Below are 72,089 nucleotides of genomic sequence, written 5' to 3' on the forward strand. Positions count from 1 at the left end.
CATGAATTAGAAGGCTTAATACTTTATATTTATGGTCTCAAAACTAAATGGCTTATGAGGTCAGGTGCCATTTTACCCCATTTTATAGCTGATGCTCTGAGTCTTGAAGAGTTTTACTGGTCCAATATTATGGCATTAGTGTTGTAACAAGTGGATTCTCAAAGCTAGGCCCATCCGATCCCAAAGTTTATGTTTTTAACTGCTATTGTATGTGAGTTTCACCAGTAGTTTTCCTTATTCTGTAAGAAAACTCTTCTTATCACAAATATGAACAGTGTATAGTGATGTCCGGTATATATGATGCTTTCTACATGGCAACTCTTTGTGATGCGCACAGTAACCATGCAAAGCTTTCTATCTCTATGTTAAAAATTCTAAAATAGAAACTTAGAATGCATAGAGCCAAACCTTCAGTGGAGGCATTGTGACACTAAATGCTGATCTTGTGTCTTTTCTTCAAGTTCCCTCCCACCGCATGAACTAAAGATCTGCAAGCTGTAACCTTTTCCAAAGGACTACCTGGGCCTCTGTGTCCATCAGAGCTGATGAGCTGATCTTCATTCACCATAAGTGCAACTATCATGGCTCATGGAGCCCTGGAGACAGTAGCACATATATTGAACTTCAGTTTTAAAACGTCTAATACTTTTCTAAAATGGCTTGCTATCTATTTCATCCAGAGAAGATTCGTTACGTAGACTTTCTAGCATAAAATATCATTACTTTTAAAGAAAAATCCAATCTAAATTCCTCTAACTACAGTGGAAGTCCCCTTTTCTTATTCATTTCTCACTAAAATATGGAACAACCAGTCACTTCCATTAAATCTAATCTTCCTGTATGCTCTTGAAGATAACTACCAGTTAAACAGAGCTATCTATGGTAATGGTTTTTGAAAGAAAAATTGCATGGTTTCAGTACTTTGGAGGGTGGCTGATGTTTGCCTTTTCTCAAGAGATGTATCATGGACTGTTTTTGTTAAACTAACTTGGCTTCAAGAATTTGAGACTAACTCAGATTTTCTCAAACAGTGGGGGATTTGATGTAGCAATATGCAGGCATGGGATATCAGAAAGAGCCAGATAACCAAAGGAAGAGTAGTAGCTGAAGCGGGATTCTAGGACCAAGGTGGGTTAAGTTACCTCTGAAGCTTGGGATATAAGGCTTTTCACTCTAGGGTTCTAACTTAATGTTGCTCTACATGTGGCTCGACTTTCTCATAATTTTAGATTGTATTTTGTGATTTGCCTTATTTTCTTTGTATTTATTGACTTTAATCCTCAGGAGAGATAATATGAATTTATTTAAGACAGATTATATCCTAGCTCTGGGTCAGATACTCAGTCTTTATCCAATAAGATTCCCTTCCTCTAGTGACCTGGACCTGCTGGGTAATGGCATCACATGTGCAAATTGTGGCTGTTTCTTTAGCAGAGGCTATGGGCAGAGTCATTTCCACTAGAAGGGGCTGCAGGCATTTCAGGCGATGTGCTAAAACAAAGGCAGTTTCTGCAAAAGAGCACAGTCTATTTATTCTACCTTCTGGATGTGGCATGAGTCCATCTATCTCTCTCTATCCCCACTGTAGCTGTTCCAGTTCAGGTCATCATACCTCATGTCTTGATTATAGTAATAGCTTTCATAAATATATATATATATATCCCTGCCTTCTGTGGTGTCCAATTCAAAGCATTTTCAGTTCTACAGTCAGAGAGAAAACATAAATTAATCTGATTTCTTCTCTTCTAAAAAGTTCCAGTGATTTAGGAGAAACCACACATTCTCTAACATAATTTGTGAGACCCATGCTGGCTTCTAACTAAATCTCCATCCTCATCTCTAAGCCCCACTTCTGCTCTGTGGTTTAGTCCATTACCTGTAGACCTTCTACTCTGTTACCTTGGCTTATGAAACACTTCCCTACCTTTTTATGGCTAACATTCATTCATATTGAGGTCCCACCTGATGCTTTCCCAACCTTCCAGTCTAGATTAGAAGTCCCTCTTAGATATACTTCCAGCATCCTGAAATTGTCATAGAATTGAATTTCAGTGACCTATTTCATGCATTCTGGTGAAAACTCTTAAGTGTGTGAGTGCAGGGGCTGTTATCTATCATTACTGGCTCTCCAGTGCCTGGTATATGATGAGTCTATCAATATATGTTAAATCAACAAGAGAAAGAGAGAAATCATTTTTCATAATATAGTGATTAAAATCCATATAGTTACGACGCCAGGAGTGAACCCCAATGTAAACTATGGACTTTGGGTAGTAACGTGTCAATGTAGGTTCATGAATTGCAAAAAATGTACCACTCTGGTGAGGGATGTCGATAATGGAGGCTATGCATGTGTCGGGGTAGGGGGTGTATGGGAAGTCTCTGAACTTTCCTCTCTTCTGTGAACCTTCTCTGAAAGATAAAATCTATTTCTAAAAATCCCTGTTGTGTGTTGTCTCATCTCACATTATACCACCCCTCCCCCTCGTTGGTTTCTGCTCTGGCTTCCCTGGTCTTTTCTCAGTTCTTTGTGACTCTTCCCCTCTCCTTCCACTGTCCTTGTGCATGCCATTTCCTCTGCCTGGAACACTCTTCTTGTGCCTGGTTTGCTGCCAGTTAGCTTTCAGATTTTAGCTCAGTTACCTCTTTTTCAGGAAGCCTTTTCTGATTCTATGCCCCAGACTAGATAAAATCCTCCCATTATATGTGACCAGCATCATATACTTCTTCATGACACTAATGACAGTTCTAACCTTGCATTTATTTTTGCAAGTATGTCTGTTTATGGTTATTACAGTTCTAACCCTAGGAAAGCACCTAATAAGAGAGGAAAAATAGTTATTTGATGAATAAATAATTCATCAAATTTTAGTGTAATATTGTCAGATAAAACATACCACAAGAACATGGTGAATAAGGTGGTGAGAACATCAAAGGTCTTCAGAAATCAGTTACCTGGTGTAGTAAAAAGGACTAGTAATAAAGTATGACATCAAGGGATTGAATCTCTGTTACACAGTAAGCTAGTCATGTGAAGTACATATTACCTCATTTATCTGAATTTCAACTTCTACAATGGTAAAATGGGGATAATTTTTTTTCCCTTTCTGAAAATTAAAGGAGATAAAACAGGTAAATATCTCTGTAAGCTGCCATATCAGGACAGATATAATGGCAAAGTTCAGTCTTCTTCAAGGTAAATTATAAGCAAACATAGATATAGAGCATAATTTTCTTCACAGCCAAAGTTTGCCCTATAAAAAGACAGTAAAAACTGAAAAAATGTTTGAAATTTTGATTTTTTTTTTCATTTTGTTTCTAACAGGAATCATTTTCATGCCGCATTAGGGTTGCCAGATTAGTCATTAAATAAACAGTATACAATTCATTGAACTCTCTGTTAGCCCATTTGAAAAACGATGAAGTTAGAATGCTTAATATATGGTCCTTTGTGTTTGGGGCAGATAAAAGGGTTCTGGAAAACTCTCAAGAGGTTAGTTATTAATGGAAAGATCTGCCTCCCTTGGCCCTGAGAAAACATGATAGTTTCTATAGAACTAGAAATGAAGGATTTGAAAGTAACTTAAAATTAATCCATCTTAAACTTGAAGAGCACAAAGCACATTACAATAAAACAGGTGTTTTACATTATTCATTTAATTTTCACCAGTCCTTTGAGGGAGCTACTATTATTCCAATATTACAAGGAAAAGTAGTTGAGAGAGGAAATACATTTACCTGAGGCCACTTACTCTTTGGTGTCTAGGGTTCAGCCCACCTAAGGCAACTGGCATGTTAGGAGTATCTCTGTGTGCCTTCTCTGTGCTGGCTAATGTGAGAGTTAGAAAAGGAACACAGCTCTTGAAATATTAGAATCCTTTTTAAATAAAATCTTACAATTTGCATGTTGCAGAAGGAGTAAATGAAATTTGAGAAATTGTGTCTCTTGATTAAAGTTACACAAAGAAGGGCAGAATATGTACCTGTCTCATCTAGAACAGCACACAGCAGGGACTCAATAAGTCTTAACTGATTGATCCAGTTTTATGTTCCTCTTATTAAAAAGAAAAGGAGAGATCTTTAGGAGAAGGATCTGATGCTACTCTTAAGGGAAGAATTCGGGGTCCCTGGCTTCTAGGTTCTCTAGGAGTATGGGACTTTCTCTATCCGATTCCCACATATCCAGTCTAATGTCAGACTTTTGACACTAACTGCAAACCTAGGCTTTGTGAGTGTTCCTTGGAAAATACTGTGCAGTTCTGGGGCTCAGTGATGATTTTCACATTAATTCACTATTGGACTTTCAAGCTTCTGAGACAATGGCGAGTAACTGTAAGGCAGGCAAGTAGCATTTTGAAGGTGTCATGAAATGTACCTTTATCAGTGTTCACAAGACTAGTTAATGACAGAGTAAAATTATGTCCCAGTGTTATATAAACATGTGAATCCATTTCAGCACTCGCTTTTTCCATTCAAGGAAATCTTGAATTATTTTTCTTCAAGGAAGAGAAGTGAGTTTCAGATTTGGTTCTCTTTCTGCAACTGCTGTATGTCCTTGAGTAAGACATGCATGGAAGGGATTAGGTGGTGAAGCAGGTAGACTGAAGCGGAAGTGCTCAGGCTCTGAAGTCAGATCTCAGTTCAAATCTCCTGAGCAGTTTATTTATCTACAGAAGACCCTAGTTCCCTGCATTTCTAAAATAGAAATAATTGTGATACTCCTCTCATTGGTACAGAGGATTAGATGATCTAATTCTAGTAAAGTCTCTTAGCACTTGGGAGGAACTGTGTATTGAGTTTCCACTAAGGAAAGGCCAACGTTCCTGCAGAGGAAGACATATCGGCTGCCTGAGGCTTCAGTTCTCCAATGGCTTTCTTACTCTAAACCGGAGAGGAATGGGCTGGGTCAACAATATTTTCGCAATTGCCCAGAAAGCATAAGTAATGAATAGTTCTTCCTGTAGTGGCAGGAACATCCATGCTCACCTTTGCACTTCTGGGGAGCTTGGGGATCCCCATCCTTGAGTACCTCAAATCACACTGAGGCTTCCCATGGCCCACCTTTCCTGTCTGTCTAGTTGCAAGGGGCAGGATGAGAATAATTTATCTTTGTCTCCTCTCTCTCCTGCATCATTCATTTTTCCCTGTCTATTACACCATTCCTATCAGCATACAAATATGCTGCCATTTTCCGCACGTTAATAAAATGTTTCTTGATCTCATTTTTCAAGTAATACTGTATTTCTTTACTGCCTTTCAGAGCAAAACTTTTAAAAAGACTTGACTTTGTTTATTATTTCCAATTCTTCCTTCTAGTCTTCACCCCTAACCCCTCTATGAGAAAGCTCTTGTTTGAGGACCTCTGCATGGCTAAATCCAATAGAAAATTCTCAGTCTTTTTCTTATTTGAGCAATCAGAAACATTTGGTTAAGCTGATCACTGCCTCCTCCTTGAAATGATTGATTTATTTGGCTTCTAGGACATTATTATATTCTCCCTCCCTTCATGTTCTCCAGGGCAATATTTTTAGAACTCTTCTCTTTGTTATGTCATCCAGTATTATGTTTTCAGTTGCTTCTACACATTGATAACACTTAACCTGTAGATTCACATATATATGAATCTGACTGTCCAACATCTCCACTTGGATTGCAGGTAGGAATCTTGTCTCAAACCTCACATGCCCCCAAACTAAATCCTGAACTTCTTTCCCCAAATCTCATCCCTATAATTTTTCCCAACATCATGATAATAATGATAGCAAACATTTACATGGGGCTATGTGGCAAGTACTATTTTAATAATTTTTTAATATTCACTCACATAATCCTCAACACCATGTGAGGTTGGCATTATTATTACCTCTATTTTGCAATGCAGAATGGAGGGAAATACTTACTTGCCTAGTGTCACAGTGGCAGAGTTGGACTGTAAAGCTAGACTGCCTGGTTCTGGTCTTTCTACTAGCATACTTCCAATTCCTGAAGCCAAGCATTTTGAAATAATCTATGACTTCTCTCTCTTACACCCACATCCAATCCAATAGCAAATCTTGTTGGCAATACTTTCATGATATATTCAGAATCTGACCACTTACCACCCACATTGTCACAGTCCTGGTCCGAGCCATCCTCTGTTTCTTCTACCCGCCTTATGCCCATTGCGATCTGTCTTAGCACAGCAGCCAAAGGGAGGCAGGTCATGTTACCCCTGCTGCTCATGGCTTCCCATCTCTCAGAGTTAAACACAGCGTTCATACAATGACCTCCAAGGACTTAAATCCTCAGCTGTCTCTCCTGTTACCGCCATAATCTCACCTTCTACTGATCTCCTTGCTCATTCCACTCCACTCATGCTGGGCTCCTAGTGGTTCCCGGAAGATGTACATGCTTGCTCTTGTCTCAGGCCATATGCACTTGCCTTTCCCTGGCATGTTTTTCTCCCAGATTTCCACATGCCTCGCCTCCTACTTCCTACTTCCTTCAGCTCTTTGGTTAAATGTCATCTTTTTAGTGAAATTTTCTATTTAAAATTGTCATATCTTACCCTACTGAAGTTATTCCTTCTTCCTCGTTTTAAATTTATCATCCTCTGACTTGCTTTTGTTTATATTTTTTATTCCCAGTAGAATATTAATTTCAGGGTAGAAGAGATTTTTGCTGTTTCGGTCATGGCATTATCTCCAGTATTTATGTGCTTGCAACATATTAGGTACTTAATAAATATTTATAGAGTTTGTAATAAATGTAAAAATATTTGTAAAAAACGAATAAGTAAATGGTTTTTAGAGATAGAGAAATGAAATAATTAGGATTCCCAATACCATAAGTCATGGGTCACAAACCTTTTTGTACCAAGGACTGGTTTTGTGGAAGACAATTTTTCCACGGACAGGGATGGGGGATGGTTTGGGGATGATTTAAGTGTATTACATGTATTGTGCTCTTTATTTCTATTATTATTATATTGCAATATGTAATGCTTGATGATATCTGTCACTGATATCTGCCATCTAGGGGGTGATGGGAGACTGACAGATCATCAGGCCTTAGATTCTCATAAGGAACGTGCAACCTAGATCCCTCACATGTGTAGTTCACAATAGGGTTTGCGTTTCTACGAGAATCGAATGCTGCCAATGATCTGACAGGAGGTGAAACTCAGGCAATAATGTGAGCGATGGGAGCAGTTGTAAATACAAATGAAGCTTCGCTTGCTTGCCAGCCTCTCACCTCCTGCTGTACAGCCCAGTTCCTAACAGGCCCCTACAAGGCTGGGGACCCCATGCTGTAAATGATAGTTTAATTTGGAGCCAGATGGAATTTACATATCTTTTAGGGACACCTCCTCATTTAAAAATGAAGAATCTAAAGAAGAGAAATAAAGTATCTACTCAAAACCTTGCTGGTTAAACCTCATGCTTCATGAATGAAGTTGTTTAATCATTTAGGGACTACCTTTCCTGTCCCTTCCCACAAGTCAGCTTCTAAAATTAACATTAGATATTGTTATGTAAAAACAAAATCAAAGAAATCTGCAAACTTATAAACATTAAACATTCTAAGGTCTATTTGCTTAAAGATTTTTTCATATTTGTCATTGCATTTTCTCTGTGTTTGGATTAAAATAGCCAGCTCGCTGCTGATAGTAAGGCCATCAATTTCACAGCAACATTCAGTTGAAAGCCCAATTAGTCCGAATCTAGAAAAAGGCTGCTATTTAAGGCCATGTAGTATATCAAATGATGTGTTAAAATATATTCTGGAGGGAGATGAAGAGACAGTGCATGAGGTTTATAGCCCTCAAGTCTTTACTTCAAATAAATGAAATACAGGCTTCTCCCAGGTCTGAGGCTTGACTTTCATTCTGAACTATGAATTCTACCACTTTCATTAGTTTTAGATAAAGGATTTTAAAGTCCAGAGAAAGAACAATGCTGAGCCCTTATTAATCATAGTGCAAATTTTTAGGTGCTCATTTAGGCTTTTAGATTTATTTTATAAAACTAGAATTTTATGGGTCAAAGTTTCCTCAAGTTTGTTGGGCTATATCCTGATGCCATATCAAGAACCATCTTCCTTGGATATTTACTTTTATGTGAATCTCAAGAGATTTGCAAACCTTGATTTATATGTGTGTGTTTTTATATAGTGTCATATTCTGGGTAGTAAGTTGGTTCTGGTTCATATTTCTTTCATATAAAGTGCCACAGAATAACATTTTAGTTATATCACCCTAAATTGAACTTTTTTGGCAGTTGTTCATTCCTTAAGCTTGATGGTTAAGCTAACACTTATTCATATATTTTCTGTTATTAGTTTTTCTTTTTAGGGCCTTTAGGCACACATCTCACTATGAGACAATCAATGCTTAACTTTTCTGAAAGTTGCAATTGAAGTTGTAAATGATTATGTGCTGAAGGAATTGGTTTTGAGTCTGCTGCCCGTTTTTCATGGGATCTGTCCTTCTTTTTATTTTTCCCAAAGGCCTATACTGGAATATTCAGTGCAAAAATTACAGGAAGATTTAGAAGAAAATAATCAACAGTATAGAAAAAACATCAGTGGATCTGTGTTCTTATTGTCATCGATGCTTCCAAAGTTATATTTAAGTGGAACCAATGTACTTACCAGTTACTGATTTAGGACCCATGATAGATTATATGCTGAATCATTTCATCCAAATTCTTTTCAGCAGTCAAGTGAAGTAGATATTTCTCTTCTTGAGAGTAGGTAGGCAACAGAGCCTGAGAGTAGTTAGCCACTCTAAGCCACATATCCAGTAAGTAACAGAGCCAAGACCTCAGATACAATTCAGGTTTTGCTCTAAATGCTAAGGTCTTCTGTTATATTGCTCTGCCTCTTTCCTTTGACCTCTCAATTTTCTTTTCAGATCCAACAGGTATTTTTAAAACTATATTAATATAGTAAACTAATATTATGCTTTTTCTTCCTTTCTTTGGCTCCAGTTGCCCATGCTTTGATGAGTGGGATGGCCCTTTGAAGCAGAGAGACACCTTTCTCCCTGGGTGCTACCTGAGCACTTCTTATAAAACCATTTGTTTTATTATGACATTTAGCAGATTGTGTTATTTTTACTCACATGCCAAATGCTGTACTTTAATATGAGCTTTTCAAGAGGTAAAGAATAGTGAATTATTCCTATTTGTAACACAGATATGAGCCACCAGGGTCAACTATATGCAAACTAAATTGATAGCTATGAGGTCATAGTGTTGAACTGTTGTTGCAAATACTTCTCTTGTAGACACCCTGAGAAGTGATAGTGAGTTCATGCTAAAGCTGCAGTCTAACTTTCTAAACAGAGTTGAAATTATCTCATACTTAACATTCTGTGAATTCCATGTCCAGAAGAGTTCAGGGTTATCAATGTGGTATTTTCTCAAAATAGAACCACTCTGTTCTCCAAGGATTTAAAATATAGCAGCCCAGGAAATATTCCGTCAGTTTTTAAAAATGTCCACTAACACATGAAAAAGTTGTTTGGAATTATAATATTCAATGTGGGAGAGACATAATCATGACCTTGTTAATCCAAAATCAAGACTGTTTTCCCAAAAGGTTAACTGCCTTGTTTACAATTACATAAGTTCTATCTACATGATCCTCATTTTTATTCTTGTTTCTTCTGGAAAATTTATTGGATTATTATGCCTTTGAAAGTCATAATGGGTTTTCTGGGATTACTATGTAAGCACTACATAATAATTTCTGTTGGAATTCCCTGATTTTATTTCTTCACAGCTGCAGCAGAGCCATCAGAAAACAACTCCTGATTTTAGTTGATCAGATTCAAGTCAATGAAAAAATGACATTTCTGTGTGTCTACTTCGGGCTAAGCACCAGGACAGGCACAAGAGGGATCACAGGGATGAATTAGTCCTAGCTCCTTGGGGATTATCCTCTCACCTTCTCCCCACCATAGTTATCTTTGTCCTTTTCATGTATATCTTAGCAGGTTCTGTTTCAGGCAAAGTTTCACTTCTTCATATGTTTGTTACTACTGTTCATTTGAGATCTGCCACTAACCCTCATTATGACCTGGAACGTGTCTGTGGCCCCTCCACACGCTGGCAGGATAAAAATTGACCAAATATATGATGCTGTCACATAGATGGATCCTATTATTTGGTGATTACCTTGAAATCTTTACTGTAAAAATTGTGTTGTCAAAAATGAAAACAGATGATACCGAGTAACTCACTAGTGCCCTAAAGTACTCTACAACTTTTCAAACAAAATTGAATATTCTTTTCAACAGTCTCTCTGTAAAAAAAAAAAAATTCTATATTAGTGACCCTATATCCAATAGCCAGTTCAAACTTTGTTTTTCTCATGTCATACATCTTTCTTTTGACTTCTCTGAAGTCATCAATCTACTGGCCACTTACCTTGTGACACAGTGGCAGAAGATGTAGGAAAATCTGTGCTACCCATCATTGACTAGCCACTTTACTATCTGAGGTTTGTTAGCCTCAATTGTAAAAAAAGGATCAAACGATCTGGTGTCCTTTTCCATTCAAAGACCCTTGAGGTCAAAAGAATTGAATAGAATCACATTGGAGAAAAACCCTATGAATGTAAGAAATGTGGTTTAGCCTTCAGTTTTCCCAGTTCTTTTTGAAAACATGGAAGAGCTAAGGTGGAAGTAAAGCCTTATGAATGTAAGAAGCATGATGAGGCCTTTAGTTGTTCCATTTTCACTTGATGGCATAACTTACTCTGGAGAAAAACTCTATGAATGTATGGAATGTGGGAATGTTTTCATTTCTCATATGTATGCAAAGAAACATGGTAATAGACACTGAAGAAAATTTTATAAATATAAGAATGCATACTGGATTAAAGTACTAGTAGTATAGAAAATACAGAAAAATGGCGTGAACCCGGGAGGCGGAGCTTGCAGTGAGCCAAGATTGCATAACCGCACTCCAGCCTGGGCGACAGAGTGAGACTCCATCTCAAAAAAAAAAAAAAGTACAAAAAAGTTATCACTTTTAACAATTACTTTAAAAGTCATGTGAAACTTCTACTGGAAAGAAATCCTACACGTAATATGGAAAGCCTGATGCAAAATAATTATTGTATAATGCTTGTGAAAATTCACAACATGAATAAAATATTACATGACTTATAAGGTGTTTTGTCCATGACTCACTTTTTTAAAATTTTTAATTTTTAACTTTTGTGGGTATATAGTAGGTATGTATATTTACGGGGTACATGAGATATTTTGATATAGGCATGCAATGCATAATAATCACACCATGGAAAGTGGAACATTTATCCTTCATATTGCAAATAATGCATTTATAATTTTTAGTTATTTTAAAATGTACAATTAAATTATTTTGATTATAATTACCCTGTTAAGCTCTCAAATAATAGGTCTTATTCATTTGTTCTATTTTTTGTTGTACCCATTTACCATTCTCACCTCCCTCCCCATACCTCGCTACCCTTCCCATCCTCTGGTAACCATCCTTTTACTCTCTGTCTCCATGAGTTCAATTGTTTTGATTTCTAGATCCCAAAAATAACTGGGAACATGCAATGTTTTTCTTTCTGTGCCTGGCTTATTTTACTTGACACAATGACCTCCATTTCCATCCATGTTGTTGCAAATGATAGGATCTCATTCTTTTTTATGGCTGAATAGTACCACATTTTCCTTACTATTCATCTGTTGATGGACACTTAGGTTGCTTCCAAATCTTGTCTACTGTGAACAATGCTGCAACAAACATGGGGGTGCAGATATTTCTTCAATATACTGATTTCCTTTCTTTTGGGTATATACCCAGCAGTGGGATTGCTGGATCATATCGTAGCTCAATTTTTAGTTTTTTGAGGAACCTTCAAACTGTTTTCGATAGTGGTCGTGCTAATTTACATTCCCACCAACAGTGAATGAGGGTTCCCTTTTCTCCACATCCTCCCAGCATTTGTTATTGCCTGATTTTTGGATAAAAGCCATTTTCACTAGGATGAGATGATATTAATTGTAGTTTTGATTTGCATTTCTCTGATGATCAGTGACATTCAGCGCCTATTTTCCATGTGTATATCTTCTTTAGAGAAGTGTCTATTCAAATCTTTTGCCCATTTTTTAATTGGATTATTAGATTTTTTTTCTATAGAGTTGTTTGAGCTCCTTATATATTCTGGTTATTAATCCCTTGTCAGATGGGTAGTTTGCAAATATGCTATCCCATTGATATGGTTTGTCTGTGACCCCACCCAAATCTCATCTTAAATTGTAGCTCTCACAATTCCCACCTGTTGTGGGAGGGACCCAGTGGGAGATAATTGAATCATGGGAGTGTTTTTCCCCATACTGTTCTCATGGTAGTGAATAAATCTCACAAGACCTGATAGTTTTGTAGGGGGAAGCCCTTTTCTCTTGGCTCTCATTCTCTCTTGTCGGCTGCCATGTAAGATGTGCCTTTCGCTTTCCATCATGATTGTGAGGCCTCCTCAGCCATGTGGAACTGTGAGTTCATTAAACTTATTCTTTATGAATTACCCAGTCTCAGATATATCTTTATCAACAGTGTGAAAATAGACTAATACAGTAATCAGTATCAGTAGAGTGGGGCACTGCTGTAAAGATACCCAAAAATGTGGAAGAGACTTTGGAACTGGGTAACAGGCAGAGGTTGGAGCAGTTTGGACGGCTCAGAAGAAGACAGGAAAATGTGGGAAAGATTGAAATGTTCTAGAGACTCATTGAATTACTTTGACTAAAATGCTGATAATGATATGGACAATGAAATCCAAAGCTGAGGTGGTCTCCAATGGAGATGAGGAACTTGTTGGGAACTGGAGTAAAGGGGACTCTTGCTATGTTTTAGCAAAGAGACTGGTGGCATTTTGCTCCTGTCCTAGAGATTCGTGGAACTTTGGACTTGAGGGAGATGATTTAGGGTTTCTAGTGGAAGAAATTATTAAGCAGCGAAGCATTAAAGAGGTGACTTGCATGCTGTTAAAAGCATTGGGTTTTAAAAGGGAAACAGCATAAAAGTTTGGAAAATTTGCAGCCTGATGATGTGATAAAGGCAAACCCATTTTCTGAGGAAAAATTCAAGCCAACTGTATTTTCTAGGCCAGGCCCATGGCCCCCTTGCTGTGTGCGGCCTAGGAACTTGGTGCCCTGAGTCCCAGCCACTCCAGCCATGGCTAAAAGGGGCCAAGGTACAGCTCCAGCTGTGGCTTCAGAGAGCTCAAGTCTCATACCTTGTCAGCTTCCATGTGGTGTTGAGCCTGCAGGTGCACAGAAGTCAAGAATCGAGGTTTCAGAACCTTTGCGTAGATTTCAGAGGATGTATGGAAATGCCTGGATGTTCAGACAGAAGTTTGCTGCAGGGGTGGGGACCTCATGGAGAACTTTTGCTAGGGCAGTGAGGAAGGGAAATGTGGGGTTGAAGTCCCTCCACAGGGTCCCCACTGGGGCACTGCCTAGTGGAGCTGTGAGAAGAGGGCTACCACCCTCCGCATCCCAGAATGATATTCCCACTGACAGCTTGCACTCTGCACTGGGAGAAGTTGCAAACACTCAATGCCAGCCTGTGCAGGCAGCCAGGAGGGAGGCTGTACCCTGCCACAGGGGTGGAGCTGTCCAAAACTATGCAAACCTACCGCTTGCTTTGGTATGGCCTGGACGTGAGAGATGAAGTCAGAAGAAATTATTTTGGAGCTTTAAGATTTGACTGCACTGCTGGATTTTGGACTTGCATGGGGTCTTTAGCTCCTTCATTTTGGCCATTTTTTTTCTATTTGGAATGGATGTATTTAAACAATGCCTATACCCCCCACTGTATCTAGGAAGTAACTAACCTGCTTTTGATTTTACAGGCTCACAGGCAGAAGGGACTTACCTTGTCTTGAATGAGACTTTGGACTGTGGACTTTTGAGTTAATGCTGAAATGAGTTAAAACTTTGGGGGGCTGGGTGCAGTGGCTCATGCCTGTAATCCCAGCACTTTGGGAGGCTAAGGTGGGTTGATCATTTGAGATTGGGAGTTTGAGACCAGCCTGTCCAACATGGTAAAACCTCGTCTCTACTAAAAATACAAAAAGATTAGCTGGGCATGGTGATGCATGCCTGTAATCCCAGCTACTCAGGAGTCTGAGGCAGGAGAATCACTTGAGCCCAGGAGGCAGAGGTTACAATGAGCCAAGATTGCACCACTGCACTCCACTCCAGTCTGGGCAATAGAGTCAGACTCTGTCTCACCAAAAAAAAAAAAAAAAAAAAAAGAAAAAGGACTTTGGGGAAGGCATGATTGGTTTTGAAATGTGAGGACATGAGATTTGACAGCGGGGGGAGTGGGGCTGGGGTGGAATGATATGGTTTGGCTCTGCCCACCCAAATCTCATCTTGAATTGTAACTTATAATTCCCATGTGTTGTGGGAGGGACCTGGTGGGAGATAATTGAATCACTGGAGCAGTTTTCCCATAATGTAATGAATAAGTCTCATGAAATCCTTTGGTTTTATGAGGGAAAACCCCTTTTTCTTGGCTCTCATTCTATCTTGTCTGCCACCATGTAATACATGCCTTTCATCTTCCACCATGATTGTGAAGCCTCCCCAGCCACATGGAACTGTGAATCCATGAAACCTCTTTTTCTTTATGAATTATCCAGTCTTGGGTATGTCTTTATCAACAGTGTGGAAATGGACTAATACAGCCCTTCTGTGGATTATCTCTTAACTTTGTTGATTTTTCTTATGCTGTGCAGATTTTTTTCTTTTTTTTACTTTAAATTCTGGGATACATAAGTAGAATGTGTAGGTTTGTTACATAGGTATACATATGCCATTGTGGTTTGCTGCACCTACCAACACATCATCTAGATTTTAAGCCCTGCTTGCATTAGGTATTTGTCCTAATGCTGTCCCTCCCCTTGCCCTCCACTCCCAACGGGCCACTGTGTGTGATATTCCCCTCCCTATGTCCATGTGTTCTCATCTGGGAAGTTTGGGAAATTTTCTGACATTATTTCTTTGAATACGCTTTTCTCTCCTACCCTTTTACTTCATTCTCCATAAGGCCAATAACTCTTACATTTGCCCTTTTCAGGCTATTTTCTAGATCTTGTAGGCATGCTTCATTGTTTTTATTCTTTTTTCTTTTGTCTCCTCTGTGTATTTTCAAATAGCCTGTTTTTAAACTCACTAGTTCTTTCTTTCCTTGATTAAGAGACTCTGATGCGTTCTTGAATATGTCAACTACATTTTTCAACTCTAGAATTTTACTTGTTTATTTTTAATTATTTCAACCTCTTCATTAAATTTATCTGTTAGAATTCTGAATACCTTCTCTGTTATCTTGAATTTCTTTGAGTTTCCTCAAAACAGCTATTTTGAATTCTCTGTCTGAAAGGTCATACATCTTTATTTCTCTAGGGTTGGTCCCTGGTGTCTTATTTAGTTTGTTTGGTGAAGTCATGTTTTTCTGGATTATTTTCATACTTGTAGATGTTCACTGGTTTCTGAGCATTAAAGAGTTTGATATTGCAGTCTTTGCAGTCTGGGCTTGTTTGTGCCTGTCCTTCTTGAGAAAGCTTTCCAGGTATTTGAAGGGACTTGGGTGCCAATCCCAATAATACTGTAGTTTTTGCAGTCTCATAGAGATACCATCTTGGTGGTCTTAGATAAGGTCACAGATAATTCTCTGCACTACCCAGAAAAAAGAATCTTGTTCTCTTTCCTTATTTTCTCCCAAACAAATGGTCAATCTCTCTGCTGAGCCAGCTGGAACTGGGGTGTGGTGATGCAAGCATCACAGTGATCACCATATATGAAATTAGCTGTGTGTTTTTAAAAAATGCCTTAAAGCAGGTTGAGAAAATTTTCTTCTGTTCACTATTTATTGAATGTTTCATTATTAAGGAGTGTTGAACTTTTTCAAGTAGTTTTTCTGAATCTATTGGGAAAATCATGTGGGTTTCGACCTTTATTTTATTTATATGGTGTATTATATTAATTGTCTTTCAGATGTAAAAGCAGCATTGCTTGTATAGGTTAAATCTCTCTTGATAATGAAGTACAAGTTTTTTTAATTTATGGATAGATTCAGTTTGTTAGTATTTTTTTAACGCTTTTTGCATCATATTCAGAGAGATTCCTATTCCCTAGTAGAGTGTATAGCATGTATTTAGCTAGTATAGAGTGATTGCACAAATCTAGATGGTGGAGTCTATTACACATTTAGACTATACTATCATATATGCAGTCTGTCATTGACCGAAAGGTTGTTATGTGATATGTGAATGTAATATGTACACAAAGTACAGTTTTGTACAGAAATAATAGTGTGTGTATATAGTTCATATTACACATCACTAAAATACATGTACAATAAGTCCTCACTTAACATCCTTAACAGGTTCTTGGAAATCGTGACTTTAAGCAAAACAACATATAGTATGTCAAAGAAACTTAACTTGAATTGATATCAATTTGTGTAGGATAACATTCATTTCATTATATAGCATATTGTGTCACTTAAAGTCACAGTTTCTAAGAACCTGTTGAACAACATTAAGTGAGAATATACTGTAGTTAGTATTATAGTATATAGTACAGCATTATAATACCATAGTGTATTATTGTAGTCTTAACAGTTGGTAGTATAATGTGTTTCAGTTCTCTTCCAGTTCATAGGATTATTCAGACAAACCAATAACACCCTACTGTGGGAATCAAAGAGCATCTCACTTTCTTGATCCTGCAAAGCCTTCCCCTGACACCCCCTGCTTGCTTTCTCTGCTTCCAAGTGCAATATCTGTGTGGGCCCACGTAGCTTACAGTACTTTCCTCCTTTTAACTGTGAGTATATGTAACTAGTAAATTGTTGTCAATCTTAAAGATCCTTGAATTTGAGAAATAATAAATATATTTGATACAAGACTCCGTAGCTTCTATTTTTTTTTCCAGTTTTAGTCTCTAAACTGTAAAGCATTCATGAAGACTTAAGCCTGCGATGTCTCACTTCTGCTCCATGTGTTTATATACAACCAGAGGAAACAGTGGCTTGAGTTTGCCTTTTTAAATCTTTTTTTCTTTTGGCTTTCCTCCCCACCTTATCAGGACATCCTTTGTTTTCTCTAAAAGTTATCCAGAGCCCTGCTCTCACACTACACATATAAAGGACATAGTAAGTGAGATAGTGACAAAATTCTGGTTAATGATATCTTGCTTGATTTCTGTAGAACTATAGGGTTTAATTCCTAGATCTAGATGCGTTATTCATTGTCACAGGCTGAGCCAACTGCCCTAGATTTATGGAGGGAATAACTGAGGAACTGCTTCTCAGCCAACATCTTGCTGAAGAGTGAAAGGAACAGAAGTTTTAAGACTCCCACAGTCTTCACTTCAGAGAGTTTATTAATGCCCCAGAATTCCAAACATTCTCTACTGTCATTGTACCATGTAGCCTTTCAAGTGGTGGCAAATGGTCTGTGTAGTTTGCATATTTTCTATCAACTGCAAGAGCACCCAAGGTAAAAATGAATAGGAAATGAGTATAGCAGAATGAATATAAATTGCTGCATTTTTGAGAAGAACACATCAAAGTCTTGGCAGTTGTTCTGTGAGGAACCTGAGTCACATTGCTGAAGTCCATTGAGAATAGGAGGATAAAGTCAGCTTGATGAAATGTGGGTTTGGTGTCTGTAATGGTTAATTATAGATGCAAATATGACTGGGTTGAAGGAAGGATGCCTGGATGGCTGGCAAACCATTGTTCTGGATTGTCTGAAAGGGTATTTCCAGGGGATAGTTGTGTATGCGTTAGTGAACTGAGTGGGGAAGATTTACTGTCAATGTGGGGAGGCACCATCTAATTGGCTGGGGCCCAGATGGAAGAAAATGAGTGGGATGCCCTTCTTCTCCTGCTCTTGTACATGAAAACTCCAGGTTCCTTGGCCTGTGAACCGTTTGGCCTTATGGCACCTTCCCTGAGGGTGATCATCCAGCCACCAGGTGTCAGGTTATTGGCCTGCTTCCATCATGGAAGGGCAGCATTTCATCCTTACTGGAATAGATGCTTACTCTGGATATGAATTTGCCTTTCTTGCATGCAGTGTTTCTGCCTAAAATACTATCTGTAGACTTACAGAATGCCTTATTCACCATCATGGTATTCCACTTAGTATTGGTTCTAATCATGTCAGCCAAAGAAGTGCAGCAATTGGCTCATGCTGATGGAATTCACTGGTTTTACCACGTACCCCACCATTCTGAAGCAGCTGGCTTGACAGAAGGGTGAAATGGCCTTTTGAAAACACAGTTACAGAACCAGATAGGTGATAGCACCTTGTAAGGCTGGGACAGGGTGCTCAGAAGGTTGTATGTGCTTTGCATTAGAATGCAAGATGTGGTACTATTTTTTTCCATAGTCAAAATTCACGGATCCAAGAATCAAGGAGTGGAAAGAAATGTGAGTGGCATCCCTCACAATTACTCCTAGTGGCACCATAGCAAAAATTTTTTTTCTTGTTCCCATGACTTTGTGCTCCGCTGGCCTAGAAGTACTAGTTCCAGAGGAAGGAATACTCCCACCAGGAGACAAAAAGATGATTCCAATAAATTGGAAGTTAAGACTGCCGCATGTACACTTTTTGTCCCTCAAGCCTCTAATTCAACAGTCTAAGAAGGGAGTTACAGCGTTGGTTGGGGAGAGTGATCTGGACTACCAAGGGAAAATTAGACTATTATTCTATGACAGAGATCAGAAAGAGTGTGTCTGGAATACAAAAGTTATATATATTATATAATAAAATACAGAAGTTATATATATAATATATATTATATAATTCTGTATATTATATAATATATATTATATAATTCTGTATATTATATAATATATAATTCTGTATATTATATAATATATAATTCTGTATAATGTATAATATATATTATATAATTCTGTATGATATATATTATATAATTCTGTATGATATATAATATGTATTATATAATTCCATATGATATATAATATATATTATATAATTCTGTGTGATATATATTATATAATTCTGTATGATATGTATATTATATAATTCTGTATGATATATATTATATAATTCTGTATGATATATATTATATAATTCTGTATGATATATAATATATATACTCTGTAATATATAATATATACTCTAATATATAATATGTATGTTATATATATTACAGAGTATATATTATATAGTATATATATTCTATATATAATATTTCTGTTATATATAATATATATTCTGTAATATATATAACACATATTCTGTAATGTAATATGTATTACAGAATATATATACATTCTGTAATATACAGAATATATTCTATATATAATATACAGAATATAGTCTATATATAATATACAGAATGTATCCTATATTTAATATACAGAATATATTCTATATATAATATACAGAATATATTCTATATATAATATATTAACTATATTAAAATATATTTTTTATATATATTTATTCTATATATTATTTAGAATATATATACATTCTGTAATATATAATATATTACAGAATATATGTTATATATATTACAATATATGTTGTATATAAAAGTTCTGTATTATATATTATATAATTATATATTATATATATAATATATATAACTTCTGTATTCCAGACATACTCTTTTCTGATCTCCATCATGGAATAATAATAGTCTAATTTTCTCTTGGTAGTCCAGATCACTATCCCCAACCAACACTGTAACTCCCTTCTTAGACTGTTGAATCAGAGGCTTGAGGGACATAAAGTGTACACATATATAATATAATTATAATATATAATATAATTATATATATTATACATGTTATAAATAATGTGTAATACATGTAATATATAACTTCTATATTGCATATAATTATATATTATAATTATATGATATATATATTAATATATATATAATGTCTCCTACTCTGTCTCTCTAAAGAACCTGTCTAATACAATGTCCACCTGCCTTCTTTTTTACTGCCTTCCTTTGGCACCATACTGTTTATAGTGGCTCATTTTTTTTTTCAACCCTTATTTTAGAATCAGGGAGTTCATGTGCAGTTTTATTACAAAGCTATATTGCATGATGCTGAGGTTTGGAGTATGAATGAATTTGTGGACCAAAGTAGTGAGCATAGTACCCAATAGGTAGTTTTTGTCAACTCTTAACCCCTCCCTTCCCCTATTGTATTCCCCAGTGTCTACTGTTCCTATTTTTATAAAAATATGCACCACCCAATGTTTAGCCCCTACTTATAAGTGAGAGCATGTGGTATTTGGTTTTCTGTTTCTACATTAGTTTGTTTAGTATAATGGTTTCCAGATACATCCATGTTACTGCAAGGGACCAGATTTATTTCTCTTTTATGGCTGCATAGTATTCCACGATGTATATGTATCACATATTTTTTATCCAATCCACAATTAGTGGGCACCTGGGTTGATTCATGTCTTTGCTATTGTGAATAGCACTGCAATGACCATATGGCTCCATGTGTCTTTTTGGTAGAATGATTTATTTTCCTTTGGGTATATACCCAGTAGTGGCATTCCTGGGTCAAATAGTAGTTCAACACTCAGTTCTTTGAGAAATCTCCAAACTGCTTTCCACAGTGACTATACTAATCTATATTTCCACCAATAGTGTGTAAGTGGTCCATTTTCGCTGCAGCCTCACAAACATTTGTTATTTTTTTGACTTTTTAACAAAAGCCATTCTGACTGGTGTGAGATGGTGTGTGATTGTGGTTTTGATTAGTATTTCTCTGATGATTAGTGATGATTATGAGCCTTTCTTCATATGTTTGTTGGCCACTGTATGTCATCTTTTGAGAAGTACCTGTTGATGTCCTTTGCCCACTTTTGAATGGGGTTGGTTTTTTAAATTGATTTGTTCATTATAAATCCTGGAAATGACATCTTTTTTGGATGCATAGTTTGCAAATAATTTTTCCCATTCTACAGGTTGTCTGTTTACTCTCTTGGTAATTTCTCTTGCTGTGCAGAACTCTTTAGTTTAATTAGGTCCCACTTGTCAATTTCTGTCCTTGCTGCAAATGCTTTTGTCGGTTTAGTAATAAATTATTTGCCAAGGCTGATGTTGAGAGGGGTATTTCCTAAGTTTTCTTCTAGGATTTTTATAGTTCAGGTCTTACATTTAAGTCTTTAATGCATCTCATGTTGATTTTTGTACAAGGTGATATGTAAGGGTCCAATTTCATTCTGCTGCATACGACTTGCCAGTTATCCCAGCACCATTTATTGAACAGGGAGTCTTTTCTTTGTTGCTTATTTTTGTCAACTTTGTTGAAGATCAGTTGGTTTTAGATGTTGGCTTTATTTATGTGTTTTCTATTCTATTCCCTTGGTCTATGTATCTGTTTTTGTACAAGTACCATGCTGTTATGGTTACTGTAGCCTCGTAGTATAGTTTGAAATTGGGTAATGTGATTCCTCCATCTTTATTCTTTTCACTTAGAATTGCCGTGGCTATTGGGCTCTTTTTTGGCTCCACATGTACTTTAGAATATTTTTTTCTAATTCTGTAAAATAAACATTGGTAGTTTGGTAGAAATAGCACTGCATTTGTATATTGCTTAGGGCAGTATGGCTATTTTAATTATGTTGATGCTTCCAACCCATGAGTATGGGATATTTTTGCATTTGTTTGTGTCATCTATAGTCTCTTTCAGTAGTGTTTTGCAATTTTCCTAGTAGAGATCTTTTACCTATATATTTTTTACGTATATATATTCCTATACATCTTTTTACCTATATATATTCCTAGGCAATTTATTCTTTTTGTGGCCATTGTAAGTAAGATTACATTCTTAATTTGGCTCTCGGCTTGAGTGTTATTGGTATATAGAAATGCTACTGATTTTTGTACATTGAGTTTGTATCCTGAAACTTTGCTAAAGTTTTTATCAGCTCTAGGAGTCTTTTGGCAGAGTCTTTAGCATTTTCTAAGTATAGAGTCATATCATCAGTGAAGAGAAATAGCTTGACTTCTTCTTTTCCTGTTTGGATGCCCTTTATTTCTTTCTCTTGACTGATTTCTCTGGCTAAGAATTCCAGAACCCTGTTGAATAGGAGTGGTGGGAGTGGGCATCCTTATCTTGTTCCAGTTCTTAAGGGGAATTCTTCCAGCTTTTGCCAATTCAGTATGATGCTGGCTGTAGGTTTGTAATAGATGGCACTTATTATTTTGAAGTATGTGCCTCTGATACCTAGTTTGTTGAGTATTTTTATCGTAAAGAGATGTTAAATTTTATCAACAGTTTTTCTGTTTCTGTTGAGATGATTATATGGTTTTTGTTTTTAATCCTGTTTGTGATGAATGACATTAATTGATTTGCATATGCTGACCTAATCTTGCATCCCAGGAATAAAGCCTACTTGATCAAGGTGAATTAGCTATTTGATTTGCTTCTGAATTCAGTTTGCTAGCCTTCTGTTGAAAATTTCTGCATTTATGTTCATCAAAGATATTGGCCTAAAGTTTTTTTTTTTTTTTTCGTTGTATGTTTTTATGGTAGCAGGTACCATTCTTTTGTTTCCATGTTTAGCACTCCCTTAAAGACCCCTTGTAAGGCTGGTCTAGTGCTAATTAATTCCCTTAGCATTTGCTTCTCTGAAAGAAATTTTATTTCACCTTCACTTACGGAGCTTAGTTTCGAGGGATATGATGTTCTTAGTTGGATTTTTTTTAAGGATGCTGAAGATAGTTCTCCAATTTCTTCTGCTTTGAGAGGTCCCTTGCTAGCCTGATGGGGTTCCCTTTGTAAATGACCTGATCCTTTTTTCTAGTTGCCTTTGAGATTTTTTTCTTTCATGTTGAACTTGGACAGTCTGATGACTGTGTGCCTAGCAGATAGTCATTTTGTATAATATCTTTCAGGGGTCTCTGAATTCCTTGAATTTTCATGTTGGTCTTTCTAGCAGGATTGGAAAAATTTTCATGGATTATATCCTCAAATTTATTTTCTAAGTTGCTTACTCTCTATTCTTCTCTCTCATGGATGCCAATGAGTCATAGGTTTGGTCTCCTTACATAATAACATATTTCTTGGAGGCTGTGCATTTAAAAAAATTCTTTAAAACTTATTTTTATGTGACTGTGTTGATTCAAAGGACCAGTTTTTGAGCTCTAAAATTCTCTCCTCAGCTTTATCTATTCTGTTGTTAATGCTTCTAACTGTATAATGAAATTTCCTTAGTAAATTTTTCAGTTCCAGAAACTCAGTTTGGTTTTCTTAAAACAGATATTTCATTTTTTACTTCTTGGATGATTTTACTGAATTTCTTGTATTCCTTGTATTGGGTTTCAACTCTTTCCTGGATCTTGTTGAGCTTCCTTGTCATTCAAATTCAGAATTCTACATCTGTCATTTCAATCTGATTTAAAAACATAGCTAAGGAGCTAGTGCAATTGTTTGGAGGTAAGGGGAGACTCTGGCTTTTAGGACTGCCAGACTTCTTGCACTAAATCTTTCTCATCTGAGAGGACTGTTGTTCCTTCCTTTTTCAAGTTGCTGTCATTTTTCATTGGGCTTTTTGTTTTTATATTATTACCCTTGAGGGTTTGATTGTGGTACAAGTTGAGTATAGTCAATTTGCTTAGATTCTGGGTACTTACAGTGGATTAAGACTCTGTATGGGATGTTTATTTGTGGCTAGATTACTGAATTGGGCAGTGTATATGGGCAATTATTTGTTGGTGTTGTTATTCAGGCTGTGATCCTGTAGATGGCACTTAAGAGTAATGGCTAGCAGTTAGGCCCCTACCTGCAAGCCTCTTTCCCATTTCAATGCATTTGCAGTGGTGCTTTTTGGTGGAGGAGGCAAAAAGATCAGAGAGATGAACCCCTCACCTGATCCATTTCCTGGCCTTAGGGGAGCTCCCTCTAGTCACTGGAACTATTCCTGCAGTTCTTTAGTTTGAAGGGGGGGTCCTGTCAGACTGTGATACTCCCTTCCTTACGGACAGCTGAAATGGAAAGTTAAGTTGCCAGGAGACCTGCAGCTCCCTGGGAGCTTGTCGTATCTCTGTTTGGCAGAGTCGTTGTGGGTTGTGGGATATGTCTGCAGGTGGTCTGTTGATGTAGTAGGTCAAGGATGGGGATCTCCAGGCAAGGCCAGTGTTGCAGTAGGTGTGGAACTAATGTGGCATCTGTGCCCAGGGATTTTTGCTCAACAGACAGCTATAAGGACCACCCATTTATTTCTCCCTTGACCAGCTTTCCTTCTGGTGGCTGTCCCAGTAACTGGCCTGATTAGCTAGTTTTGTTCCAAGCCTACTGCACCCAAATTGCTGGGCTATTAGGTGTTCAGGGCTGCAGGGATCCTTCGGTCAGAGGCTGCAGCTGGCAGATAAGCCACACCCTTCCCAGACCAGCCCTGCGGAGGTGGGCACACCCAAATCCTGCACTGACCCATAAACTTGGGCCTCACTCTTCTCAGTGTTCTGAGAGCGAAGGCTCTTTCATGCTTGAGTTCCAGCCACTTATCTCAGCTTCACCCTCTAGAGCTGTATGCTCTTTCTAACCCTGGGGTTTAGGACTGGGCCCTTGGCTTTGTCCTCTGTCCCTTAAAACCAAGTACCAACTGTGCTGAGGGTCCAAGGTGTTCCCAGGCCACCAGCCAACCACTCAGGCCAGGGAGTGGAGGCTGCACTATGTGTTTGCTTTTGCAGCAGTGGCCATGCAGGGACCCTGCCAGGGGCCAGTGAACACAGGGACATGCAGATCTTGTGTACCCCAGTTCCATGGGAAAGACAACCTTGTTGTCTCCTGGTCCAGCAGTCAGCAAAGGCTAGAGGCACTCAGAGGACTATGGAGAGCCCTGGGAGATGGGCACCTATGGCCATATTTTATTGCCCCTGTACCCTTGCAAAATCCCACGCAGCCTTGAGTTCTGTCTCTGCCTACTCTCCAGGAAGTTGCCCTGGCCAGCTCAACTGTCCATGGGGGTCATATCTCTTGCAGCTAGGATCTCAGAGGTCTGTGGTGACAGTGGGTTGATGTGCAGTCTCTTCATTCATCGCTTCTTTAAGAGCTGTTCAGGGCCAGGAATGAGTTCTGGTGTTCCACAATCCCATACTGGGTTCCTGGCTTCCTCTCTCTTCAGCCTTGGTGTCTGTGTCTCCTCTTTATTAGCTCTCTGTGTTTTCTCTCAAAAGATTTGTTCAAAATATGTTGATTTACTCGATATTTTGGTCTCTTTCAGTTGGAGAGGCTCCTACTGGTTGTGTCTAGTTGGCTATCTTGTCCCTCCCATTCTGTGGTTAACTTTTTATCTTAATTGGTTGTCAAATAAATTCTCCAAAGGTGTTAGCTAATACAGGGCTTATGCTAGCAACACATTTTTGTGTACAAAGAACTTTTACTTTTATCTTATTTATGTTTTGCAATAAACTTATGAAGTATTTTAGTTTCCACTGTAAGAATATGGAAATAATGCTCAGATGTTATCTACCCAAGATTCACAGCCAGACATGATCCAAGTCTTTTAACTCTAACCCACACTGTGTTGTCTTCTTCTTTGGACCATTTTCAGGGTAGTTTTCATTTCAGAGGGGACATTAAATATTAAGCAGTAGTGACTGTGGAAAGGCAGAGAACAAGGGTGAACAATTCTGCTCAGTATTTCTTCAAATCTCTATGGGTATCTACAGCTGTGTCTGCCTTTTCTCCACTTCTAGTAGCTGGCTCCACTCATACAATCTCCACAGGAATTTACTCAGTTACTGGGGCAGAATTAAATCCACATTTTGGGGCCAGTGTTATCATTTGTGCTAGTCTTTGAGACAATTTAGGCATCTAAATACATATATTAGGGATGGCAAATGGATTTCTATTCCAAGCCAACTCTGTTAGGTTATTAGCGGGTATCTCCTTGAAAAGGATTCTAAGTTGGCATCTGAGTTCAGCAGACAAGCATCATGATTGATTATTCATGACTGCCAGGCTTGTGTGTGGAGGAAGTATTCAGATACCTGTAGTGTAGTTGCCGTTCTTGACATACACAGAGGTAGCATTTTAGACTTAGAATAGGTCCCAGAGATCATCTACTCCAGTCACCTCAATTTACAAATTAGGGAACCAAGGTTTAGAGAAGGGGAGAGTCTTTCTTATCTCAATCTTGCTGCATTGGTAGTGTACTACTTAAAAGCAAAGGACAATTTTGATCTGGTATTCTAGTTTGATTTCTTGACTCCATGCAGAAAGTGCTAGCCATTGTATAGGGAGTAGGTGTGATGCCCCGCTTTATGCTCCCATTGAAGATATCTTTTTTGGCTTTCCATACTTATAGTTTAGCTATGTTGAACTCTTCTGTTGCCTTTCCTCGTCACCTGCCTTGGATTCCTTTTTTCTTAGGGTTCTATCTGACCCTGTCTTTAGGTACTGTGCCTCAATCTCCAGACATATCCTTCTACCTATCTCACCTCAATCAGTGTGAATCTATTTTATGTCCCTCACTGTTGTTTCATACAAAAACCTATTAAAAGATAAGCATTGTTTAATACCTTACCCTCTTGTTGGCTATTTGGGTCATAAAATGGAATTCTTAAAGACACAATTCTTAATCCTAAAAGAAAAATCCCGAATGATTGAAATTTAGAGTATCAGGGGAGGCTGGTTCTTATGTGATGTGAGATATTTTGGCAGATTATTGGCAGCAGCCATCAAGTCAGGGCTAGTCTTGATTTTTATAAATATTTATAAAAGATTTTGTTTCATCACCTCACATTCACTGAACCTTCCAACACTTTGACTTTGTTTTTTTAAATATGGTTCATGATAATGCTTAATAGTTGCCCATGTTTTAAAGATACAGAAATCAAAGACACACTGGAGTGACGATTTGCCCTCTTTTGATGGATTATAGGCAGAACTAGGATGAATAATTACTGCCTGCAGCTCCACAGCTGCCCCTCCTTGCTCCTTAGCCTGAAGAGCTGTCCTGCTGTTCTTTACAGTTTGGTCAAAAGCCGATTTTTCTCATCACCCTGCTTTACAGAGGCTCAGCACACTTCAATAGAATCTGAAGGTATTGAGTTCCCACTAATGATATTTGCTTTTCAAATATACAGTGATACTTTTGTGGATGCATATTGTATCCAGTCTAAACTTATATCCTTTATTTAGTCTCAAACAAAACTTTGTTCCAGCATGAAGACATGGGATTAAAACATAGCCATTTATCTGCTAGTTCTGGAACACAGAGTACAAATAAACAGGCATTGTATCACCCTGTCAGCCATTTGAGCTCTGTTTAGATCCAGATGGTGGTCCCAAGAAACATTACAGTACATTTCTTCATCTGTGGCTATGGCAGGGCATGTGTTTTGCTTAGAGATCGCAGGCCTTGGGTTAATGGCAAAGATTATAGACATGGTTCTACATACCACAAAACTTCCCACAGAAGAGTTATGGGAAAGGAGTTTGATCTGCTAATGTTAAAGTCATCTATGGAGCATATCTGGAACCAAAAGGCAACATTTTCCATTTTCAAAGTAGGTCAACAAATAAGCAACTGTGTAGTGTCTCACATTGACAGGAGAGATCCCTAAATAATAATATTTTTATTACATGCCAGGCTCTGTGATAGAAAGCATTTACACACATTATTTCAACTTCACATAACAATGCATCACAAATTATATGTATTAGGTATATTTAAAAGATCCAAGCCTTAGGTATGTAACCTTCACTAGGGTCTTTCACTACCCATCAAGGATGAAATCAGGATTTGAACTCAGTTCCCTCTGACTCAAAAGTCCCTACTTTCTTATGCTAAGCTAGTCTGATTAGCAATTTGTATGCAATCTGTATAATCCCAAACTAATGAGACCAAATAAACATTAGAAATAGTTTCATATATTACATTTTAAATAACCAATTAATATTCCACAGCATTATATGGGCCAGTATGAGCTTTAAACATAAATAATAATTAGCAGGGCTGAACTAAGAAGAAAATAAAAGCAGAAATCTATCTGATGTGACTTGAGTGGCAATGGGAAGGTCACTCTTGCTTCAGAATAACCCATCTCATCACCATGCCTGGACTTTCATATAATTATTTACTGTTAGACTGAAAGAAACGTTAGAGATCATCCATTTTATCAGTGAGGAAACTGGGCTTAGATTTGTATAGTGACATCCCAAGAGCTCATAACTACTTAGCGTACAAAGAGTCATAGCTTAATGCATATAAAGCTATTAGGTTTTTTAGAGTCCTGATTAAAAATGGAAATACCTAAGGTAAGCATTGAAAATGGATTTCATCATATGCCAACTCAGATTCCTATGTTGCTACACAACATATGTTGACCAGGATTTGGAGGTTGCACATAGAGTCAGCAGTAAAGAATGCCATGATTCATTATTGTTGTCTGTTATACCTACAGGAAGTGGAAGTCAATAGAACATGTGCTAAATATCATCTATTTCTGACCTATGGGATGAAAATCCCTCTAATTCCTTATCAGAGTGGAGAAAGTTTGTACCATCAGAAGATCTGCTTTCACATCCTGACAGCTCTCCCTAATTAGTTTTCTCAAGTATAAAATGGACTAATTATAGCTGTTTTACCTCCCTCATAAAATACCTGTGCTGATGAGACAGCCAGGTGGGAAGGGCTCCCAGGCAGAGCCTTCGACCGACATGCGCACTGGGAGGTATGCACACTGGGGTGGAGCCACAGAAGTTTGAGCCCATTGCAGAGGAGCCAGGCCTCCCCTCTTCCTTTGTGGAACCTGGGATTTAAAGTGTCAGACAGTAAATGCACCAGCCGTGACTCTGGCTTTGTGCAGGGTCCCTGTTTTCCCTTTTCTTCCTTTTCACCCAATAAAACCCTATACTACTCACCCTTCAAATCATCTACGAGCCTAAATTTTCATGGCCATGTGACAAGGGCCTCATCTTTAGGTGAATTAGGGAAAAATCCTGCAAAAATAACTAAAAAGAAGTGACACCTGAGGATGTATACATTGTTAACATAGGTACCACTTTTTATAGTTGAAAGCCAAGAAGCTACTGGGCCTAGAAGTATGGAAACAAAATTCAAATATAAAGCAGGGAGACAATATTTTCAATTTTTTCTTTAGTCATGTTGCAAAAACTGATCTAAAGTGATGTGTTTCTCCAAGAAGGGATGGAATCGCCACTGGGTCTTAGCATGAAGAATCTGGCTCTATTGAGAATGTTCTGAGTTTGATCTAATCAAACACTGGGGAGAAAAAGGACAACTTTTTGAGAGGCACTTTTAACAGTTTCGAGTTTCCGGAATTCTTCTCGATATAGACCCTAGTTTCCTTAGAAAACTGATGTTTCTACTTCTTTCCCAAACTGGGGGTGGTGTAGCTTGCATCCTCTCTAATAAGGTTTCGATATGAGTGCGTACAAACTCTGCTCTGGCCTTGCTTTCCAGCCCCTTTAAGTCTGGCTCTGGCTTTTCTCACACTACTCTCCTTTCATTTTTTTTTTACTCCTCAGCCAGCCTCTTCTCTAAAGAGATCTCCCTCTCTTCCACTCATTCATGTCTTTTTTGATGCCCCTCCCTTTCCTGGAAACCTGTTCCATTGGAATGCTTGTTTTTAACAGACCTCAAAGTCAGCATATTCAAAACAAAACCCACCATGGTTCCCTTCTGCTATAGACTGAATGTTTGTGTCCTCCCCAGATTTATATCTTGAAACTTTGTCTCTAATATTGTAATATTTGGGAGGTTATTAGGTCATAAGTGTGAAGCCCTCATAAATGACATAGTTCCTCATAAGGTAGTACCTTTATGAAAGAGGCCCCAGTGAGCTCTTTCACGTCTTTCACCATGGAAGAACAAGAGAGGGTACCATCTACGAACCAGAAAATGGGCCCTCACCAGACGTCCTCAGAAACAGGAAGACTGGAATCATAGAGAGGGACAGACTGGACTTTTGGCTTCTGGACAGCATTCTAGAAGCTCTAGAATGTGTGATGCTGGGAATCACCTAGGGCATACTATTTTTTGCACACACAACCTTATAAAAAGATTCCAGAGTACAAAACAATAAGAATGTGCTGTACAAGCTATAAAATGGCTTACAAATACATAGTGTTAAGTTGAGATATTGTTCTGCCTTGCTATGATAGCCTCATTCTGTACCTGTCCATGTTCTTCCTCCTCAGGGCATAACTGCAATGATGGACAGACAGACAAGATGTCAAACCTTGCATTAAAGAGTAAAACCATTTTCCTGGCATAAGTTATTATTTAGTTCTTTTCCTTTTCTGTTTCTAAGAGTTCATCAAACTTTTGTGGCTCTTAATCTTCAGGTTATCCAAGTACTTTAGCTTCTGAGTAGTTTTAGTTAATCTCAGTTAACTTTAGCTGTAAGGAATTACATTGACCTATTTCCATCTCTACGGTAAACTAAAAGGAGAAACTAGGAAACCCCACATTTAGAATTTAAGTTTATATTTTTCCTGCGCCTATTTCCATTTCCATATTTGTTGCCTTATCTTGTGTAATTATTGCAGCAATCCTGATTCTAGGTATTATGTCTATTTCGCAGGGCATCAAACTGAGGCTCTGAGGGGTGACTTTCCCGTGGATACAAACCAGCTAAGAAGCTCACACGAGAGACACACACGGCCCTTGTAACTGTGAGTTCAGAGCTTTTTCTGAACCACAGCTGCCTCCCGGTTTATTGTAGTCATTCATCATACATCCACATCAGCCAAAGGGAGACTCCCCATCTGCTCCTTGCCTAGCTTGTCAGTCTCTCAGGATATGACCTTGGCTGCAAGGAAGGAAACAGGAGAAATTCTGCCATCACCAGAACCCCAGTTGACCTGAATGTCTAGAGAGAAAAGTCAGAGGCAAAGCACTCAGTGGAAATGGCTGTCAGCAGCCTGGAAAAGGAAATTTAGGTGCCAAGGTCTGACACAAACCAGAGAATCAGCAGCTTTGCAAGTTCAGCAGGGGTGCTGGGGCTGTGGACATGTGGCATTCTGTGACAGAGAGTGTCACTAAATTTCTCTGAGGAGCTTACAAGAGATTAGAGACTTGTCAGAAAATGGGAATGTTTTAAGCCAAATAAAAGGGCTTAGAAAGTAGATGGACATGTATAATTAAAAGAAACAAAGCTGCTTTGAAATCAATTTAATGAGCCACATTTTGGGGAAATGACTGTGTTATCAAGTTTGATAATAAAAGTTGCAAAATATGTCTTCTGCTTCAAAGTCATTTGAATTGTCATTTTTTGAGCATGCTATTAGATTAATTTAGGTGCAAAAACAAAATACCATCCTTTCTTTGAGTCACTTTTTATTTGAAACAATTTCATGTATCGTGAAAAGGGAGAAGATGTTCAACCTTGAGAATTCTTCATTTCAAACATCCCTTCTGAAGACCTTTTCTGTATCTTTAATGACTGAGTTTTGAAAATAATTCTCTAAAATAAGTTTAAAAGCTAGCATCTGTAAGTACTAGGACGTGCAGACAAAGTGAAAAAGCATCTTTTAAACAATTGGGGACTCAATTTAGTCGAGGTGAGTTCTGTTCTCAAAATTAGTAGAAACTTCCAGAAACGTGGTACTGCTAGACTCTGGATGATATAAAGGAATATATAATTCCTAACATTATAGTCTTTTGATATACATGCTGAAATAAGGAAAAGTAATAACACAGTAGAATTTGATTAGATTTCACAGAGACTATATGCAGTAGTCCGCCCAATTGGAGAAGTGGCCCAGTTCTTGAAGTAAAAATAAGATCGGGACAAAGAAAAAGAAGGACTTCTCAGGCAGGAGGTTACAGGATCAGGAATGAGAATGTCATAAAATAAGTGGTAGAACAGTTTGACTGAAACTCCAGATTGTCCCAGAGTGGGGAGCTGCAGAAGACAAGCTTACATAGGAGCCATATGATAAGCATCTCTTCTGTGTTTGTTGAATGAATCAGAATATTTCACACATATTCTTTATTATTTTGTGTGTTCTTGGAAAAGTTATCAAGAACTGCAGTTCTTTAATTCCTCATTTGCGAATGAGCATAGCAATATAATTAGCTTCAAATCACTATTGTGATTAGTAAATTCATGTAAAGTACTTAGTACAGTGCTCTGGTATAAAATAAACAATCAACATATGTCTTGCCCAAATATTTCGTTAAATTAATAAAAGAATGCAAGAAGTAAGCAGAGGCACTGACATGAAAGGCATATTTGGGTATAGTGAATAAATTAGCCTGGTGGGTAGACAGGGCTTATAGGGCAGTATGGAAGATCAGATTGAAAAGGTGGGTGGCGAACAGATTTGGGGGATTTGATTTAGAAGGCCCAGGCTAGTGGTGCCACTAAATATTTTTAGCTAGGACATGACATTAATAAAAGAGAATTAACAAAGGGAAAAGTGAGAAAAAAAATAATCTAACAGCTGCTTGGAAGTAGCCTCCAGTGGCACAGGAATGTGTAAAGAGCAGAGAAAGGATGTTTTTATTTCAGAACAGTGTTGATTTCAATTTATCCTAAATCTCTGCACAGTCATAGCACTCTCAGAAGTCAGCTTCAATCTATCTGGCTCAGGAGGGAAAGTAGAGGCATCTGAACCTCCCTTCAAGAATGAAGCTATATTGTGACTTACCCCTTCTCCCCACACTTAGGCATTCTCTAATTACTTACTCTGGCTCACCACATTGTTTTATGTCACTCTCAATTACACAAGTTTCAAGGGTGATTTACATCGTCCTCCACTGTAGAGTACAGAAGTACTCCCTTGGAGGGAGAGGTGGCAGCTTTCCTGTGCTCCTCTCTGCCTCCTACTGCTGCAGAGTATACTTACCCAGTGGGCAGCCCTGAGTTTAACTTTCAATCACTCTTTCCAATAGGATCAGTCTTCGGTTGGGATTACTGCTCCGAACCTAACAGGGCTGTGGTATTTGTTACTTTTATGTCAGGTTCCCAACTTTCAGCATTTTAAGCATTGTGCAAGATCAGAAACAAGATTGTTATTCATTCATTTATTCATTCCACAAATTTAACAAATATTTATTGGTCATATACTGAATCAGGTGCTTGTGCTCTAAGTGATAAATCAATCTCAAATATTAAAAAACTGAGAAAAGGAATTATGTCTTATACCATCGTTAAATTTCTTATAGTGCTCGCATAGAGTAGATAATCAAATTTTGAAAAGATCTGTGTTTTAGTTGGATGAACAACATATACATTAGAGCCCTAATTGGACTCTATGCTCCATAAATATACATATATGTATATTTGTGTATATACACATATATATGTGTATATATACATATATGTATATGTAACAATATATATTTATGTATAATATGAATATACATATATAATTCATATTTATGTAATATATTCATACCTATGTAATTATATACATTCCTATTTCTATACATATACTTGTATAGGAATGTATATATATATGTTAAAAACATATCTGTGTGTGTGTATATATATATTTAAATAAATTCCCAAAACCCAACTTCCTAAACTACTACTTGATATTCATCATCATCTGTAATTTCCATGTAACCATTCCCCTCCCTTCTTCCTGTCAGGAATTCATCTTGTTCCTTTATGATAGTACACTGAGAACGTTACGAAAAACCACCTAGTAAGTGGCCAGATCAGTTTTTATTACAACTTATGGTTAAATTCTTGCTTAATATGTAACTTATTTTCTTCCTAATACATATTAAACAATTTCCATTGGAGACATGCAGCTTTTTGTTTATTTACCTTCTTTCTTGATTTTTATAGTTTCTCTCTCACCTTAGTATGCTATGTGAATTTAATGAGCTATTTACTCCAATTTCTTAGGTGGAGTGACAGATCTTCCACCTCCTGCACAATGGATGTTTTCATGAACACATTTTCTCAGAAGTGATACCCAGCTCTACACTTTCTGTTATTATTTTAAGAGTAGCATCCTCAGGGTGCCAGAAATGAATTGTTCTTACAGTTTGTTTATGTCCATTAGCACCTAGAACAGCAAGAAACACACATACTCCTTAGCAGGATGATCTCGACAGCATTTTCCAGTTAAAGTTCTTCAAAAATGCCCTCTCATCTTGGGTGCAGAAGAACAGTTAGTTCTTCCTACTGGGTTTCACTCATGTGCAAGCATTCAGATAGAGAGATTACCTCCATTTTTTTTAAAGAATAGAAAGGATTATTTATTCCAGTGTTGTTCACAATGATTTACCCATTACTCCTCTCTTCTGCATGATCAGTGATGCCTTCAGGAAAGCAGTTTTCATAAGTCTGGAGGAAAAAATAAACATGTAGTAAATGAATCATCTCTAAATAGACCAAAAGGAGTTTGGACTATTGAATACTGGTAAATCAAAGAAAGACTGAATATTTGATGTGCACTATTGCATTCTCTCTCCATAATCATTATTTTTTCCTAAACATGGTTGGGGTCTTGACTAATTGGACTCCATGCTTATCAGTTCAATGTCTTCTAATTCATGTTCTATTCTGGCAGACTCACCTTTCTCAAAATTAATATAATTACATCACTCTCTTGCTTATAACTCCTAATGGTCACATAAATTCAAGATATCCAGCCACAACTGGGCCCACAAGGTGTTCCCATTCTCTTTTCACTTACGAGGTGATAGAAGCTTTAAGTTGAGGTCTTCCTTCACCTGCCTGATACTTGCCTAAACCTACCAAGATGGCACTTGTACCCATCCTCTTTTTTTTCTGCCTGTGCAATGGAAGAAATGTTCATCTTCTTAATCTCTCCATCTATGTTTTGTATGCCATCCATTTTCACTTTCAGAGGGAAATAGCCAGTATTTGACAGGCAGTAAATCTAAAGTGTCAATTAGACAGTCCAGTAGAGATGTCAAGAACAACAACTATGAGAAAAAGGAGCTATTTGTACATCTGCTATTTGGAGACATGGTGGGTTGGGTAAATGTAGATGGAAAATAGAGGAACATCTAGGTCTGGTTTGGGGCTGTTCTGTCATTCAGCACTTTCACAGAGAAAGAAGTGTGCTGGGACAGAAGGATCTTCCAGGGAGGTGGAATGAAAACCATGAGGTGTGATGCCATAGAATGCAAGAAATCAGAGTACTTGAGCAGATTAAAATACTTCTAAGTGTTTAAAATGAGAACATAGGTGTGATTTTATGTTGACTTTGGTGAGGTAGAGGTCCTTGGTATCACAATAAAGTAGTTTCAGAGGAGTGATTGGGGGAGAATTGCAGTTAAGTAGCAGATATAAGGTGAAGAAGTGGAGACAATGATTATGGATCCTTCCTTTGAGAAGTTCTGTTGTGCAAAGGAGGAGACACATAAGATAATAGAGACATTGGGTGATCAAAAGAGAATGTTTTAAAAACAATTTTTACACGTGGGAGATCTGAGAATATTTTTTGTACTGAGAAATGGAGAAGTGGAGAGACTGATGATGCAGAGATCTTCTGCCTTTGGTGTTTCAATCTTTGTTTCTCTTCTGGAAAACTTCTATCAGAATTTATTCCATTCCTACTCTTTTTTTCTGTTAAGGAAGACACACTTCTTAAAAGAATAATTTATACTGTAGTCTCCATCTTCTTACCACCTTATTCACTTGCTCAATTCATTGCCATCTTGCTTTAGCCCCTGTAACAGCACTGGAATCACTTGTTGCTAAATCTAATTGAAACTCTTTGGTCCTTATCTGACTTAATATCTCAGCATTGTAATCTTTCTCCCTTAAAAACACCTGCTTTCTTTGCTTCATTTTCACCCTATGTCTCTGATTCTCTTACTCAGTCTTCTTTGTAAGGGTTCTCTTCTTTAACTGTGATGTTTCTCAGACTCCCTTTTCTCATTTAATATATTCTCTCTCAATAGAAAAATGGTTTTGAGGACCATTCAACAGCCACAGCCCCCTAGATCTATATTTTAAGCCAATCGTTTTAGGAAGATACTTTCTTAGGTTGTTCCGGCTGCTATAATATAATACCATAGATTAGATGGCTTATTTCCCACAGTTCTGGAGGGTAAAAGTCCAAGATCAAGGTGCTGGTAGATCCAGTGTCTGGTGAGGGCTTGCTTCCTGGTTCACAGACGGTAGTTTTCTGTATGTTTTCTCACAGCATGGAAGGGACAAGGAAGTTTTGTGGGTCCTCCTTTATAAGAGCAATAATCTCATTCATGAGGGCTCCATTCTCACGATCTAATTTATTCACAAAGCCTCTACCTTCCAGTAATATCACATTGAGGATTAGGTTTCAACTTATGATTTTGGGGAATACAAACATTCATTCTATAGCAGATACAGACATATATATTCATTTTCCTACTTGATGTCACTATTCAATTTCACATAAGCATTTTAGACTTAATAATCCAAGACAACTCATCTTTTTCCTCACTGCGTTCTTTCTCTATCTATGACTTCAAAGAATGACCCACATCCTAAATTGTTGTTCTAGTTAGAAATCTGGGCATTTTTCTTGTCTCCCCTTTACCTCGCACCTGTGATCAATCGCAGTCTTGTTAAAGCCACCTTGTATATATCTCTTGAATTTGTCTATTCTCTTTACTCTGAATTATTTTACTTTTACTTTTTCTCTGAAGTGAAAGAGTACAAGGGCTACAATTTACTTTTCTAATGTATTCTCTTTAGTTCTGGGCTATCAGAGTTAAATTAGCGTTTAAATATTGCTGGGCTACTCTCATCTATGTGTCTTTCAACTTGAAGAAGGATGAAAATATAGAAAAGGGAAAAATAGATTTTTGTAACTAGACCAGTACATTTTGGGATAAGAGACAGAATACAGCTTAATTAATAGATTTTTGTATTAGTGTAGAACCAAATAAAATTTAAAACATGCAATGGCTTCTTTAGATTTTGAATAAGAAGGACGTTATTTGTGAAAAATAGATTGGAGTCAGGGCTCAGGGAAAATATGGGAGGTGTGAAAGTTATGTTAGCAGATAAGAGAGTAAGAGAGCCTGAATTAGAATGCAAGAGGACCTTTGGATGTATACAAAGAAAACTGTCTTCTCTATTTATACACTTATTAAGTAACATAGAGACTTTAAATGAAAATATATTTTCATTTCTAAAATATATTTCTGATAATTTCTTTTTCACTAGTTTCCTAAGAAATGGGTAGATCTTATCTTTCTAAACTGTTTAGCTAGATTCCCCTCAGCCACTGGACATACACTTTAGGTGATTTTGGTTGTTGAATGAATGTATTTTAATTTTCTCAAGAAAATCAGAGTGCTTAATTGAAAACATACAGCTACCTTGCAGACTTTTGTCACTGCTTCAAAGATACTTCAAGTAAATTACCAGAAAGCATAAATATATTTTTCATCTGAAGTGAACCTATAGTGTAGAATTTTCCAAGTATTGGGTTCATCCCAGTAATTAGAAATAAGAAGCCCTTCTCAGTACCAATAAGAACTTTTTTAGTTTCAAAAATGTGCACAGGTTTTTAAAAATACTGAGCTCTTCTTGTAGAGACTGAGTAGAATAGCACCAAGATTTAAAATAAATCTTGATAAAAGATGCACAATAGAGTGGAAATTACTCCCAAATGTAATGTTGCAAGACCCTGGGACTCCAAGCATTGAAGGGAACTGTAGGAGTCTGGATGGATGAATATTGGGAAAAAATGGGGAGAATCCAGCTGTGTCAGTGCGATTTCTCTGAGAAGATAGAGCAGGTTACAAACAGAAAGTAGCTACTTCCTGTCATTTGACATTAAATCTGGACGCTCAGAAGAGTTGCATTACTTAGTATGAGCTCAAAATTATGGTATAGATTCAAACTGTGCACACCATGGAACTGGAGAAGGTAATCCTATTAGTTCATACTGCGGTTCCAACATAAAAAGTGGACTATGCCAAATCAACCCAGGGTATTGGTAATTGTCCCACATTGGGTCTTAGTGCATAGGAAGTGAAGACAATGTCACTTGTCTACCCCCTAGAGTACATGGATCCAAGGAGGGGCTATGGACTTGGGTGAGACATTTGTAGGAAAGGGGGCTTAGGGCAGTAAGATCTTGAAAGGGTGATATTAGAAATAAAGGGCTGGACCTTGGATGATGATGACTCAGAAGCATAGATAACTGTTGAAAATATCAGCAGTTACCTTCAGTAAAGAGACCTGGTCAAGTAAGTAATAAGAAAATATAGAACTTTACATTTATCTAAAATTGTATACTTTTTGATACATTTGATTATTGGATTTTACTTTATATTTGAATTGTATAAATCATTGACTTTAAACCAGCAACACCCATCTGTGGACAGATACGCTCAGTAAGTGCAATTGCTTGAATAAATCAGGCATAAACAGTAGCACAATTAATGTATTTACACTTTGTTCTTTCGTTTTGAACATATTACCCAGACTACCTGTTGCCTTCTGTACTGTGCAAGTTCCAGTCAGGAAGACAAAAAATATGCTAAGAATTTCAAATGAAGGGATTTGATACAGGTAATCAGTTACAAAGGCTTTGAAAGCTGGGGAAAAAAAGGGGGAAGCACTGAAGTAATAAGGAAGCAGCTACTACTCTTTGGAATTGAGGTTTAATAAAAAAAGAGAGAGATGTGAGGTGGATTTAGCAGAATCCAGGTACTCAGCTCTCTGAGGAAGGGGCATCTCTGGCTGTTGCTAGATTTCTGAGAGTGTGATGAGGCTGATTCTGGGAGTGCCAAGGGAAGCTGAAGGATGGAACCAAGCTGACAGGAGCAAAAAAATAAAAATAAAATAAAACAAAAAACAAGAAAGTCCCTTCTCTCTACTTCCTCCCTCCAATCCCCCTATAGCGTCTCCTGTTGGTAGAAACCAATAGGAACCAGCTAACTTTGCATTCTGGGAAATGTATTTCATATGGCCACAAAGCTGAGTAGAGAAAGAAGGATGAATTTGGAGGTAAAAAACAATATGTGGCCAGGTGCGGTGGCTCACGCCTGTAATCGCAGCACTTTGGGAGGCCGAGGTGGACGGATCACGAGGTCAGGAGATTAAGACTATCCTGGCTAACACAGTGAAACCCCGTCTCTACTAAAAATACAAAAAATTAGCCAGGAGTGGTGGCGGGCGCCTGTAGTCCCAGCTACTCGGGAGGCTGAGGCAGGAGAATGGTGTGAACCCAGGAGGCGGAGCTTGCTGTGAGCCGAGATCGCGCCACTGCACTCCAGCCTGGGTGACAGAGCGAGACTCTGTCTCAAAAAAAAAAAAAAAGAACAACAACAAAAACAACAAATATGTAAAAATTTTACCACCCATTGCTTAAAAGGAAAACAACTGTCTTGAAAACTAGACCATCAGTAAATTACACATAAAGTAGCTTCTGCCTAAGGGATTATTTTTGGGGTGATGTATTATTAGGCAACCTTTAGTGAATTTGACTGTGCTATTAAATTCACTACTTAAGCGAATCTTAAGTACCCTTGTTACCACAGCCTAGACATTGAGTTCTTTGGCTCTCACATAAGTAGAAGTTAACACTATGCCAGACAGAAATTTTTCTCAGCCAAGGTTTCACAGCCTTTCATTTCATAGGCTTGTGGCATGAGCACACAAGGGAGCAGCATACAGCAATGGGATCCTGGTACCAGCTCCCGGAGGGGCTTGGCTCTTGTCATTTTAAGGAAGGTGAAGTGGGAAGAGGAGTGACATAGAAATGTCTCTAGGTGGGGTCTTTTTCTCACTTGTGCAGTGGTACCTCATACTCAAACAAGCATCACATGACCAGAGAATGAGGGTTAAACCCTATCTTGGGTGGAGATTTTAGTATTACAATGAAATCATAATGAAAAAAAAGTCAGTGAAAGGTCAGCACTGCAGTCCATCTTGTCTTCAGGCAGGTGGACTTGATCAGGTTCTTGGACACAGTCTACCTCTGTCACTCAGGCTGAAGTGCAGTGGCACCATCTTGGCCCACTGCAACCTCTGCCTCCAGGGTTTGAGCAGTTCTCGTGCCTCAGCCTCCAGAATACTGGGATCACAGGCATGTGCCACCTCACCCGACTACTTTTTGGTATTTTTTATTAAGACAGGGTTTCATCATGTTGCCAAGGCTGATCTCGAACTCCTGACCTCAAGCAGTCAGTCAGCCTTGGCCACCCAAACTGCTGGAATTACAGGCCTGAGCCACCGCGCCTGGTCAGGTTCTTATCAGGGATGCTGGAGTCTTGCTTCAGGGACTTCAGAAGGCACTACTCGGAGAGATAAATGGTTAGATTCTTCCTTTTATGATTAGGAATTCAGCCTGGTCAGCGAAATTAGGAGAGGCACCTCTTCCTGCTACATGACTTGTTAAGGGAGGCAAAAAGGTTGGGGAGAGATACACCGAGATATGAAAGGCCCATCGAGGCCTTGGTGTCATATCTCTGTGGGGACCAAGTCTTTTCTCTATAATGTCTCAATCCCCCCTAAGAGATTTTAACCTCCTTATTCTTTTTTTTTTTTCTTTTGAGACAGAATCTCACTCTATCACCCAGGCTGGAGTGCAGTGGCACTATCTCGGCTCAATGTAACCTCCGCCTTCTGAGTTCAAGCAATTCTCCTGCCTCAGCTTCCTGAGTAGCTGGGATTACAGGCACATGCCATCACGCCCAGCTAATTTTTTAATTTTTAGTAGAGACGGGGTTTCACCATGTTGGCCAGGCTGGTCTCAAACTCCTGACCTCAGGTGATCCACACGCCTCAGCCTCCTAAAGTGCTGGGATTAATGCAAGAGCCACCACGCCTGGCCTCAACCTCATTATTCTTAGGGGGAGAAAAGAATGAAAATCTTGTCTTCTATAACTACTTCATGCTGTACACGGTCTGTTATCCCTACCTGCTCCAGAGGCATAGAAATCTCTTGCTGTCCAATCTAATGATTTGTAGGGACTTGCTCCTTCCTGCAGTGGCTCAGGCTGGAATCCTTCGGCCAGCATCAATTTTGTCTGAAACTGTTGCAATCTGGAAGACACGAACTCTACTAAAAGATTAAGTAGACAAGGGCTGAAGATTAGTAATAATAATACAGCTACTTAAGGTTCTAAGCAGGGCAGAAACCAGGTGAGACTTGGGAAGGCACTTTTGGTGATTGACCAGACATAATTTGGTCAGTTCCCTAGTTAGATCTATGTTACCATGTAGCTTGTTTGGATATTTTTTGTATATTGGTCTCAACCTTTCCAGAGTTATTGATGTAAATGCAACCAGTTTTGTTGATAACTGCACACACACCCTCCCTGGTCAGCTAGAACATGGTCTAATCCTAGCCTATTGTTGACAACACCACCATTTAGTCTAGGGAAGCCTGGAGACCTTATAAGCCTTCTCTTATATTTGTGGTCAACTTTTCTGTAATCTGTGTAAGGTTTTTAAAAGTTATTTCATGTTAGGTGAAGCCCCTCATGGAGCTACCCTTCCCATAGCTGCCATAATTTCTGCCACGATTAGCTCAGTTGGTCTCTTATATTCTAATTTTGGAAGTAAGGTTATAGACTGTTACTCTATTGGAGCCCAACTGTCTCACGGTAACCTTTCCTTGGAACTGGAGGTGTCCACACAAGGATAGGCTAAGGCCTGTAAGTTGAATGGGAAGATGGGGTCTGTTTCTCCCTTGTAGGACCTTGACTGCTACAAAGGAATACATATCCAGGGGCTGGGCCTGCCTGATGGGGTATAGAGGAGTTGAGCCATTTATTGGAACTAGGTTCTCAGGAAGGAATGTTGCTGCTGCATTGGGGTGAAAGAGGTCTTCCCACTGAGTTCTGGGTCTCTGCACCCAGGGAATGCCCTTTCTCCCTTAGGAAGTAGATAAAAGAGCCTCCATGTTATACTCTCCATACCTGTCCAATCTGTACATCATCCCTTTGGAGATGACGGGGTGGAGCCAGTCAGGATGTTTTAGTAAATGAGAGGTGGGGTACCAATAGGTAGTATTAGTTTGACATTGTTCAGGGATATTGAATGTCATTGGGTAAATTGAGGGTGGACGCCAACTATCTACATATATTATATTTGCCCAAGGACTGGTTCTACATGGACAACAGGGGGCTGTCAAGGATGGACAATTAAGCATGTAGATCTCCTTCCAAATGGATTGGTTATAGATGTCTGTGAGGCACACACATTCAAGTCTTTCTGTTACTTCAATTTGTATAGTCATAGGTGATGGCTTTCAACATAGTCAGAGGTAAGATTTAATGTCAAATTGGTCTTAGTGGGGACAAATTGGAGCTTAGTTCCTCCCACCTGTAGGTGTGGTGGCAAATCTAACAGTTAGGTTGTTCCTTGAGGTGATAATCCTGGAAAAATTGATGAGTGAGTTTTCTTTCCATTGGGCCCTACTAGCAAATAGTATGTGGAGAAGGAGGAAGAGGAAGTTATTTCTCATTGTGATCCTGCCTTAAACCTAGCAAGGACAGAAAGAAAAGGTCTTTACCAGAGGGAGGGGCTGTCCAAAATGGTAGAACAAGAAAACGGTAATTAGGGTGAAGAGAAAAATTAGTTTTCCTGTGCTTACTCACAGCATTATGTGTTTGCATCTGGCTACTGGTTCTTGTAAACCTGCAGTGGAGGCCTTCCACTCATTCATGGGAGGAAAGGGGGCTTTCTAGATGAGCCTAGAAACATTCTGGTGAAAGACTTTTAATTGGGAGAGGCTGGAGAAGATCCATGGTAGCTTGACTGCATTTGGAGTAGCCAGGATCACCCAGTCCTGGGGCCCTTTCACTTAGGCAACCATTGATCCTCTGGGGAGCCTTCTTTCCAAATCTTCAGGAAGACTTGGTCTCCTGGGTTGACCTGTAGGGAGATTCTCCCTCTTTTATAGAAGTTGATGGTACTTTATTCCCAAAATGTAATATTGCTTTCTGAATCTGATCCAAATTGATAATACCATATGTTTTGACTTATTTCTCAGTCCAGTGAAATGTCAGTAGTGAAGAGGGGCCTCCCGTAATCCATTTCAAATGGACTGGGCTTTAGGTTGCTCTTTGGGGCAGTGTGAATCCAAAAGAGTGCAACAGGAAATAGCCTTATCCAGGTTTGCTGTGTTTCTTGAAATAACTTTGCCAAAGTTCTTTTAAGGGTATGATTCATCCTTTCTACCTTCCCTCAGGATTGGGGATGCCAACAGTCATATATTTATAATCTATTCCCAGGACTTCCAAAAATCTTTGAGTGATTTTAGCTATGAAAGAGGGTCTATTGTTGCCCTGGAGTGACTTTGGAAGACTGAATTGAGGAATTATTTCTTTCAGGAGACTTTCGCAAGTATCAGTGGCCTTTTCAGACTGGGTTGGATATGCTTTGACCCAGCCAGTAAAAGTGTCCATGAAAATGAGAAGGTATTTCTATCCCAAAAGAGAGGGCACCTGGGTAATATTTCTTTGCTAGTCTTCCACAGGGTAGGTTCCCCGGTGTTGGACTGGCTTGACTAGGGCAAGAGGAACCAGTTGAGTCTGGGGATTGTTTTGAATACATAATTCGCAGGCCATGGTTACCTGACTTACAGTCTTTCTTGGCCCCTTTCCAGAAGAGGTATTTTGTACTAATTCCCAAAAGATATCCCTCCTATAGTGAGTAACTTCATGTAGGTACTAAATAAATTGTCACTGCCAAGTGCCAGGGATAAGGACTTTACTATCCTTAACCAACCACCTGGCACTCCTCTTTTCCTATTCCCACTTCTCAGTGTCATCCTGTTCTTGTTGGGAGTACTGAGGTTAGCTGGGAAGTCCCAAAGGGTTGATTATTAGTACCATGACCTGGTCATCTTTCTGTGATTAAGCTGCTTATTTTGTGGTCCTATCAGCTAATTTCCTTGGCTAATAAGCAATCTGTCCCTCCAATGGCCTTTGCAGTGAATGACTTCCACCTGGCCAGGGAATTGTACAGCTTCCAGAAGAGCTAAGACTAGATTCCTATGCTTTATTGGGAAATTTTTAGCCATTAGCATCCCCCTTTTCTTCCAGATGGCAGTGTGGGCGTATAAGATATGAAACCCATACTTTTAGTCAGTAAAAATGTTTAGTTTGTTTTTCCTTTTCTCAGCTGCAAAACCCTAGTTAAAACAAATAATTTGGCCTTTTGAACTGAGGTCAGAGTGGGAAGAGCTTCTGCTGAGAAGCCTACTTTTTGGACCCCTTCTTCCATAAAGCTACTTCCATGAGGAAAGCATTCTACTTCTGAATTGTCAAGGGGCTCATCCTGGAGTTCAGGCCTAATGGAATAGGTCTATTCTGTTGTCTCAGTACACTGATGAATTAGGCCTTCATGTCTGCGACAGGGACTAAAGTGACAGGGATCAAAATTTGACACTCTGTGAAACATCCAGAGTGTCTAATAAAAGAGCTTGATGAGTCAATGGTGTTCCTTCACCCCCAGTATAATCTGGACTTGATGACAACTTCTAGGTACTGACCGAAGGTAAGTTTAGAGGCCTCATTAACCAGGAGGATAGTAGCTGCCCCTGAGCCAACCCTGGGCAATGGAATACTGTTGTAAGCCACTGGCCACTGGTTTGGCCCTAGCTTCTGTGTTAGAACCCCCAAAGCCATTCCCTGCTTTTCATATATATATAAGGTGAAGGGCTCATCCAGGTTAGGAAGCCCAAGTGATGGGATTTGGCTTAACTCAGTTTTTAAGTCCTCAAAACCTTGGTGACAATCCTTATCTCTTTGCAGGGGTACCCTTTTCCCCTCTTCAGCACCTTGTATAGGGGCTTAGCAATTAAGCCATGATTAGGAATCCATATTCAGCGGAAACTGGTCAAATCAATAATATCTGGTAGCTGTTTCCTGGTTTGTGGGGGCAGCAATACATCAATTGCCCTTTTCTGATCCATAGCCAAGGCTCAGGCACTGGGAGTGAGAACAAATTCTAGATTTTGGGCCCTTTATAGGGAGATTTGGACCTTAGCCAAGGAAACTTTGTATCCCTGTTCTGCCAGAAGTTTAAGGTCTTAATGATATTACGGTCAGAGTCTTTCTTAGTCAGATTGGCAATCCTCAGGTCATCTGCATATTGCAATATGGCCCCTAGTCTGAAATCTAGTTCTGTTAATTTGGCTGTCAAGGCATTCCCAAATAGGTGAAGGCATCCCAGAAGCCCTGTGGGAGCCCTTTCCAGGTGTGCTGAGTGGTTTCTAAGATATTGGGGTCCCTCTATTCAAGGGCAGAAATATATTGGGAATTAAGCTGCAGAGGTATGCAGATGAATATATCTTTAAGGTCCAGCATGGTGAAGTATGGTGCATCACCAGGAATCTGGGTGAGCAGTGTATACAAGTGCAGTAGCATCAGATGAATGGAAGCCACAGCTGCATTTATAGCTCATAGCTCTGCACGAACCAATATTCCCTATTTCGCTTTTAGATGGGAAGTATGGGAATGTTACAGGGTCATTGATGGGCCTTTATTAATCCATGTTTTAGGAACTTGGTAAGTAATGGCTGAATTCCCTTTAGGGATTCAGGTCTTAGAGGATATTGTCTTTTCCAAGCGTATTTTACTCCTGGTTTTAGCTTTACTTCAATAGGGGAAACTCTGACAGCTAACCCTGGAACTGTAATGTCCCATACTATTGTGTTAACCTGAATTCAAATTTCATCAGAGATAGAGGAAATGTTAATATCCACTAGCTGTAGTGAGGCTAACAAATTGATTCCTTGTCCTTTGTCTACTGACACCTTGAAGCTACCTTTTTCTGATGAGATAGAAGCCCCCAGTGTGCTCAGCAGATTCCTACTGAACACTAAAGTGGGGCATTCAGGAATATATAGGGAAGAATGAGTTATAACTTCAGAACCAGCCTCACAGACAGGAGGAAAAGTATATTGTCTTACCTTAAATCATCCATCTATTCTTATCACCAGACAATCATGATTGGAGAGGAGGCTTACAGACTTAGGACAGAATAGGCGGCTCCAGTATCAATCAGAAATTCAGTTTTCCTAGGCTCCCCTGGAGTGATGATGATGGAGGTGGGAGCTGGGTGGATTCTTGGGTGTCATTAGTCAGTGGCACAGTCTCCCTCATGGGAGAGATTTTCCAAGACGAGGATCCTGTCTGGAAAGTCAGCTGACCTCCCTGCTTTGAGGTGGTTGGGACAATCCCTTTTCCAGTGCCCATCCTTCTGGCAATATGTGCATTGGTTAGGTCCCACATTGGGCAATTACCTCTTGTCTCTGGTATTCTCTGCCTTTTTGGGTTGCCATGAGGTGGAGGGCTAATCAAGGTAGCCAAAAGCTGTATTTTCTTGATCAGCGTGATATGTTTTTCCTTTGCTTTGCCCTGTCCCTGTTGTCGAAAACCTTAAAAGCCTTCTCTACCAATACTGACAGAGGGGCTTGGGGCCCTGTCTCTGACTTTTGTAACTTCCTTCTAATATCAGGAGTGAACTGGGTGATAAAATGCAAAGTGCGTAGCCAACAAGGCTATCCCCTCTGGCAACTCTGGATTAACATTAATTAGTATACTTTCTGAAGTCTTCTGTAACACAGCTGAGGAGATTCTTCACCAGCCCAGCCTGAGCTACTTCCCCAACCTTGTCATAATTCACAGGCGGCTTCATGCATTTTCTTATCCCTTCAGCCATGTAGGTAATAAAATGCGCCATCCTACATTTGTCTATTTCATCACTAAGGTCGCACCAGGGGTCCTGCTCAGCGATTGTCTTCCCCAAAGCTTGATAAACAGCATATGAGGCATTGGCCTGTACAAATGAGTCAGCATGTGTCCTTGCCCTTTCACGAATCTGGACCTTTTCATCTGGGGTGGCACAATTGTCTAAAATCACCATCACATCCTAACAGGTTAGGGTGAAGCTCAGACATAGTTTTACAAATTCCTCCCTGAACTTATTGGGGTCCTCTGAGAACTGGCCAAACTTTTCTTTACATACTCTCAGATCTGCCATGGAGAAGGGGATGTGAACATGAATTATTCTCCCCACCCATTTGCTATCTCCTTTAGGGGATAGAGGCCCTGGACTGGGGGTGAGGTAAAAGTAGGTGCCAGCTTGGAAGTCAATCAGACCCCCATAGGGGATAGTGGATAGGGCTCTAGCCTTAAAGCCTCTAGTTCTCTATGTGCCTGATCCAGTTCTGGTGGCGATTCAGGGGCCAAAGGAGGCCTTGAACCTGAAAGAGGGCTGGAGGGTTACTATGTATCAGGCCTGCGGTCAGGAAGATTAGGTGGTGACTGTAATAGTGGATCAATGGGTAGGTCCAGCACTTGCTTCTCAACCCCAGGCAATAAGCTGGGAATGGTAGATGCCATCATGCATATGTGACATGAGTCCAATAATCCAGGAACTTGATACAACTTCATAAAAGTTTGCATGTAAGAGATTTCTTCCCACCTCTGTGACTGCTTATAAAACAAGTTTAGCTGTAAAGTAGCATTATATTTAAGAGACTCATATAATGTTCATTGCTCCTAATCTCCCAATGGGTTCTGGGGCCAGGTGATGTTACAAAGGGAGATTACTTTCTTTTTCTTTAGGTCTTCTAGCTTAAATTGCCCCCAGTTGGAGAGAATATATCCTAGAAGAGAGTCACAGGGAACACTGAGATCATTGCTCATGTCTAATCCTGCCTCTCCTGTTACCTTTGATTAAAGATCCTGGTAGAGGGAAAAGCATCAGGGAATTAGTCTTGATGTAATTCAAGACCCTTTAAGCCCAGTAGTCAGCCCAGGATTCCCTTGGATGGAGGAATCCTGGTCCTCAGGGATCAGAGAGGAAACCACAGAAATAACAGACATAGTTGTTTCACACTAGCTGCTAAGGAATGATTGCCCTACATGTGACTACAAGGCTAGAAATGCCCATGGTGTGTGTAGTTGAAAGAGTGCACTTGTATTGTACAGGCCACAAGTGTACAGTGCACTTGTGTTGTGTTGAAGATGGGCAGTAGTAGGTGCGAAGATAACTCATCCACTCTTGAGGAAGAAGGCCCCCGTTGCTCAAAACTGCTTTTACCGCATTTAGAACCCAGGCCAAACAGGAGGAGGGGGTTAAAGCTGAAGGACTGAGCTCAGACAATTATAACTGCTCTACCTTTGCCCAGGCCACAATGGGCCAAACTTGAAGGAGGAAGTGATGGGGGGAAATTAGCGCTATCAAAAAGATCATGGAGTGGGAGCTCTTGAATCTCAGAGTAAAATAAAGAGGGAGTGAAATATTGAAAGATCAGTATTTTGGTGAGGAGTTCAATTGGACAAAGTTTTCCCAATCAGAAGCTACGAGAGTGGAGAGTTTCCTATAAAAAAGAAAATGGTTCCAGTGCTCTGCCTGGGAGGTACTCCCCAGGGCAGACAAAAGGGAGAGCACTTGAGTCTCACTGGACAGTGGAATGAAGGCAAGGAGGAAATTTAGGGAGAAAACCTTTTCCTTCATTTCAGGGAGAAAATAGGAGAATATGAAATTTCTGATAGTTCTCTGCAAATGAGCCAGGTTTAAAGGGGGTGGGTGTGAGAGAGAAAGAAGGGGAAGAAAAAAGACAAGGGAAGGAAAAGAAGGTTGTGAGGCTTCCAGCCACTGCACAGTGTAGAGTCAATGTCGTCATCACTCTTGCTAGTCTCCCATCAGGGAGAGCCTCAGCATCCTAGACCTTCACAACGTCAGATGAATCCCTCCCACCTTTGCAAGTCACAAGTCAAGGTGAACTGTTTCCAGCCAGAGGAAGCTAAGGGTACTTTTAGCTGAAATGAGTAAGACTGTAGGTGGCCCTCTGAGATAATCAGAGGAATAAAGTTGGAAGATGGGGAAAGAGAGGGGGAAGGGGAAAAAGAAAGAAAAAAAATTAAGAGAGAAATAAAGAGCCCAAAGAACCTGGGATGCAGCAGGACTCATCCCAGCCATTGTTCTTTGGGTTGATCAAGCCCGACTGCCTACCTCCTCAACCAATCTAGCAGGTTTCTTGGAAATTACTCAGAATCTGATGTCAGCCAGTCAGAGGGGTTCTTAAAACCTAGCACAGAGGCGACTAGGACCTCTTACTCCAGAAATCCCTAAGCCAATCAAGAGGGAAAAGAAAATGAGGGGCAGGGCTCAGAAGGAGAACAAAGGTACCTTGGGCCAAGAGAGGACTCACTGGCTGCAGAGACACTGAAGCAAATATTTCAAGTGGCCGCTTCATCTATCACAAGGTCACATTCTGGAGGTCTTGCTGGCTCTCTGGTGCTTCTCCTTAGGGAAATATCTTCACTTATGGGCTCCAGCAGGGTCACCAAGGCTGTTACTGCAGCCCGGACCCCACATTTATTGGTTCTTGCGTAAGTAGAAATTAACACCAGGATAAACAGAAATTTTTCTCGGCCAAGATTTAATAGATTTGTGAATCAAACATACAAGGAAGCAGCATACAGGAAAGGAATCATGGTACTAGCTCCCCAAGGGGCTCAGTTCTCATCATTTTAAGGAAGGTGATGTGGGAAAAGGAATGATGTACAAGCAATGTTTAGATGGGTTTTTTTATACACTTGCATAGTGGGGCATCATGCTCTAACATGTATCACATAACTAGAAAATGGGGGATAAGCCTCACTCTCAGTGGAGATTTTAGTATTTCAATGAGATTATAATGAGGAAAAAGTCAATGGAAGGTCAGGACTGGAGTCCATCTTGTCTTCTGGCAGCTGGATATGCTGCCTAAGAAAACAAAAATGGTCCCAGGTTTATATTGGGAATGCTAGAGTCTTGCTTCAGCAACCTCAGAAGGCATCCATCCCTCAAAGAGATAAATGGTCAGATGCTTCCTTTTATGGTTAGCAATTCAGCCTGGTCAGCTAAGTTAGGAGAGCCCTCCCCTACCTGTTACATGACTTGGGTCAGCTTGTTAAGGAAGGCAAAAGGCAGGAGAGGAATATGTCCAGATACCTAAGGCCCATCGGGACCCTGGTTACTGTGTCACTTGTCTGCTGAGACCAAGTCTCTTTTTTATACTATCTTCCACTGACTTGCATTCCAAGTACAATAGTTCTTTCAACAGAGCCAGTAGTCTTTTTCTTCTTGGATACTGCCATGTTCCTATCTCCAAAATGCTGAAATTTTGGTTACAGTGCCCTTAGAAAAAGATTCCCCCTCTCTTCTATCAATAGACAGATAACTTTCCTCCTCAAGTTCTTGCCTTGCCAATGCCTCCCTCTCGTCTTGATTTTCTAGTATTAGTTGGCCAACAGGATCTGCTCCTTCCTCTCTGGGTCCAACTTGGCTGGTTCTATCCTACTTAGGTGTTTTAGATATGTTTGCTTTTCAGAGGTCAAGCATCTCTGACTTGAAGAAGTGCACAGCTGAACAGATGGGTTTAATAAAACTTGAGGTTATTTCACTCTCCAGAATCTCCAAGTCATTTTATATTGTTACTTCTAGGCCTTCCAAATACTACTATGCCTTGCATAAATCAAAACATTTCTTCCATGAAAATGACTGTCTTGTCAAGCTGAGCGCACATTCTGTCAATTGTCCAGCTTCATGCCGGAAGAGGGCAGGCAGGACAGATAATATCCACAGACAATCTCTGATCCTCAGGTTACCTAATAGATATGTTGATCCTGTACAGAATATCTCTGGGAATTATATCAAGATTGTTAATCCTTGGCAAAAGGGTCTATTTGTCTTATCAAGGCATAAATTGATTAGCTTCCTAAAAGCTCTGGTACTTTTAGAATTTAGAAATTTTTTTGTATTAAGCTTTCTGGAAAGAATTGTTTTCCCAAGCCCATCTGATCCCCAGAATTTAAACCAATAATTTAACATCTTGACTAAGCATCAGAATCATACCTGCAGCTTATTAAAAATGCAGATGCATAGAATTTAAACCAATAATTTAACATCTTGACTAAGCATCAGAATCATACCTGCAGCTTATTAAAAATGCAGATGCATAATCCTCATTCCAGACTTACTAAAGAGATCACCTGAGTGTTGGGCCCGAGTATACCTGTAAAAGCTGTATACATTGTTTTGATATATAATCGAAATTGAGAATTCCAGATTTCCAACCCTGGGGAAATAAAAAGCATTGTTTAACCACTATTGGCTGCTTTGGGTTGTTGGCTTCAAAGAGCTGTTTCGATAAATGTCAGTCTGAGGATCTTAACAAGATTTATTCAGTGTTAAGTACCGAAAACGATTTTCCTTATTGGTTTGCTTATTCATTTATTTTATTTATTTATTTCTGTGGTGCTGCTGTTTGTTTTCAGTCTTTAAAATGGCCAAGAGTTGTTAAGTCATACTGTAGTATATTTCCATTTGGCTCTGTTGTGTACATTAAAGCTCCCCTCAGATGGGTAGAAAGGATGATAAAGCATATTTAGATAGCATCTCTGGACTCCTTGATATAAACTGTAATTTTGGCTGCATTACTCAATGGGTGGTTGATCACCACACTTACAGGGCTCAATAAAAGCTCAAGGTTAAAGTAAGAGGCCTGAAATCTTGGAAGGGAAAGTTCTGTTCCAGAAGATTGCATTGGACAGAGTCTCAGTGAAATCCTGCTCAGAGTATCCAAAACATGGAGACCATGCAACTGTTTTCAAGATGGTAAAGAAACTGACTTACTATAAAAGTAATAACTTTATGAAGAAATATAGGCAGGTATCTGAGAGAATGAGGGAAGGTAAATAGCTCTAAGGATGAGGAAACAAATTTATGAAAAGTCTAGGTTCTGGAAGGAGAGGTAGTTAGGAGTTTCCTGCAAAGGCTATGATTAGTCATTACCAACTAAAAATTACTGGGCCAGCTTTGCCAGCAGGCATTTGAAATTGTACATTCTATTCAGTAGTGTAAAGATGGTTTAATGTAAGAACATCAATGCACATAATATACTATGTCAATAGGTAAATCCAGATTTATAAGATTTTAATAGTTTGCTTAAAGACATTTGCTAAAAGTAATTTACTATTTTTTAAATATAACAAAAATAATAGTTTTCCACAATATAATAAAGAACAACTAAGATTATGTCAATCAGTGCTGACAAGAGTATGATGAAACAGGCACTTTCATTAATTGTTTGTGTCAATGTAAACTGGTTCAAGAACTTTGAAAAATAATTGAATCTATATATTTCATGAGACAGATAAACTTTGACACATTAATTCAAATTTTATCATTCTTTCTTTAAAAAAATCCAAAATGATGATAAAAGTTCCAAGCACAGAGATATTAGTTTGAGAATTATTTATTAAAATAAAGAAAATTAGAAGTAACTATATGAGGGATATCCAAAATATCTGAGTGTGCCTGCCTTAAGTTTAAACAAAATTTTTGCATGCATATCCTTTACATATCCAGTTATTTATGTGTAAATTATACACATGTACTCATGTGTTAATATATTCTATTACATGATAATATATATTATATAGGCATACACACAAGAGAAATTGAAAAAGGGTGAATTAAAATGTCATCAGTAATATTTTTTGGTTAGGACATAGTGATTGAGTATACCTTCTATTTTTGAAAATGTTGATTTAATATTATCTATTGCAGCAATTCCATGGTCTGCATTTAAGACCACTGTTTTTAATACTTTTTAAAAACCAAGCTTATTTTGACAAAATTTGCACAAATTCATGCTTTTAAAGAATACAGTATAATGAGTTTTGACAAATGTATGTAGTTCTCTAACCACTACCTCAATCAAGATAAAGAATATTTCCCTAACCTCAAGAAGTCTCCCTGTTTCTCTTTTCAATCAATTTCCTGCCCCTAACCCCAGCTCCTGGCAATTACTCAATTTCTCTCCCTATAATTTTTTCCCTTTAGTTTTCGCAAATCTAACAAAAATAATGAAAAGAGTCTTCCTCCATATAATAAAGAGCAACTAAGATTATGTCAATCAGTGCTGATGAGAGCCAGAACTTTTCCTTTTCCAGAGAGTCTTATACATTGTAGCATTTTTGTATCTGGCTTCTTTCATGTTGCATAATGCTTTTGAGGTTTAAACATCCTGTTGAATTTATTGGTAGTTTATTACTGTTTTATTTATGGGTAGTATTTCTTATATAGATATACAACCATTCATCAATTGATGGATATTCTGGTTGTTTGCAGTTTTGGGCTATTATGAGTATGACTGCTATAAACAATTGTATACAGTCTCTTTGTGAATATATGTTTTAATTCTCTTGGGTAAATACCTAAGAGTGATATTTCTGCTCATATGGTAAGTGCATGTTTTCTAAAGTGGGCAAACCATTGTGTATCACCGCCAGCAGTGAATGAGCATCCTAGTCTTCCACATCCTCACTAGCACTTAATATATCCATTAAAAGTATTTTTTTTTGGTCATTCTAGTAAGTCTGTGTTATGGGCTGAATGGTATCCCTCCAAAATTCATATGTGGCAGTCCTAACACCCAGTACCTCAGAGTGTGATCTTATTTGGTGATGGGGTCTTTACAGAGGTAATCAAGTTAAAATGAAGTTACTAGTGTGAGTCCTAATCCAAAATGACTGGTCTCCTCATAAGACGAGAAGATTAGGGAAGCACATAGAAGAAATAAGTGAAGCAGAGCCAGGAGATGGTTCCTGGGGAGATGTAAGGCCACCAGAGAAAAGTAACCAGGAAATAATGAAGGACGAAGATGAAATACCAAAACCTAAATCTGTGGTTGTGTCACCATGCACTCCTAAAAGGCACTCAGGCCTGTAATCCCAGCACTTTGGGAGGCTAAGGTGAGAGGATTGCTTGAAGCCAGGAGTCCAAGAGCAACACCCTGGGCCATATAGCAAGACCCCATCTCTTAAAAGAAAAAAAATACCGGTGCATGGCACATGGTGGTGTGCACCAGTAGTCCCAGCTACTCCAGAGGCTGAGTTGGGAAGATCGTATGAGCTCAGGACTTCAAGGTTACATTAAGCCCCTCATACCACAGCACTCCAGCCTGGGTAACAGAGAGAGGTCTTGTCTCAAAAGAAAATGCAGTGTACATTGCACATGTAGATGCTGGCAATTCAGCCACTGGAAGACAAATAGTGTATTTGACTGAAATGGGTGAAAACAGGGCACTTGAAATGTATGAAACGAAGTTAAAGAAAAAAAAAAAACCAGAAACTTAGTACTTGTCTTGAATCTTAGACACAAATCAGGAAGATTGAGACAAGGATAAAACAATAGAAGTGGGTTTTGCCTATTTTGAAACTGAAAAGAAATATTTTACAATTCTAGATGCCTCTGGTCACAAGAGCTTCATCCCAAATACAATTGGTGGTGTCTCTCAAGCGGATTTGGCTGTGCTGGTAATCTCAGCCAGGAGAAGAGAGTTTGAAATTGGATTTGATAAAAGGACAAACAAGAGAACATGCAATGTTAGCAAAGACAGCACGTGTGAAACACTGAATTCTGTTTATTAATAAGATGAATGATCCAAGAGCAAATTGGAGCAATGAGAGATATGAAGACTATAAAGAGAAACTAGTGCCATTTTGAAAAAAGTTGGCTTCACTCCCAAAAACTGTATTCACTTTATGCCTGCTCAGGACTAACTAGAGGAAATTTCAAAGAGCCATTGAATTTCTGTACTTAGTACATTGGATTACCGTTTATTATATATCTAGGTAGTTTGTCAGACTTCAATAGATCAGTTGCTGTACCAATCAGGCTGCCAATTTTGGATAAGTGCAAGGATATGGGCACTGTTGTCCTGGGAAAGCTGGAATCAGGCATCTGTTTTTAAAGGCCAGCAGCTTGTGATGATGCCAAAAAAGCACAATGTGGAAGGTCTTGGAACACTTGCCAGTGATGTAGAAGCTGATACTGTAGCCCCAGATGAAAAGCTCAAAATCAGATTGAAAGGAGCTGAAGAAGAGGAAATTCTTCCAGGATTAATACTTTGTGATGTTAATAATTGCGGTCATTCTGGAGGCACATTTGGTGCTTAGATAGTGATTACAGAACATAGATCTGTCGTCTGCCCAGAATTTAATTCAGTGCTGCAAATTCACACTTGTATCGAGGAAGTCAAAATAACAGCCTTAATCTGCTTGGTAGATAGAAAATGAGACTCAACCCTGTTTTGTGAAGCAAGATCAAGTACGCATTGCTCATTTAAGGAGAGCAGGAACCATCTGCCTTAAGACCTTTAAAGACTTCCTCAGATGGGTCATTTTACCTTAACAGATGAGGGCAAGACTTGCAAATGGAAAAGTTCTAAAACTGGTTCCAGAGAATAACTAAGCATTTTCTTGATGATCTTGCACAATACTGTGAGAAAAATTGACTGCAAAAAGCCTATCACATATCACCTTCTCTAATTTTCTGCCCATTGGTTAACCTCTCTCCATATTTGCAAAGTGAAAATTCACAGCAAAAGTCCACATTGTGTCACTTTCCCATATTGAGAGTTCTGCTGTGCCACTGTTGAATTTTTAAAATATTTTCCCTCCTTTTCATGCTCCGCTTCCTTGGATGGATTTGGCAATAGCTTTGTAAGTCATGTGGACGTAATTGCCTGTAATAATGAAAACCCTACAGCAATTTGTTTTTCATTTTCTCCTTAGGCATACTCAGTCTTTTTCCCCCAGGCAGATCTTTCTGAGTGTGCAAGGATGTGTGCACATGTTAGAAAGACAACAGCCATTTTAATAAAGTATTCAATTTGAAAAAAAGAAGAGTAGATTGATTAGGACATAAACGGTTACAGAGGGATGAACTTGTGAAGACACACGGAGAAGATGGCCATCAATAAGCCAAGGGGGGGGACCTCAGAAAAAAACCAACCATATCAACACGTTGATCTTGAACTTCCAGCCTCCAGAATTGTGAGAAAATAAATTTCTGTTGTCAAACACATCTAGTCTGTGGTACTTTGTTACGGCAGCCCAAATAAACTAAAACAGTGTAAAAAAAAGATATTTTATTGAGTTTTATTTAAATATCCTTAATGATTAATAATATTGAGTATTTTTGTGTTCATTTTGCCATCTCTATCTCTTCTATAGTAAACTATTCAAGTCTTTTGTCCATTTTTTAAATCGAGTTTTTTGTCTTTTTATTACTGATTTGTAAGTATTCCTTACATATTCTGGATACCGGTCCTTTATTAGATATGTGCTTTACAAATATTTACTCCATATTTGTGGCCTGTCTTCTTAATAGTGTCTTTTGAAAGAGAAATTTTTAAATTTTGATTAAGTTGAATTTATTATTTTTTCATTTATAGTTTATGCTTTTCATTGATGTTATTTTGATTTTTTACAACTTTATTGAGATACAATTGATGCAAAATAAACTGTACACATTTTAATTGTACAATTTGATAATATGTGACATGTATACATCTTTGAAAGAATTACTACCGTTAAAATGATAGACATTTCTATCACTCCCTTCAAAATAAAATTTCCTTTTGTCCTCGTGCAAATTATCCCTTCCTTCATCCCACTCCCAGGCAACTAATGAAATTCTTTGTCACTATAAATTAGTTTAAATATTCTAGAATTTATATGAATTAAATCACACAGTACGTACTTTTTTTTTGCCTAGCTTCTTTCATTCAGATAAGTGATTCTGAGATTTATCCATGTTGATGTGTATATCAATAATTCATTCCTTTTATTCCATTCATTATCATAAATCGTTAATCAATTTACCTTGGCTGACATTTTAATGCTTGTCATACTTGAAAAATTTACTACACAAAGACATTGGCTGAAAGGGAATGCAATATTGACCTCACTTATTGAATTGCCATACTAGTTTTTCAAGCTCTCTACCACAAAACAAAGACAATTGGTTTTGTTAAAATCTCAACCTGTCCCCATGTCAGTCTGTTGACGAGTTAAATAGATAATATAAGTATGTTACATCCAACTGTAGCTCTTTATTGAAATTTTTTTAACTAAAATATTACTAAGTGGGTTACAAAATTCTGCTTCTGTTTTAAGCACATAGAGAAGAGAGATTTTACAAGTGACACATTTATATTTTGGGCATTAAAATCACTTAATATGAAAACATTCCAAAGCAATGTGTTTTTAAATGTTCTCTCCTTTGTGCAATTTTCTTCCAAATAGTAGCAGCTACTTTTTCATTTACTGGTAAAATATCTTGAAGTTAAATATTTAGTGTTTGTTTTTCTGAAAATTTCTGTTAGCTAGCGGAATATGGGCTTGAATTTGTCATTACAGAAATTAAAAACAAAATGAATGTGTGCCTTTTTGAAAAAGGAAAATGAACAATGCACCTTTATGTTTGCTTGGCAAATCTCTTAAGTACTTGGCACAAAATGACCAGGAAACCTTTTTAGGTTATAAAAGATTTTTAAGGTCATTTCTTATTTATTTTGTTACACAATATTGTATGACACTATAATTTGAGGATCTCTTAAAATACATAAAATTAACAACACCAATAACATTCTGTAGCACTTTATGCATGTCTATTTTCAACGTCTGTGCCAAAAAGACTAATAATCCAATAAATTAATTTCAAATGTGCTATTGCACCTGCAATTTTACTTAAAACAATTTTGTAAAGGAAACTGAACTTAAATCAGGTATGTCAAGAGTGATTACATTTATATGGTTTTTCCATAATGTAATTTTTACTTTGATAATATATCTTCTTCAGTACCTTTAAATAGCTCAGAAAAAAGCTGTTTCATTATTAAAACAGAATCCAGAAAATACCATAAGCTGAGACATTACTTTTAATTGTAATTTCAGCCAACTCTATAGCAAATCTCCTACATAATACTCATTTTTTCAATTCTTTAGCCATGTTTTCTATGAATATTCCAACACTAATTAAGGACAAAAAATTGACCACATTATTTTCTGCTTATTTCATTTTTTAAACATCCTGACACGACAGTGGATGATGTGCTTTCTTAATGATAGTATATTTTGTCTTCGTTATTAAGTACAAAACCTAGAAGAAGTTTCTAAACTTTATCTTCAAATTGGTGTAATTTTGTAAATACAGAATTGGATTTTACATGATTATAAATACTGGTGGGGAAATGTAGAAGTATGTCTTGTATCTTCAGAGTATAGATGCTTTTTAAAAAGAAATTTCTGACTAATTGTGATGGCTTCATTCTATCAGTCAGTACTTGGAGGTATAATAAGTACTCAATACACATAGAGGTTTATTGTGGTGGTAGATATAATATAAATCCATCTTTCAGGCAGTCTTCTTTAAAAGTTAGATTTTTTTAAGCTAAATTTTTGTTAGTTTTAATTAGATCATTGTTGGTGATTATGTCCGAAATGAGTGGTGAAGAGCTTATACTAGGAGAGAATTGTCAGTCTTGCCATTAATAGTTGACCACAGATCTAGACCTTCAATAGTGGAGAAAGGTATATTCATTCACTGGCATCCTATTGAACCAATAAAACAATAGGTATGTTGCTACATAAAGAAAAGTGTAAAATAAAGTGCTAATTTATAAAATTTTACAGTCACCATAGTAGAAACTACCTAAAAAAGACAGGAATAGAATATAAAAAAATAAAAAGAGCTCTATAAGGGTGTTCAGATTAAAGATAATTTGCTTTCCTTTAGTAGCCAGAATGTTTGTATTGTTTTCATTTTTTAGAATTATAAGAAAACACATTTGTATCATATTTATTTCTTTTTATCCCTACAAAAATGTGTGAATTTGTGTGAAAGTTAATTTAGTTTCTATATACAAGTGCTAACTTCCTTACTCTGACAAATACGAATTTTATAATTTCTTTCAATTATTACTAATTTGATGGAGAAGAAAATGTATCTTGCATTTTTTGCATTTCTGTGAATTTTTGTGAAGTGTTTACAAATTGTCCATTCGATTTCATCATTTATTAATTACTAGGTTATGAGAGGCTTCCTTTGATCACTCTGTACCACATAATTACTTTTTCCTTCATGCCAGTGCCTGGCTTAGGTTTTTATTTTCCATAGTACTCACCTGTCTTGTATTATGTGTTTATTTTTAATGTATTCTGTCTTCTTCAGTGCTGTCAACATTGAATAACAGCTGCCATAGATTAGATAGTTGACAAATAATTGTTGAATGAATGAGTAATAAATGTCCTTTACCAATTTTTCTAATAGTGTTGATATTTTGTGTATTAATCTGAAAGATCTCGTTCTATATTAGAGAGAGAACATTTAAGCATATGTTACAAATATATTTTTCAATTTGTAATAGACTTTATTTTTTATTCTTTTAATTTATTATTTATTAACTGTTTGATAAAAAAGTTTAATACAGTTATCTAGTTAAATGCATTATTTTTATGGTTTCTGTATTTGATGTTTTGCCTGGGAATACTTTCTTCTCCCTCCTTCCTCTCTCCCTTCCTCCCCAACTCTGCACCTCCCTCTCTGTTTTGTACTCCCTTCCCGTGTGTGTGTGTGTGTGTGTGTGTGTGTATGGGTGTGTTTCAGCCATGGAACTTAGTGTGGCATAGGTGAAATATAAAGACCTAATTTATGGAGACTTCACTCTACCAGCATCACTTGCTATTTAATTAGTCTTTGAAATGCTGCCTTTATGGTATACTAAGAATTCATATAGATTTGCTTCTGTTTCTGGGCTTTCTCTACTCTTCCATGAAGCTACCTATTTGTAGCAGCAGTTTCATTCTTGCTTAGTGTAGTTTTCCTGTATTTTTGAATATTTCATGGATAAATTCCCCTTCCATTTTTTTCAAAATAATATTTTGAATGTTCTTTTTACTTTTATTATTTCTGATGAGCTTTGGAATCCTTTTTTTCATGAAGATATACATATCAATGAGAATAAATTTTGTATGCCTGAAATAGAAATTTGAGCCTTTGGCAGAGATTGCACTCTGTGTCCTTAAGCTTTTAGACTAGCGACCACCCTCTGTTGCTACCCCTAAGAACCATGTTAGGAATGAATCACTGTGAGCTCATTCTCTAAGACATGACATATTCTATGGGGTTTTTTTTTTTAATGCATTTGTTTTTTAAACTGATAAACTTTCAGGGTTCAGTGAGAGGTTTTTAAATTGAGATTTTAATATTTTTAGTAGGTGCCTGTTCTTATTTTTAAATGAGGATTTTGAAAACTCTTTCCTTTTGCTCTATTTTAAATAAACTACAGTTGATGGCCTAGCAAAAGGCACAGGTGTGAGGATGGTGTATGCTTGTGGAACAGCTTTGGGATGCCTGGTCTTCTCGCTGGGTAAGAAGCACTGTGTGCTTCTTACACCCCCAAAGCAGATCCCTAACTGTGGTCCCAGATGAAGGCTTTCCTGCTAAATGCAGCAGTCAGGAATGGTTACAAGGGACACAGTACAACCAGTCACTAACTTATTACTCTAGACGTGCAAAACAACAGTCCCAATGTTCTCTGGCAAATTTCATCCCCAGTATATTGTCTTGCTTTCATTTTTAAGGTTCAGTCTTAAAACTACAGGAGCACACACTACAGAATGTTCTTGCTGAATTAGCTGACCAAGGGAAAGGGGATAACAGTATGTCCCTGTCTAAGTGGCTTTAAGGTATTTGTATTCAAACTCTTCAAATCGTTTGACCCTTCAAAAGAAGGGACAGCCTTGCCATTGGTCAGTATATCTTGTCATTAATTATGACATGGTGGTTTCTTTTGTTTGGATCTCTCTTTGAGAAAGAGATTTATAAATATGATTATGCAATTTTCAGAATTCTGTCAACAGTTTTGTTTTAGGTTGAGCTACTAGCTCCTGAAGCTCTAAGTGACATTCTGAAATTTCCTAATCAAATGGGGCTATGGTTTGTGGCTTTCATTTCTCACACTGGCCAAGTGACATAAAGCGCTTTGCCATAAGGGGTTTTTAAAAAGTCTTACATAGTCATCCTTTTCTGGCCTTCCTTCTACACAAAGGCCTGAGAGAGAAAGCAATGGCAGTACAAATAAATGAAATTTAATAGATTGTTTTAATTTAAGAGCAACATTTCCTCTGGAAATTAATCACATTGGACTGAATGTGAGCTAGGAGAGCAGCAGGACTTATTTCCCAGTCCTGAAAGGATAAAGTTAAAATATGTCTGGAGGCCGGGTGTGGTGGCTCACGCCTGTAATCCCAGCACTTTGGGAGGCCAAGGTGGGTGGATCACAAGGTCAGGAGATCGAGACCATCCTGGCTAACACAGTGAAACCCCATCTTTACTAAAAATACAAAAAATTAGCCAGGCGTGGTGGCAGGCGCCTGTAGTCCCAGCTATTCGGGAAGCTGAGGCAGGAGAATGGTGTGAACCCAGGAGGCAGAGCTTGCAGTGAGCCGAGATCACGCCACTGCACTCCAGCCTGGGCGACAGAGCGAGACTCCGTCTGGATTTAAAACAAAACAAAACAAAAAAACGTCTGGAACCAGCAGGTGGCGCCCAAAGCAACCAACCTCTAATTGTTCTCATTGCTCATTAACATAAGATACTCCCACCAAAGCCATGACAGTTTATATTTGTCATGTAAATGACCCAGCATGATGGCAATGATCCAGAAATTACTAGCCCCTTTTCTAGAGACTTCTGAATAATCAGCCTCTTAATTTGCATGTAATTAAAAGTGAATGTAAATGCTGCTAACCAATAGCTCACAAGTGCTGAATCTGGGTCACTACCTATGGGTTGACTCTGCCTTGCAAGGAGCAGCTCTTGTTGAATAAAAGTTGCATCTAGGCTGGGCGTGGTGGCTCACCCCTGTAATCCCAGCACTTTGGGATGCCGAGGAGCACAGATCATGAGGTCAGGAGATGAAGACTAGCCTGGTCAACATGGTGAAACCCTGTCTCTACTAAAGATACAAAAAATTAGCCAGGTGTGGTGGCAGGCACCTGTCATCCCAGCTACTCGGGAGGCTGAGGCAGGAGAATCACTTGAACCCAGGAGGCGGAGGTTAAAGTTAGCCAAGATCGCAACATTTTGTGCCAGCCTGGGCAACAAGAGCGAAACTTAATCTCAAAAAAAAAAAAAAATTAAAAAATTTATCTGGGCACGGTGGCATGTGCCTGTAATGCCAACTACTCAGGAGGCTGAGGCAGGAGAATTGCTTGAACCAGGGAGTCGGAGGTTGCAGTGAGCTGAGATCGCACTACCTCACTCCAGCCTGGTGACAGAGCAAGACTCTGTCTCAAAAATAAAAAAGTTGCTAACACCACTGGCTGGCTCTTAAATTTTTCCTAGGTGAAGCCAAGAACCCTCATGGGTTAAGCCCCAATTTCAGGGCTTGCTTGTCCACCTGCATCAAATGGACTAGTTTTTAGTAGGCACTCATTTTATTACTTCCAGCTTTGGGAGATCATTTTTCATAACTCTCTCACTGGTTACCATTCCATCTTTGCAGACATAGTTTGGTCAGCTCAGCAGATCTAAGTTTCTCCATCAGGGTTTCCTGTCGTAGCCTCCTGGCTGAGCTAACTGTGGCTCATACGGAACAAAAGACCTAGCTTTGCAGGTGGGGGTTTTAAAGTTTAGGTTCCAAAAAAGTTAGGGCAAATGCTTGACTTTGTTTCTCATTGTTTTCCTTCTATCATCCTTGAGGATAATAGATAAACAATTTGATTTAATTTATTTGCAGTGTACATCTTCCTTTGAATGACTTCTACCATTCTATCTTAATTTGTGGTTTATTGGAAAGTCTTGGTTCTGTTATGGTGGTCTATATAACCCATCTCAGATAATAAAACAGCATGGTTTCCTGAATTCAGTGGAAGAACAAATGCTTAAGAGATTTTCAAATATAAAATAATAAAAAACTATTACTAAATTAAGTCAACATTTAATTTTTTAAAAATCCACACTTTTAACAGCTTAGTCACTAAGTATATGAATATTAATTGGCTATAAATTATTTTCTGGGTTTGATTAAAAAAATCAAAGGACAGAAAGAGATATTGAGCAACTTAATTCATCCTTCCATCTTCAGTCAGCTCCACAATTGACTTTCTAGAGTCAGAAGAGGTACTTTCTATTATTTATTGCAAATTACCTCAGATACTTCATGAAAGCAGGTGGAATATAAAATGTTCCACATGCATTGTATTAGGCATTTTATCAATTCATTTAAAACCCAAGTCAGGCAGGGTGCGTTGGCTCACACCTATAATCCCAGCACTTTGGGAGGCCGAGACAGGTAGATCACGAGGTCAGTAGTTCAAGGCCAGCCTGGCCACGATGGTGAAACTCTGTCTCTACCAAAAATACAAAAATTAGCTGGGCATGATGGCAGGCACCTATAATCCCAGCTAACTCAGGCGGCTGAAGCAGAGAATTGCTTGAACCCAGGAGGCGGAGGTTGCAGTGAGCTGAGATCACACCACTGCACTCCAGCCTGGGTGACACAGCATGACTCCATCTCAAAAAACAAAAACGAACTCAAGTCAGATCAAATCACTCCCATGCTCATACCCTTCAAGGACTTTCCATATTCCTCAGATGGAAAGCCAATAGCCTTAGAGTGACAGGTGCGCTCCAGGGCCACCTGACTTGTCTCTTCTCTACCTTAGCTTTCCTACTCCTCCTACACTCCTCTTTGACCACATTGATCACCTCACTCTTCCTGGAACCCACCCAAGCATGCTCTTGACACAAGGCCTTTGCACTAACTATCCCTGTTGTCTAAAATTCTCTTCCTGCAAATGTCCCACGTTGTTTTCTCCCTCTCTTTGTTTGAGTCTTGGATCAACCGTCACTTTTTTAGAGAGATGTCCCATGACCACCCTGGAACCATGTAAAATGACAACCCTGGTACCATGTCCCTGTCTCAGACACATACACACCCCTGTTTTGTTTTTTCTTTACGTGATGGCACATATCAAGATTGGGCATGATTTAGTATTTACTTATTTATTCGTTTACTGATGGACTCTTCTGCAGAAACATAAATTCAATGAGGGAAGGATTTTGTTTTCTTCCCTGTTGTATCTCCAATGTCTGAAACAGTGTCTGGCTATGCTCAGTATTAAGTTAATATTTGTTAAAAACTTTGTGAGGCAGAAAAAACTGAATACTATGTGATCTCACTTATGTGAAATCTTAAAAAGTCAAACTCATAGAAATAGATAATAGAGCATGGTTAGCAGGGATCGGGGTGAGAGATGTCGGTGAAAGGGTACAGACTTTCATTTAAAAGATGAGTAAGTTCTGGGGACTGAAGGTACAGCATGGTGACCATAGTTAGCAATGGTGTGTCATGTACTTGAAAGTTGCTAAGGGAATAAATCTTAAGAGTTTTCACCACATACACACAAAAAGATAACTATGTGAAATGAGGGATATGTTAACTAACTTCATAGTGGTTTTGGTAATCATTTCACAATGTATATGTATATCAAATCATCATAGAGCATACTTTAAACATACATAATTTAATTTCTCTATTATACCTCAACAAAACTGAAAAAAAAAAGTTGCCCTCCAATTATATGCAGTACTAACACAGTTCTAGGCCCATAATAATACTTTCATTATTATTATCACTATTATTATTATTATTTTTGAGACAGAGTCTCACTGTCGCTGTTGCCTAGGCTGGAGTGCAGTGGCATGTTCTCAGCTCACTGCAACTTCCACCTCCTGAGTTCAAGTGATTCACCTACCTTAGCCTCCTGAGTAGCTGAGACTAGAGGTGTGTGCCACCACACCTGGCTAATTTTTGTATTTTTAATAGAGATGGGGTTTTACCATGTTGGCCAGGCTGGTCTCACCCTTCTGACTTCAGGTGATCGGCCCGCCTCTGCCTCCCAAAGTGCTGGGATTACACGTGTAAACTACTGTGCCTGGCCCCCTTTGTTAATAGTAATTGAATAAATAATGAAAAATATTTTCACCAAAAAAACCACTTTGTGAAGTAACTCCGATGTCACTATTGTTTGAAAATATGTTTATCTTACTATATATGTTTTATATATGGCAAGGATGGATTATGATTTTAATAAAAAAATTGATTCAAATAAACAAACATACATGTTTCTGGGATAGGCCGTGTGATAGCGGACGCCAAGACAAATTCATTTTACTTCTGCTTACTACTTCATGGCCTCAGGAAAAGCATAAAACATTTGGCAGCAGCAAGCAATCTCCAAATAATTGATATTTATGAATTATGTAGCAAAAGCAGAGGTAACAGCAAACCATTCTGGTTGTTTCTCACATAGACCTGATTGTTGTTAAGTAGAAAGGAGAAATTGATACAACAAGAATGGAAATAGCATCTATTTGTTATATTAATTAGTTACTTAATATTAACATTTACCTTTCCTAAATCCTAAATCTGTTCTCACACTGCTAATAAAGACATACCTGAGACTGGGTAATTTATAAAGGAAAGTGGACTCACAGTTTCACATGGCTGAGGAGGCCTCAATACAAGTAATTTATAAAGGAAAATTCCACATGGACTCACAGTTCCACAAGGCTGAGGAGGCCTCAATCATGGCAGAAGGCGAAGGAGGAGCAAAGGCATGTCTTACATGGCAGCAGGCAAAAGAACATGTGCAGGAGAACTGCCCTTTATAAAACCATCAGATCTCATGAGACTTATTCACTATCATGAGAAAAGCATGGGATAAACCCACCCTGATGATTCAATTACCTTCCACTGGGTCCCTCCCACAACATGTGGGGATTATGGGAGCTACAATTTAAGATGAGATTTGGTTGGGGACACAGCAAAACCATATCAACTGATAGGAAAAAACTTGAAATAATTATAGTAGAAACAGAAGATCAAAAACCATTTTGGCTGGTGCTGTGGCTTACGCCTATAATTCAACAACTTTAGGAGGTTAAGTTGGGAGGATTGCTTTGGTCCAGGAGTTCAAGACTGCAGTGAGCTCTGATTGTGCCACTACATCCAGCCTGAGCGACTGAGAGAGACACTGTCTCTAAAAAAATCAAACAAGAGAAAAAAAGAAAGTTTGAACATTTATTCCTAAAGTTTTTTGTACACTGACATCTTTGATGACAAGTTATGGGCCTTCTTTCCAGAATAATGAACCTAAACACATAGTACATAAAAATCAAAAAGTGAGGGTGTGGGGTGCAGGGGCTCATGCCTGCAATCCAGCACTTTGGGAAGTTGATACAGGAAGATAACATGAACCCAGCATTTTGAGATAAGCCTGGTCAACTTAATGAGACCATGTCTCTACAAAAAATTTTTAAAAGTAGCCAAATATGATTGTGCATTCTTGTAGTCCCAGCTACTTGAGAGGCCAAGGCTGGGGGATTGCTTCGGCCCAGGGGTTTGAGGCTGCAGTGAGCTATGATTGTATCACTGCACTCCTGGGTGACAGAGCGAGAGTTCCATCTCTTAAACAGCATATGAGGGATTCTTCATGGACCCCTTTTAGTCCATTCATGGATCCTAGTTTGAATATTTCTGATGTAGAGAAATGCAGAAATATAACCAAGGAAAAGCTAATATAATTACTGTGATTTAGCATTGAATTCTACCTGAAGCCTACTGGTAAATTAAGAAAAAAAAAAAAAAAAGAAGAAGAAAGGAAAGACAAATTATATAAAAGAAGGAAAGAAATCATAGAAAAGTGAAAGTTATCATGTACTTAGTCTATGCCTCACACTATGCTAGGTTTTTAAAATACATAATGTCTCAAGGAATTCCCATCTCACTCATTTGAGGGAGCTATTGTTATCCACAATTTATACACAGGAAACAAAGAGTGGAAATGGAATTTCAATCCAGGACTCTCTAGTTTCAAAAGGCTATAATCTTTTTAACTTTATGATGAAAATAAGTATACTGTTCATCAGTGAGAAAAGACACATATTTTTCCCTGATGCTAAACTCTAAGAAAAAGAGACTGAAACTTTCTACAGGCTAGAAAGACAATGGTATTCTATGTTTTCTCCATCCTCCTTTTACTGAGCAGATTACAGTCATAAAACTTGGGACTGTTATAAGTGTTTAAAAATATTTTCATTAGGAAAAACTCTTCTAGGGCTGGGAAGTTTTATCTGGCAATTAACTTGTGTGTGCTTTGATGATAGATATTGTGTTTTTATTTCTGATACAATTTCTCCATTTCAAACTATCTTGCTTTGTATACAGAGGCCACTCAGGACATAGCAGTCAACTGATTGACTATATATAGGTTATTTCAGATGGCTCAGATTCCAACCTATTTTAAATAACTTAGAAATCCTAGTTATATTTGGAAAGGATCTTGAGAAATCCAGATGCTTAGCAATAATCCATTGCAGGCAGCATGCATATTAGTAGCTAATATTAATTGAGCACTTACTAAGCTCCAGGCTGTGTTTTAAGTACTCTGCATGAATTTCTCTTTCAATCTTCTCAACAGCTATTTAAATTAAGAGCCACTATTATCTCTATGAGAAAAATGAGGCACAGAAAATGTCTTCCAAACCATTTATTAACTTAGCCAAAACACTGGTCAGTCTGTCAAATTTTATTCAAATCAACTCAATCAAAACTATCCAATTAAAGTGAAAATAGACAGAATCTTACATCTGTTTTCTAGAGGCCAGCTTAGAATTCTTCTATATAGTGTACTTCCAGCTATTTTGCTAAGACCCCAGTTTCAAAGGATTTGGATAATATAAAGAATATGTAGAAAAGTCACCCACCTTGCCGCGCTGCCCTGTCAACATCTTTCTTTGTAGATGTTTTGCATCCTTCTAAGCAGATTGCCAAGGATCAATCAAAAGTAGAACAACTGAGGGATGACGTTCTAAGGGGCATCTGAAATGACAGCCTTTCATAAGCATAACCTGGCAGATGATGAGCATCTTTTGGAGAATCGGCAACCTTACACGAAAAGGGCAATTGCCATGTTCCATGGCTGATTTTAAAGGATCTTGGCATTTTCTTATCATATTAAGAGTAAATCATTAGTGAGAGTAACTTTTGGATGTTAACATATCTTACAAAATTAATTAATGCTTAAATTCAGAACTCTACATTGTAAAGACATTTGTCTTCATTTTTGCTAAAAAAAAAAAAAAAAAAGAGGCAGGGAAAAAGTTCAATTGTAACTGTATTTGGCTTCATGTGAGACACGAGCTCTCACTCTAGAACCACCCACCCATGCTCCGTTTACATACACAAATAGCAATTTAGGATGTGTGATGTCTTTTCAGTTTTACTGTCTCCTGAGATAATTGTTGGGCAGATTCAGGACAGAAGTTGCATAGTCTCTTAGTTTTAATAATGTCTCTAATAATTGGGGTTATTTCTGGCTATACCTGATTTACCTAGGAGGTCATGCACTTACAGGTCAGCTTTGCCTCAACAGATGTGAGCACCAGACCCTCTCCTGCCTCACAATCACAAATGATACTGCACAGGGCACCCTGGGACTGCATTAAGGGCAGGCAGGGGTGGGAGTGGGAAAGAAGTGTGGGGGCAGTGAGATGGAGGAGTGGAGCTAAATAGAGATGGATCTGCTAGTGACAGAAAGAGTAAGGATTAAGTGAAGAAGAGGTGACAGAGAAGTCACTGGGTAGAGCAATGCTGGTGCAACTGCTAAGCAGGTTCATGGATAAAGCAGTCTAGCTTTTGCGTGAGGCAAGTTCAAAGGGGCACTGTCAGGCTTTGAAATTTTGTCAGCTTGAAGCACTGCTGGGATGAGTTTTATAAGAATTTGTGATCATTTCTATACAGCCAACCCAATATCAGGAGGAAAAGATGTCACTTTGTTTTAGGACACTTGCATCAACGTATAATTGCAAAATGTCTGAGTAGATAGTTTAGTTTTTAAGCATAAGAAAGGTAAATGATTGTTTAAAAATGCACCCAGGATTTCGTTTGTATTCGGGAAAGATGAGGACAGAAGGTGAGAACACAATTGTCATTGAAAAGATAGTTTACTACTCACAGTTTCCAAAAGGAGGGAAACTTGCCCTATAGGGCCACAAGAGAGAACACTGAGGTTGGTCACAGGCAGAGAGAGGGGAGGACACGTCAGAAAAGGCATTATTGTGGTTTTCAGGGGAAGAAATTGGTGACGCGAGGTAAGCAGGCTAAGCAGGTTCAGGGTTGGCTAGTTTGAATGATTTCAGTCAGCTGGAGTGTAGGCCCTTACCCTGTCTCCAGTTGTCTGATACCTAGCCCTGGGTTGACTAATGAAGGGGAATAGTATCCATGGTGCAAGAACAGGCAGATGAGGGGTGTGGGCTTTTAACTGGTTGGTTTGCATATGAAGGCACACTTGATGAGAAACTCGTTTGCTATCTCTAGGGGTCTGCTAACCACTGGAGGGGCAGTCTCTCCCTAATCAGCAAAACCTCAGACATCAAAATGTTACTGATAAGGCCGGTCCCCCAAAAGACGGAGTCTTTCTCTATTTGGTATCAAGAAGCCAATACATGAAACCAAAAGTGAGTATAAAGCAGAGCAAGGGTTATTCAATGGCCAGGGAACTGAGAATTGAGAGTATAGCTCAGAAATCAACTTCTTGACTAGTGAGGGGCAAGGGGGTTAAATATAGAGTTTCTCTACTAAAGGAGTTGGACATTAATAGCAAGGGGAGGAATATTCATATCTTTTCTGGAAATGGGCAGTGAACTTCTCAGAGCTAGAGTGCTGCCTTCCTTTTAATCTTTTTATGGCTTCTTCTGTTTGTTGTCATGGCAATTGTCAACTGTCATGGCACTGGTGGGAATGTCACTTAGCATGGAAATGAAATTATAATGAAGTCTGAGATCTTTTTGGAGTCATTTGGTGGGCTATTTTGGTTCTAGCCAGTCTCAGCTGGTCTAGTTACACAAGGAAATTTTTTTTTTTTTTTTTTTTTTTAATCATAGATACCTTGTTTCTTAAGATTAAGCAGAGTTAAGGCAGGGTGGAAATTCAGCCATGTCACACAGGCATTACATCAAGCAACAAAACATTAGAAAAACTACAAAATGTGGTTAATGCAATTATGTACAGGAATGCCCCCATTCTCTCTCAGTACACATGGAAAATAAGTGTGCACTAGCAAAACACATCTCCCTGTCCCAACTTCCAAGATTGTCTTTGGGTGGCTCTGGGAGGAGAAAGTCAGTGTTGCATGGTTGCATGGAGAAAGAGCAATGAATATTCACTTCGACTTACCCAAAGTTTGGACAGCCTTGATCTGAAGAGACTGTTAAGTCTTTTTCTGGTTGGGTTCTACTGGGTGATTCTCAGAGGAGAGGCCATTCCTAATGGTTAGACTCTTATGTGCTCCAGGAACTGTATGCTGTCATAGATGTGGCTTCAGCAGTAATGCTGCCACTTTGGTCTGAGAAAATTTTTATGAGACATACAAATCAAACGCTTGTATTTTCATTATAAAAATTATTAAGAAGTGTTTGAAAGATATTCTTTAGCAAAGGCCTGCATTTTCCTTTGGCTAATCACCTCTCTTGAGGCTCACTCCTCCACTCTGCTATCCCATCTTTAAATCATTAGTATAGTGTTTATATTTTTCAAATGGCACTTATGTATACTTACGTGGAACGGTAATACATTCCATTACTATCTAAATTCTATCCATCTTCCCAGATAGAGCTGGAAGTTTCTCTTGTCTCAAGTTGTTCATTCATGCAGTTAATGTCAATTAAGCATATAGTCTGTGCCAGCGTTGTTTTAGGATAAAACCAAGCACAATGCAGACAACATACCTTCATACTTGGTGCTGACACTCCAAGGAGGAAGTCAGGCAATTAAAAAAAAATAAAAATAGAATGTGTCAGATGGTTAGTGTCATAGAGTAAAATAAAATAAGGTGGGAGAATAGAGTGTGAAGTAGATGGGAAATATTGCTACTTTATATATGGTGGCAAGGGCAGGCTGTGCTCATAAGGTGAACATGCTTGTGTTTTAGTAAGTTTCCCATTGAGAAGGAACAGCATATGTGAATGCCCTGAGATGGGAATGCATTTGGAATGTCCCAGGAAAAGTAAGGAGACCAGTGTGACTGAGAAGAGTGACAGAGGGAGAAGCAAGAGATAAAACTAGATAGTAATGGGTGAGGAATTGGGAAAAGACGCCATTGGGCCTTGCAAACCAATCTAAGAACTTGAGTGAAAAGGGAAGCTTCAGGCAGATTTAGAGCAGCAGAGCAGAAAAAAGAAATTCACATTTTCACAGGATCCTGCTGGCTTCAGAGAAGAGTTTGCACAGGTTAATAGCATAACAAAGGAGGCCTTTACAATATTCCAGGTGAAGATGATGAAGGCTTGGACCAGTGATGGAAGTGGAAGTGAGAAGAGTCAGGTTGTGGATATATTTTTGAAGGTAGAGCCAGCAGGGTCTGCTGTTGGATCAGATGTGAGATGTAGGAAGACTGATAAGTCTAAAATAAGTCCAAGGTTATTGACTCAGAAAATGTAAGAGTGAAATTTTCACTAATTGAGCTGGGGAAGCCTGCAGGAGAAGCTAGTTTTGGTGGAACAGGTGCAGAGGGGGTGACAGTGAGAAGACGGAGGAGCTCAATTTTGGAGACATTAAGTTTGACATAGTGGTTAGACATGCAAATAGAAATGTTGAGTAGGCAGTTAGATACACAAATCTGGAATTCAGGTGAAATATAAAATTGGAAACAATATAGGTACTATTTATAGGCATGTGACTGAAGATCACATAGGCAGTGAGCAATAGTCACAATAGCCAAAAGGCAGAAACGACCCAAATGCCCATCAACACAGAGAAAGGCCAAGGACCATGCCCTGGGATCAGCAGCACTTAAAGGCAGAGCAGATGAGAAAATAAAAAAAGGAAAAGAGATTGTAAAGGAACAGCCAGCAACTTGGCTTAAGCCAAGTTAAGAAAGTGTTTCCAGAAAAAAAGAAAAATGTGCATTACGCATTTAAGACAAGTTAGGTGAGGAAACAAATCGACCACAGGATTTAGCAACATAGAGATTATTGGGTACCTTGACAATAGCTGTGTCCAGGGGGTGGCAGAGTTAAGTCTGTTTGGAGAGAGTTCGAGAGAGAATTGGAGAAGAAAAGTAGAGTGCACGCATAGGTATGTAGTTTGAGGAATTTTGCTACAAAAGGGAGCAGAGATACAGGATAGTAGTTAGACTAGAATGTGGATTGAAAAGAGGAAAGTTGTTCAAAATATTTCTTGAATATTCTGAATCATGTCTCT

General features: G+C 38.5%; 1 long non-coding RNA gene and 1 pseudogene across 1 annotated transcript; both read left to right on the plus strand.

Moving 5' to 3' along the window:
• Positions 1-5,565: 5,565 nt before the first annotated feature.
• LOC129048758 (uncharacterized) lies at positions 5,566-31,260 on the plus strand. The gene is made up of 3 exons (XR_008511351.1): positions 5,566-5,656; positions 28,460-28,550; positions 30,605-31,260. It is a non-coding gene; the product is annotated as an uncharacterized LOC129048758 (long non-coding RNA).
• Positions 31,261-45,274: 14,014 nt separating this feature from the next.
• LOC100442577 (eukaryotic peptide chain release factor GTP-binding subunit ERF3A-like) lies at positions 45,275-55,225 on the plus strand (annotated as a pseudogene).
• Positions 55,226-72,089: the final 16,864 nt, after the last annotated feature.

Source organism: Pongo abelii, chromosome 9, assembly GCF_028885655.2.
Source record: "Pongo abelii isolate AG06213 chromosome 9, NHGRI_mPonAbe1-v2.0_pri, whole genome shotgun sequence".
Lineage (NCBI taxonomy): Eukaryota > Metazoa > Chordata > Mammalia > Primates > Hominidae > Pongo > Pongo abelii.